Here is a 71,739-nt window from a genome sequence, read left to right on the forward strand (position 1 = left end):
CTCTGCCCATGCTTCAGAGACCTCTCTGGGCTAACAGTCCTTTTGAACTCTTGCCAGTCTCAGTGTCACAAAACTGCCAGGTTGGCTTCTACCCAACACTGCCTCATGGTCTTACCCTGGTGGCAGGGGGAATAGGGAGTGGCCAAGGCATCCTTATGCCCTGGAAGCCTCCAATTGCCAGAACAGCCCCTAGGGGCCATAGGCAGCTGGGTATAAATTAGAACAGCCCTGAGGCTACTCTGACTTACCCCAGGAATCAGCCTGGCCCTAGGTTGGAGTGTAAAGGTGGCTTGAAACTAAGGGTACATCTATACTTTGAGTTAGAGCTGTAATTTCCAGCTTGGCTAGACATAACCACCCCACTTTGAGTGAGATAGAGCACTAAAAATCACAGGGTAGCATGATGGTGTGGGTGGTGGGACAGGCTAGCTAGCTAAATACCTCGGGTCCCAGGTGTGCTCATACTCGAGGCACCTAGCCACTTCCAGCTCCAAGTGTAGATGTTCCCATCCCCTCTGCACTTGTGTCAAGCCCACCTTGGTTGGGGGCCCAAGATGATTTTGCCATCATAGCAACTGGGTCTTGATCCTGACTCCTAAATTCAGGGAAAGGAGTATAGACACTGGGGGTCTGATTCAGTACCTATTGCTAAGAAACCCCACTGAGAGCTCTAGTGAGAGCATGGGGTGAAGAGTCTGTGAAACAGCAAGAGGCAGAATTTAAGGCACCAGCAATGTGAGATAAAAAGAAACATATGCTCCAGCTAGCTCCACCTGCTCTGCATAGCTAAGCTCGCGTGTTCATGTGCTCAGCATGTGCTGTGCTATTGTAGGTCAGCTAAGGTGCACTCCTGCGTGGGCTGCATGTCTGTTAGGAGGAATACAGAGCTCAGCCCTGTGGTCCAGGCAGTACAGATGCACTTGGTGTACTCTCTTCACAGGCGAAACTCCCATTGAAGTCAGTAGGAGTTTGGACTGCAAGCTTGGGTCATAAATCTTTACTAACAGTATTAAAAATGGATGTATGTACCGTGTTCAGTGCCATGATTTCTCAGAGCAATAACATCTGCAACATAGCCATATACGACTGTATTTATAGTTCTGAACCCATTGCCATCTCAGTCTGCATAGCTGTCACTTAGCTCAGATCTGCAGAGGAAATAGACATTAAAGCAATAACTCTCACAACAGTCATCAGAGGTAGGTGTTGTTTTCCCAAGTCTGCAGAGGGGGACAACTGAGGCACAGAGCTTAAGAGCCCAGTGTCAAATCCGTGGCAGAAGTAGGAATAGAACTAACCCCCAGTCCCTAGTCTAACCATTAGTCAACATTGCCTCACTAGGTTGGCAAGACATTAGACCCAGGTTTTGGGGGACACGTGTACAGTGCAGATACAAAAAGGGTGCATGTTGTTTGTGTGCCTGCTGTGAGCGTGCAATTAAAAGGATTGTGCATGCAACTGTGACAGATGCTTGAGCTAGCGGCTAGCTGCTATTGTGATGATTATTTGTCTAGTGGTTGCTGGCCATGTGTTCTCCACTCTAGAACACACAACAACACACACAGTCCCTGCCCCAAAGAGCTTGCTACTGAAGTGCCTGGTTTGGCCTCCCTTCCTCATGTGATTTCCCTGGGGCTACTCAACCTGAATGACGATGGCAGGATTGGGCCCTAAAGAGATGAGCTATCCATACCAGTGTATTTCCCAGTATGTCCCATCTCTGGGTGTCGGCCTCTGAGATCATAAGAGGGGACAAACATGCCTTATATTTGCTGGTACCTATATGGCAGAGCACAGGATCGATGAAAAACCAATGGTAATGAAGTATATTATAAACACAGTGCCAGATCCTCAGCTGATGTGAATCATCAGTGGTGCCACTGGCTTTAGTGGAGCTGTGCCAGTTTATACCAGCTGAGGATCTTGGCCCTTGGTCTTCAAGCAAGCTGGGTTATATATTAAATATGATGCTGGGAGTCCACAGCTGCTGATTTTAATAAACATTCATATTTCAGATGCACTGTGTAGCTCATACATCCCAAGATGTGTATCTGTCCTGCCATCCTGCAGGTGACCATGTTGATCAAGTCCTTTAAAAGCTTAAACAGAGCAGCTAGCAGAGGGGAAGGCATGGGAGCCATTGTGAAAGCATGGAGCATGCATCCTCATGGCACAGGAAGCTCCTTTCTCCAGTGAAGGTTTTAGGGAGGCTGGGCTGAGTCACTACTAGTTCACCCTTGTCCTAGAATAGCTGGGCAAGAGCCATTCTAGCCCCCGAGCTGACGACTGCTGCTGAGTAATCAAAGGACACAGCAGGCAGTTTTCTCCTGACACACAGTCCCAGGAGCCTGGGGCCAGGGCAAGCTGATAAATGGCTGAGAGAGCAGGGAGGGTTTCTGTGGGGAAGCATCAGGGAGCAGGTACAGCAAGTGCTCCCAGGGAGGAAAAAGGAAGCCAAGCTCAGTGGAGATTTAGGGCTCAGACGGATTTAGGGCTTTGGGGCAGATGGCACTCAGGAGTACCAGGATGTTGTTGGCTGATATTACCCCTTACATTTGAGGAAGCTGTAGATCCCTGGAATCTATCTAAGCTCTGCATGATTTATACCCCACTCATCACCATGGACCTTATCCAAAGTCCATTAGAATCACTGGGAATCTGTCCACAGACTTTAGTGGGCTGCCCATGCACATATGCTTTTAATGTCACACAGGCAAGGTCCCTGGAACTCCAACTCTATGCTGGTGTTTCGGTGATGTCCGCTACCAATGCAGCTAGGGCTTAATTAGCACCTTCCCTTTGAAGTGGGAGCCTAAAGCTTTCACCCAGATAGTGCAAATCCTGGTGATTAATTATCTGCCTTATGGTCCCCAGAGGAGGCACTAGAACCTGTTCTTTTGGCGCACCAGGAAATTTAAGGCTGGCCATGGTGGGAATTAATTGAGACCTGGACATCTTGGATCAAGATGGAAGCTTGCATGTGTAGGTCATTGGTTAGGGTGTTTTCTGAATCCTGCTCTGAGCCTGAGCCATAGAGGATGGCAATCTGGTATAGCTCTCTGAGCCTGGCTCTTTAGCTCAACCTGTAGCAGCTCATGCTTTTAGCTCTTGGTTGTCCCTGTTTCAGTGCCTAGTGTGCTGGCCAAGATGGCAGCCATCACTCACACTAAGACCTGTAGATGCTTCAGACCACACAGCTGTAATGAAGATGAGAGCAGCTGAAATCAACTGCATTTTAGATGCCACCATAAGGGCTCCTGCAAGCTGCCAATGTGGCCCTGGGTTGGGCACATTGTGGGTGCCCCCAGGAGTTCTAAATCATTTGCAGGCCTGATGACTGCTCTTCTTTCAAATAAGCAGTGATGGTCCTAAGACAAAATCCTGGATCCAGGAAAGTTCTGAGCCAGATCCATCTCCATAGCACATCGCCTGAGCCCATTGGTATTGCTGTGCCAATGAGCTACCACGCCACCATTGGGTACCGTGCCTGAACAGAGAGGGCAGAGTCAGCATGTGGACAAGTTCTGCAACCAGCTGACAGAGCATAAAGACCTAGGGCAGCTGGTTTGTGTAGATTATCTATGGATGAGGGAACCTCCAATGGCTGGGGGGTTGGGACCCAAAGCTCAGATGGCTGGCTGAAGCAGAGGGGTTACCTATTAGCCCCCAGGGGCATCTCACTCAGAGTGTTAAAGGCCAGTGTGCAAGGCAGAGACACTAGAGGAGTGTTTCCAGGTCCTACTGCAGAAGAGAGGCAAGTGAGGGAATGGGCCAGCCTCATGCTCCCCAGGAAATGTTTAACCTGGGATTTAGGAGGAGTTGGCCCATCAGCCCTTTCCCAGGCAGAATAGAGGGAGACTGAACCAGCCGGAAGTGGGTGGAAGACTGTCGCCTGCCCAGGACCCTCATAAAGGCAGCAGAAGGAAAGAGCACCTGGGTCTGCTGGGAAGAAGGGTTCCTGTGGGTGATTGTTGGGGGGTGGGGGCAGCAGGTCACTTACACTCTTGCACTGCTTCTGGGCCAGCTGAGAGATTGGAAGCACCCTGGGCATTCAAGATCCTGGGAAAGGTTCTGGCCAGGTGCAGATCCTGGGCTCTGGATGAGGGAGGGATATTTGCTTGGAACCTGCTTTGCTATGGAATGGATCAGTACCATTGGGCAGGAGCAAGTTGATGAATGAAGTTCTGACAGAGCTATGGTCTGGTGTCTGCTGAGATGACTCTGCCCCATTCACATGGCTATAGTTACTCTCTGCCAGCCACTCAGGTAGCTGGAGTTCACAAGGCCAATCTGGAAACCTTGCAGCTGCAGGATTTGCTGAGGTGAGAAGCACGCTGCTCAGGGAGGGACAAAGCCATGAGTGTTTCAGTCAAGCAATGTAAGCACAGGGCTGGGAGTGAGGAATCTTGGGTTTGATCCCTGATTCACTGTCCCAAGGAACTGACACACTAAGTTGAGAAGACAGACAAAGGGTGGGAGGGGAAACAGAGCACAGAGTGAGGAAGTCACTTCCCCAAGGTCATCCAGCAAGTCCGTGCCAGAGCTGGGGAAAGAAACCAGGTCTCCTGATTCCCAGCCCAGTGCCCTCCCCATTAGAATGCTGACCCAGTACAGCAATGAGCTAGCCTGAGCCTGAATTCCTTTGGAAGAGGGACATTGGGCCTTGTTTTATCCCCAAACACTAATCTCCATGTGAGTGAGGTGTGGAGGCTTCATGGGGCCCGTCCCACTCCCCATGAGTCTTCAGGATAACACAGAGTAAGCCCCATGGGAAGCAGCCATTTACACCAGACTCCTCCTTCCATTAGGGACTCGGACATCTCCATCATAAATCAAGTGGATAAAATATTTGACTCGACTCACTCCCTGCTTTTATCTCCGGCCCAGGGGAATTGGGCTGTTGAAAGCATGCTCAGGGCCCAATATATGCTGCTGCTCCCAAATTAACAGGCCAGCTAGATGCATGCTGACTTATTTATTTACTGTCTGTAGTTGCCCTGGACCACCTAGGGGATGATGTACCATGCCCCCATCTGCTCTAGCCCAAGCTGGCTTCCTTCTGAGCACTCGTTTAATCATGGGAAGTCCCCAGTTGTGCCCCTCATGGAGATTGAACTGTCCAAATTGCCGGCTGAAGCTTGTGTACAGCTGATACCCCCTCTCCCCTTCCTCCTGCTCCAGCACTCCCTGTGCCACTGAAATCTCACTGCAAGCAGCACAGTGCACTGGGTCACCCAGCTGCCTGGGTCCTTTGCAGATTGTTTTCAGTCAGGAGAAGAAAAAGGGCCCATCTCGTTCCTCACATGCTGGCTCCCACTGAAACTGGTCAGAAGGCTGAAGTCACCAGGACAGTATGTTCTGATGGCAGAGAGTGGTGCCATTAGGCCTATACATCCGAGGGAGATCCTTCCCTTTCCTCCACCATGCCAGCTAGAGCACCGGCCACAATTCCCCCTGCCTGGCCATTTCTGACTCGGGCACCAGTAGGCCTAGTGGAGAGCGACTAACTGTCCCCCTGTTGCTTTCCTTTCCTGGCCTCCCCCACCATGAGTGTGGTCACCACTGGCCTCCTGAGCAGCTGAGGGAGGAGGAGTGGCTCAGCTGGAGGGAGGTCAGAGACAAGTGGGGTGGCTGGTTGGGAGAGACAGCCACCCCACTTGTCTCTGACCTCCCTCCAGCTGAGCCAAAGGTGAAGAGGGAGCTAGCTGAGGCTCTCACACATGTGACTTTGCAGAACCCAGGGCTGGGCCTTGCCTGACAGCTTCCTGCAGCTCAGACTGCAATCCTAGCTGCTCTGTATTCAATACAAAGGAAAGGGGAGTGCAGGGGTATAGGAGGCTCAAGTCAGGACTGAGGGGCATAGGCAGAGCTGTGTGGCAGCCTGGTAGTGAACTAGCAGGTTTATTCCTAGATTTGAACCCAGGGCCCATTCTGCTGCTGCTCTCTGGGTTTAGACAGAGGTGCTGTACCCTGGCCATTCTGAGTGGCAAGCTTGCAGGGCCCCTGCCACTCACGTTCTCTCTTGTAAGGCTTCCCCCACTCCACACAGCCTGTGTACGTGTGCACCAAGGAGGCAGTGTTTCCCTTCCAGAGGTCCTCTTGTGGCTGGGTAACGAAGGCTCTTTAGGCAAGTCTTGTGTTTGCTGGCAGGGAGGAGAAGCCACTGCTGGGTGCATGGTGTTTCTCCCAGCCAGCTGGCACTGTGGAGCCAGTCATCTGTGCTGGCAAGTGACCCTCCTCAGCAGTAGCCCAGAAATCAGACAGAAGCTCCCTACTCTCCGCCTCATTTCAACATGTCTGAGTGTGCGGATCTCCTGGGATACAGCTCTCTGTGCATTCAGGAGGCCGCCTGCCACACGGGAGATGGCTCAGAGGTGACATGGAGCCTACCGGCTGCACTGCAGCAGGGAGGAGTCTAAGGAGAGACAGAGGCTCAGGCAGTTTAGGGGCTCAAGACAGGCTATTAATTATTCATGGCCATATTTATAGAAGAAAATGCACTTAAATAATACATCTCAGAAGGGGAGGAGGATGGGAGCATGGTTCTCTGAAACATGGAATATTTATTGGCCTGTTTCGTTTTCACTCCTTGCTGTCACTTCTCATCAGCATACTCTGGGCTTTTGGGTGATTTTAAGGCAGGCTCAGGCCTCATGCCTGGCATGAGGTTCTGCTTTCTATTGCTATATAAATCTGTATATCCCATATATACAGCTCTTTCTCTCTCTTTGTCCTTCATCTTTCTATCATCTGTCTCTTTATCTCCATGCTTTATCTAGCTCTGTATCTCTCTCCCATGCATACCCTATCTCCCTTTTTCATCTCTTTATCATCACATATACAAGTATCTATATAGGGGAGAAATTTCTGAAAGCAGGTGGTTCTTTGATCTAGCAGAAAAAGGCATAATGAGATTCAATGGTTAGATGTTGAAGCTAGATGAATTCGGACTAGAGATAAGGTGCATGTTTTTAACTGTGAAGGGAACTAACCATTGCAACATCTTGCCTAAGGATGTGATGGATTCTCCATCATTTGAAGACTTTAAACCAAGACTGGATATCTTTCTAACAGTTCTGCTATTGCTCAAACAGCAGTTATAGGCTTGATGGAGAAATTACTGGGAGAGTTTCTGTGTTCTGTGTTATGCAAGGGGTCAGACTAGATTATCAGAATGGTATAGTCTGGCCTTAATATCCATCCATCCATCCATCTATCCATCCAAGGCATCTCCTAGGTGTCTTACCGCTCCCCTGAAATGACAAGAGAGGTGCTGAATTGGGGGGATGCTGTTGACAATTAGAAAGAGGGTCATAGGACCATCAGTTGAAGTCTCTGGGATCAGCTGGCAAGGCCTTACATGAGAGCAAGGTCCCAAGTAACTGGAGTGGGCTTTTGTTGGGGGTTCAGTCCTCAGTTGTGTCCCTCTTTGGTCTTGCTGCTGGAGCAAAGGGCTGGGCTATGGAGATGAACTCTTTCCTTCCTCCCCGGCCCCCCTTTCTCTCTTCATCATCTGGCTGTGGGACAGGGTGATAGGGAGAGCCTAAAAGTAGCAGATCCTGCCTGGGCTGCATGGCTCCCAGAAGAGAAGAGCCCCTAACAGCCCCTTGCTTTGAAAGCGATTAAAGCCACCCCCACCTGGGATCAACCCACCTGAAAACAGTAATCAGTAATGGGGCAGATCCCCTGGGATGTCCATAGGAATATAGACCTAGTGTTTGTCAAGCCAGCTGCACCATCCTTGGCATGCATTTTCCTGTTCTGTCTCAGTCTAAAATCTGGAATTTCTGCACTCATTACTCCTGATGTCATTCTGTGCCAAAAATTAAAAATTCTGCACCAAAAAATTAAAAATTCTGCAGAATTCTGTTTTATTTGTCAATAAATAAATATGGAGGCTCCAGCCTGGCAGTGGGGAGCACAGGCCACTGGCTGCACAAAGGTGGGAGATCACCCTGCAGCCTCCCCACCCCCGGGAGATGGACTCAGCAGTGAGGCTGCACCCAACCCTGACACAGCACATGGCCTGGGCCTGTCCCAGAAACACCCTGGAGCCCTGCCCCTCTGCGCCAGGTGCACCAGGTGTGGGGCAGGCAGGCTCAACCAGGCAGGATCCAAGTGTGAGGTGCTCAGTGTCGGGGGATCCAGGTGTGAGGTGAGAGGGTTCTGTGTGGGACAATCTGGGTGCAGGCAGCTCAGTGGGGGGTCTAGGTGTGGGGGATCTGGATGCACAGAGGCTTGTTGGGGGGGGGGGGTTCCAGGTGCAGGGGCAATGTGACTCTGCAGGGGCTTCCAGGTGAAGATGGTTGGGGCTCAGCGGAGGGATCTGGGTGTGGGGGTCTCAGTGGGGGACTCTGGGTGCTGCGGGAGTGGGGCTTGGTGGGGTGGGCATCTGGGTGCAGCTAGTTGGGGGTCAGTGACCACCTTCTTGTTGCTAACATATCTGTAGAAACCCTTCTTATTACCCTTCACATACCTTGCTAGCTGCAACTCCAAATATGCTTTGGCCTTCCTGATTTCATCCCTTCATGCTCGAGCAATATTTTTATACTCCTCCCTAGTCATCTGTCCAAGTTTCCACTGCCTGTAAGCTTCCTTTTTGTGTTTAAACTCACCGAAAATTTCTCTGTTAAGCCAAGCTGGTCGCCTGCCATATTTGCTATTCTTTCTGCACATCAGGATGGTTTGTTTCTGCACCTTCAATAAGGCTTCTTTGAAATACAGCCAGCTCTCCTGGACTCCTTTCCCCCTCATATTAGCCTCCCAGGGGATCCTGCCCATCAGTTCCCTGAGGGAGTCAAAGTCTGCTTTTCTGAAGTCCAGGGTCTGTATTGTGCTGCTCTCCTTTCTTTCTTTTGTCAGGATCCTGAACTCGACCATCTCATGGTCACTGGTGCCCAGGTTGCCACCCACTTCTACTTCCCCTACCAATTCTTCCCTGTTTGTGAGCAGCAGGTCAAGAGGAGCATGGCCCCTAGTTGGTTCCTCCAGCACTTGCACCAGGAAGTTGTCCCCAACACTCTCCAAAAACTTCCTGGATTGTCTGTGCACTGTTGTATTGCTCTCCCAGCAGATGTCAGGGTGATTGAAGTCCCCCATGAGAACCAGGGCCTGTGATCTGGAAATTTCTGTTAGTTGTCTGAAGAAAGCCTCGTCTACCTCATCCTCCTGGTGTGGTGGTCTATAGCAGATGCCCACCACAATACCACCCTTGTTGCTCTCGCTTCTAAACTTAATCCAAAGGCACTCAACAGGCTTTTCTCCAGTTTCATACTGGAGCTCTGAGCAATCATACTGCTCTCTACATACAGTGCAACTCCTCCACCTTTTCTCCCCCACCTGTCCTTCCTGAACAGCTTATTCCCATCCATGACAGTGCTCCAGTCATGTGAGTTACCCCACGAAGTCTCTGTTATTCCAATTACATCATAGTTCCTTGACTGTGCCAAGACTTCCAATTCTTCCTGCTTGTTTCCCAGGCTTCTTGCGTTCATTTACAGGCACCTAAGATAACTAGCCAATTGCCCTATTTTCTCAGTATGAATCAGGAGGCCTCCCCTGTTGCACCATCCTCCTTGTGTTTCCTCCCCACTTCCCCACTTACCTCAGGGCTTAGATCTCCATCCCCCGGCGAATCTAGTTTAAAGCCCTCCTCACTAAGTTAGCAAGCCTGCCTGTGAAGATGCTCTTCCCTCTCTTCATTAGGTGGATCCCATCTCTTCCTAGCAATCCTTCTTCCTGGAACAACATTCCATGGTGGAAGAATCCAAAGCCCTCTCTCCAACACCACCTGCGTAACCACGCATTTACTTCCACAATTCGATGGTCAATACCTGGGCCTTTTCCTTCAACAGGGAGGATGGATGAGAAGCATCAGAAACATCTCCCTTCCCCCCAAGTTAACCTAACTAATCACTGTCCCACCACTGGGCTGACATGCTCCATTGCACACCTCTTGGATGGAGCTTGCCAGCCTGTGGATGGCACTGTTTCACAGAGACATTGGGACTGAGTGTGATCTCACTCCCACTAGATTTATACAGGTAAGCTCCTTAACTTCAGTGGAGTTACTCCTGATTTACCCCAGTGTAGGTGAGATCAGACTCAGGCCCTGTGTATCAGGCAGTAAAAACCTGAGGATGGCAGGAGCCACTAGGATGCTGCTCAGTCATTTGCCATGCAGCCCCTCTGGTCTTAGACCAACGAACCAGTCCTGTTGGCAACTGGGCAGAACACAAGTGCTGAATCAGATGGAGCCTTTTCCATCAAGTTCAGAAAACAGCAGGTCATGAACCATCAGGGACCATGTCTTAGTGTTCCATTCACAAAGGCAGATGACAATATTTACCATGTGCTGAACAGTGTGTGACCCAGGCCATTCCCTTTTCTGTGATAGGCAGTGTCCTCTGTCAATCTATCCCCTACACCAAGAGCAGCCAGACTTTGCTCAATGGAGGTCCATGGCAGCAGCTTGCCAGGAGCCCAAGAGCCACAGTTAGTGTGTGTGGAATGAAGCAGATCACAGTTGCCCTCAGCTGCATTCTCCCAGGCTCCATCTTGAGCCAAGCTGAGCCCAAATACCAGTGCCTGCAGAGGAGTGGTTTCTGCAGCAGGAGACAGGTCCATACACAAGGATGGGGGCAGCTGGGGGCTGACCTAAGAACTCCGTAGTCTGGGGCAAGACCTACCCTACAGTTTCTCCTCAGCCTCTTCCCTTCAGGGCTGGAGTGACCACAGCCGTGGGGCCCCTGAATCCGGGTATGTTGGTTGGAGAGGCCCTCTGTAGTGTGGGAGGTGCCAAGATCAGAATGGGAGGAGGATTTGATCTCTGTGGGAAGCTCATCCTATCTTCTGGGCATCTTACTGCCTGTTTGCTTGGCACACTTGACCCTACAGGTGCATGTCTCTGTTGTTTGTGAGATGGAGAAAGGGCCATCACCTCCTGTCAATGGAGACAACCCTAGATCCTGATGCTCATTCTATCATGTCTCATTTCCTGCTTCTACAGCACATTACAGTCCTCCCAAAACCCCATGAGTGATACTGTGGGTGGTGCTGTGCCACTTTAACACGCAGGCAGATTGAGCCTGCTGTTGGGAATCATTAAGAAAGGTATAGATATTAAGACAGAAAATATCATATATAGATAAATCCATGGTACGCCCACATCTTGAATACTGCATGCAGATGTGGTCGCCCCATCTCAAAAAAGATATATTGGAATTGAAAAAGGTTCAGAAAAGGGCAACAAAAATGATTAGGGGTATGGAACGGGTTCCATATGAGGAACAATTAATAAGACTGGGACTTTTCAGCTTGGAAAAGAGACGACTAAGGGGGGATATGATAGAGGTCTATAAAATCATGACTGGTGTGGAGAAAGTATATAAGGAAGTGTTATTTACTCCTTCTCATAACACAGGAACTAGGGGTCCAAATGAAATTAATAGGCAGCAGGTTTAAAACAAACAAAGGGAAGTATTTTTTCACACAACGCACGGTCAACCTGTGGAACTCCTTGCCAGAGGATGTTGTGAAGGCCAAGACTATAATGGGGTTCAAAAAAGAACTAGATAAGTTCATGGAGGATAGATCCATCAATGGCTATTAGCCAGGATGGGCAGGGATGGTCTCCCTAGCCTCTGTTTGCCAGAAGCTGGGAATGGGCAACAGGGGATGGATCACTTGATGATTACCTGTTCTGTTCCTTCCCTCTGGGGCACCTGGCATCAGCCACTGTTGGAAGATAGGATACTGGGCTAGAGGGACCTTTGGTCTGATCCAGTATGGCCGTTCTTATGAGCCACAGGGAGGAATGACTTACTCAACACTGTATGGAGCGCCATGTGGAGCACTGTGCCTTTAAGAGGCTCTGGGAAGAGCTAGTTGAAACTGGTGATGACTGAACACCACAGGCCAGGATTAGGCCTAGGCAGCTCTTGGCTTCCAGACGCCTCCTCCATCACCTGGATCATGCTGCCTAACAAACACAGCCATACTAATCATAATGGAACAGTAGGTGAAGCCAGGGGATGAAAAGCTGGAGGGAGGCAGGTCCTGTGAATGGGAAGAGAGGTGGGGCCATGCCCAATGAGGGGAGCAGGTTGCCCCAGCCAATCTTATTATTAAGATGGGGGTCACACAAGAACCTCTGATTTATTCCACAAAGTGTCCATTAGCAGATCCCGATTGTCTCTAGTCTACCCAGTGTCCAGCACTGCTCACTAATACCTGTTGCCAACTCTTGGTCCATGGTTCATTGGTGAGTGCTTCAGTGAATGTCTGCAATTCCAAGCTGGGTGGAGCTGGAGCTCCCACTGAATGGTCCTGCTCCCTGAATGGATGAGCCTAAAATAGGTCTGTGATCACAAATTCTAGATGCGCTCGTCCCACAGTGGTGCCAGCTGCCCTGCTTCTGTGTTCGTTTATGCTAGTAACCTTAGAATCATAGAAGATTAGGGTTGGAAGAGACCTCAGGAAGTCATCTAGTCCAACCCCCTGCTCAAAGCAGGACCAACACCAACTAAATCATCCCAGCCAGGGCTTTGTCAAGCCGGGCCTTAAAAATCTCTAAGGATGGAGATTCCACCACCTCCCTAGGTAACCCATTCCAGTGCTTCACCACCCTCCTAGTGAAATAGTGTTTCCTAATATCCAACCTAGACCTCCCCCACTGCAACTTGAGACCATTGCTACTTGTTCTGTCATCTGCCACCACTAAGAACAGCCGTGCTCCATCCTCTTTGAACTTTGTTTGCTACAAAATCCATCTGGAGCTAAATGAATTAAAAAGGGGCATGAGCACAGCAGGTGGGGTGAGCTACTGAGCTTGTTTATCCATATAGGGCCTGATCCTGCTCTCACTTAAGTCAGTAGCAAAATTCCCATTGGCCTGATCCATCTATACCTGTGCACTGTAGGTGTAAAATATTAGGGGCAAAATCCTGACTGTATTGAATACATAGGAGCTTTATCATTGGCTTAATGGGGCCAGAATTTCACCCTCTGTCCTGAATTATCATCTGAACCAAGGCCCTTTGTACCACTTTGGACAGTGACCTTAACGTGGGTGTGAATGGAATTGAGCCCACTTTGCCCCTCCAGAGTAGTGTCAAGGGGCCTAAGGCCTTGTCTACACTGCAGAGTTTTGTTGGCAAAAGGCAGGTTTTGGTGGCAAAACAGTGGAGGTGTACACACTGCGATGCCAGTTTTGGCGAAAAAACTCTTCAGTTTTGGCGACAAAATGAAACCACCTCAACGAGAAGCATAGAGCTTTTTGTGCAAAAGTTTTGTCAACAAAGAGCCAGTGTAGATGCTGCCGTTCATTATGTCGACATAACTGGCCTCCCCCAGTATCCCATGATGCCCATCGTGCCCCCTCTGCTCACTGTTTTCAACTCAGCTGCTCAGCATGCATGTGCCCTGTGACATTGCACCCCATATTCGTCATAGTAATATTATTATAATATGGTTATGGCAAGTGTAGCTTGAGTTTAAGAATCTGCAGCCCATTTGTATAATCAGTTAGGGTGAGAGATTGTGAATTCAAATCCAATCTATCTAATATATTAAGCTTAAATTGCATTTTTGTTTATTTGCTAGGTAATCTGCTTTGATCTCTTTGCTATCACTTATAATCACTTAAAATCTATCATTTGTAGTTAATAAACTTGTTTTTGCTTTATCTGAAGCAGTGAGCTTGGAGTGAAGTCTGTGGGAATCTTACCTCAGAGGGGCTGTTGCATATTCCACATTGAGGGGGAGGAGAACTGGGTAATAAATTCATACTGGTTGGGGTTTGGACCAGGGCAGGATGGTATTGCTCTGGGGTCCTAGACTGGAAAGCTGGAGGTTATTTTGGCTGTAGCTTCTCTGTTGTTGGTTCACATGCAGTGGCTGGTCAGAGAGCCTGCATGTAACTGCAGCTGTGTGTGTCCCTACCTGTGTGTATGCTGGTGAAAGTGTAAGACTAGGAACCGTGTCTACAGCTTGTCACAGCAGCACAGCTGGAGAGGAAGCCCAGGCTGCTGGGTCAGAGGGCTCAGCGGTACCCCAGTTCCAGGTGGCACCGGGGGGGACTTGTCACACGCCCCTCCTCTTTTAAAATTCCAGGAAGTTTTGACATTCCTCAGCACAGAGGGCTCACAGAGCTGCTGAGGATGCCGCTCCCAGCAGCTGAGGAGGCTGTGGGAGAACTTGGAGGGAATCACAGAACCATATGCAGGCAGAGTGGGCTGCTGCTGCAGAGGGTGGGGGAGGAAGGAAGGAAGGGGGGAGAAACTGCTGTGCTGTGCAGAGCCAGGGGCTGATGTGCGGGGGTGTCCACTCCCCCAGGATTGGTTGCTCAGGCTTCTGTCTGAACTTAAAGAGACAGCATGCCGACACACTCTCCCCCAATACACAGACTTCCCCAACACACATTCTGTTTCTGTCTCTTCCCCCCCCACACACACACTTCCTGTCACATCCTCCCTCCCCCTCCCTCCCCACACACACTTTAGTTGAAAAGTGGCTGACAATTTAGTAGACAGACCATGGAATGATGAGTTTGAGAAATCTGCATCATGTTACACTGTACTGCCCCATGAGGCATTGCAAACCCTTCCCAAACCACCCTGTGACCAGTTGCACAGTGGGATAGCTACCTACCCACAGTGCACTGCTCTCTGTGTCGATGCAAGAGCTGCTAGTGAGGATGTGCTCTGCTGACACAAGGAGCATAGTGTGGGCAGGCAGCGGTGGTTTAATTAAAGCAGCATAACTTTTTGTTTACTCTGCAGTGTAGACAAGGCTTTAGTGTAGATGAGAAGCTGGCCATACTCTTCTAATTTCGTAGCATTTTACACCTATCTTACAATGATATAAATGCCTGCCCCAGGTGCGTGGCAATGACTATTGACATAGGAATGTTCGTAGTTGTATTAGCCACAATGAAAATGTATATGGGCTATGAACCATCAAGATTCAGGACACCAGCCAACAGCCTGGGGTCAGGAAGGAAATTCCCTCCTGGCCATGTTAATGCATTGGGGGCAAATTCATGTAAGATTTTGCCTGGAAACAAGCAACAATTTTTAGTAACAAACTGTAGTTGCCATGTTGTCCTTACCCCTCCCCCTGCAAGCACTGTCTGGTGCCTTAGCCATGCAATTCCCATTACAGTGATTTTTAAACAAAATACCTGTTTATTCATTTGTAATGCACCCAGGATGATTGACATGCAGAATAACACTCTGCAAACCTTACAGGCAGCCAACTCCAGGCTCCACTGCCGCTTTTAGCCACCTATGGCAATGGGCAGGCATGATGCCTCCAGGTGCTAGGAGCACATGCAGCAGCGGTCACTCTCATACCTCTTAACAAGGTGCAGTTTGCAGTCCTCCCTCACCAGCTGCTACCCACCAGCTGGTGCAGACAGGGAGTCAGGTGTTGGCCCTGCCCTTCACCTTACTGAGCTGCCCCACTTGAGAATCCAGCTCTGAGAGCAGCACTATACTGCCCTGGGTTCTTGCTCCTGTTCTCCTGCGACACACACATTCCTACAACGAAGGAGGAATGGGATCAGCATCCAGCCCCCACCCTGTGCCCGGTGAACAAAGGGCTTGTCATAACAGATCAAACGAAATATCCACTGTCTTTGACAGTGGCCAATACCAGCTGCCCCCAGAAAGGTGTGAGAAAGCTCTTGATGGACAGCTATACATTAACATTAACAGTTGGTGCCCTGAATCATGATGGTTCATAGCCCGTATACATTTTCATTGTGGCTAATACAACTATGAACATTCTTATGTCAATGGTCCCAGTTCTCCATTGCCCCACACCTGGGGCAGGCATTTACCAAATGCTACCAAATTAGAAGGGTAGGGCCAGCTTCTCATCTACACTAAAGCCCCTTGACACTGCTCTAGAGGGGCAAAGTGGGGTCAGTTCCATTCACACCCATGTTAAGGTCACTATCCAGAGTGGTACAAAGAGCCTTGGGTTAAATAACAATTCAGGATAGAGGGTGAAATTCCAGACCATTATGTCAATGGCATAGCTCCTATTGACATCAGTGGGGTCAGGATTTCACCTCTAGTGTTTTACACCTACAGGATCAGACCCCAGTTAAACAGCCCACCCCACACCCTCCTGAGCATCAAACTGTGCTAACCTTATCCCTATTCCTCTACAGGTTTATTTTGCACCAGGAATGAAGTCTTCAGAATACTATTATTTATTGTGTGGATTACGATATCCTTAGCACTGGTATGCAAGGCACTGTACAAACATATAACAAAGAGACAGGGATGCTGCTTTCCAACCCAAGGAGATGAAAGGCCATGTTTACATCATTGGAAGATGTTGCTGCTTTGCATTCATGGGGCTATTTAAAGGGATTTAAAGTGCTGCCTTCCACTGATTGTAAAGAGGAAGGAAAGACTGTTTGATTTTAGGCCAGATTCTGCCCTGAGTTCCCCCCTTGAGGGATCAAATTGAGCCAGTGAGGTTGCATGAGGGTGGCAAAGGGAGGAGTGCCCCCCCAGCATTACACCCCATTGTGCCGTGGTGGTGCTGGTGCAGGGCCAAAGAGCCCTGTGGTCTCATCGAGGTGAGTTGAGGATGTTGTGGCAAGCATCCTTTTGAATATCATGACTTTTGCCAGCAAAAAAAAGCGTCTGCTCCTGAGTTTTCAGTATGCAGGACCCAGATATGATAGTGAGGAGGACCATGTAAGGAGAGAGAGAGAGAGAGAGAGAGAGAGGCCTTTCAGAGCTCCACACCCCCCTGCCCTCACCCTTTCCACTACAAACACACCAGATTTAGAGATTCATGTTATTGTCCCATCCTTGCCTTTTGAACTGCACTGGGTCTGCTTATATACGGAGGAGAATGGCGGCCTCTAGTGGCACATGCTGGGATAAACATTTGACACAGGAAGAGAAGATTGGCTTGTCTGGAGACCCAGGATTGCTGCAGTTTGAAAGTAAAACTGCAAGACGGATTGACCCATTCCCACCCAGCTCCCCTTATCTGTAGAAATAGAACAAGGCATCAGGTTTCCTCCCAGGGTATCCCTACACTGTGCAGTTACAGTCATGGAATCCCAATTCCTTTTGTTGCAGAGTTGTGACTCACATTGTAGGGCTGATGGTCAAGTGAGTGATGCAGCTGGGAAGGGACAGAAAGAAAAGGTTCCTTCCTGATGGATGGGCCTCCTGCAATGCATTTTCAGAATTGCAGGCTCTCAGCCATAGCCTTTACCTACAAAACCATCCCCCCTTGGGCATCAGTTGTATGTTCAGGCCTTTTTGTTAACTAAGAGCTTCAGCCAGGTAACTGCAGTCCTGGAGCATTAATATCCCATCTGCACTTGAGGGGCAGTTGCACTGAATGACACTGCCCCCTGGGCCAGAGCCCCACCATGTGCAGACCAGGTGGAGCATTTAAGGCCATAGTCAGTGGAAGTCTCTGGAGATGTAACACACACAGGGAAGGGGCAGGACAAGGTGAGATTCTTAGAGCACCTCTAGACTCAGTTGGTCTCGCATCTCAGCTTTGCCCTGGGTCTGCATGTACATCTCAGGCTCCTCCCTCTCCCAACAGGTCTCCAGACAGGCACCCGGGAGGGAGAATTGCCCCCTAACCTCTCCCCATTGTGTTCCAGAGTGACCGTAGAAGATGTCGAACCAGAGTACTGGTGACACCAAGCCCCCATGTTTACCCCGGAATGGACTAGTGAAGATCCCCAACCAGCCCAATGGACTTGGCTCTGCCAGCATCACCAAAGGGACACCAGCAGTGAAAAACCGGCTGTGCCAGCCTTCTTCCGTGCCTGCTATCATCAGCCCAGCCTTATCCAATCACAGTGACCTTCCCATACCCAGTCTGGCATCACCACTGTCCTTGGCAACTCTGGCAGGGGTGCCGTCCCCTTCTGGCACCTCCATGGTGGGACTGAACTTGAGTGAGGCCTCCCCGACAAATGAGCACCCCTCCCCAGAGAGGCACCCTGGCTCCCCCACGGAAAGGCAGCTTGCTGTGGATGAGAAGATCCTCAACCGTTTGTTCTGGTACTTTTCAGCCTGTGAGAAATGTGTCCTGGCCCAGGTGTGTAAGGTGTGGAGGCGGGTCCTGTACCAGTCCAAGTTCTGGGTAGGCCTGACACCAGTGCTGCACACCAAAGAGCTCTACAACACCCTGCCCAGCGGTGAGAAGGAGTTTGTTAACCTCCAGGGCTTTGCTGTCCGGGGCTTTGACAGCTTTTGTCTGGTGGGGGTCTCGGACCTGGACATTTGTGAGTTCATTGACAACTACCCCCTGTCCAAGAAAGGGGTGAAGTCCATGAGCCTTAAGAGATCGACCATCACGGATGCAGGGCTCGAGGTAGGTCTCCTGCCCTCAGTCTGGCTACCGGGAACCACCGAGATGCGGCTGAGTGATGGAAGACTCTTGTTCACTGCAGTCCAGCTCCCGGGAGCAAGGCAGGGTTCTTCCTAGTCACATGTTTTCTAGCGTTCTCTCCAGTCTGGTTTGAAATGTCTCAAATGATGGTGCTCCCAGCACTTCCTGGGAAGCCTTTTCCACAGCCCCATAGAACTCACTAATTTGCCATTGCTGAATTCCATCCCATTATTCCTTATGATCCCAAAACAATCCTGCCTCTCTTTGGGGTCTGAATTCCATCCAATCTCTCTCTGGCGAGCCGTGCCTGCTATTTCTGGGTCAATCACACCACAGCTGGACTGTTGTTATTACAGAAGTAGCACCTAAGGTCCCAATTGTGAGCAGGGCCCCATTGTGGTAGGTGCTGTATAGACACACCATCACTGCCCCCAAAGAGCTCAGAATCTCAGGCAAGAGACGGGAAGGAAGTGTTGTTATGTCCATTGTATGTATGGGCAGCTGAGGCCCAGAGGGATTTTAAGTGAATTGTCCAAGATCACATAGGAAGGCTGTGGTAGAGCGAGGAATTGAATCCACCTGACCTAAGGTTTAGGCCAGTGCCTTAGCCACAAGGTCAGCCTAACACCTCTCTGATTGCTGGTGTGAGCCTCTGCCTAAGCTGCCCAGACTCTCCCTTGCCATAGTGCAGTGCAGTGCAAGAGAAAACACACTCCTTTAATTCTGTAGCCACAGTCCAGAGAGAATGCTGTGTATCCAAATATATTGGCTACAAATTCCCATGATTCCTCCCTTCCCTGGGAGGCTGGGAGCTAGTTAAACAGATCTGTGTCAGCTAAACAGATTGCTTCCTTTTGACACCCCCATAGTTCCACCTCACTATCTTCCCTCGGAGTTGGAATACAGTAACTCCCCACTTAACGTCCTCTCGCTTAACGTTGTTTCGATCTTACATCCCTGCTCAATTACAGAACATGCTCCATTTAAAGTTGTGCAATGTTTTGCTATAACATTGTTTGGCTGCCTGCTTTGTCCACAGCTGGCAGCCCCCCTATCAGCTCTCCTATGCCCCCCCTCCCACAGCGCCTCCTGCCCGCCGGCAGACCCCGCAGATCAGCGCCTTCCCCCTCCTCCCCACACCTCCTGCCCGTGGCAATCAGCTGGCTTGTGGCGTTCAGGAGGCAGGGGAGGGAGGGGGAGCCTGCGCACCGTGTTCTCGCTCCTCCCCCTCCCTCCTGCCTCCTGAACGCTGCAAGCCAGCTGATTGCCTCGGGCAGGAGTCAGGGGAGGGAGTGGGGAGAAGCGAGGACTCAGCGTGCGGAGTAAGGGAGGGGGAGAAGAGGCATGTTAAGGGTGGGGGCTTGGGGGAAGGGGTGGCGTGGGCGGGCCAAGGGTTGAGCCCCCTATCCTTGGTGCTTGCAGAGTAAGGGAAGCTGCTGCTGCTGCTGCACAACATGCTTTTCCTAGCCTATAGCACCTTCAGCCTCCTTGCCTGCCTCATTGTCTCCAGTGCCAGTGGGCTGTGCCTGTGTGGGCTAAGGCGGGGGCACCTCCCAACTATAGTACTGTACTATATAGCAAAAAAAAAAATTCCCCCCCCCCCCCCCAATTTACATTCATTCTTATGGGGAAATTGGATTCGCTTAACATCGTTTCACTTAAAGTCGCATTTTTCAAGAACATAACTACAACGATAAGTGACAAGTATCAGAGGGGTAGCCATGTTAGTCTGGATCTGTAAAAAGCGACAAAGAGTCCTGTGGCACCTTATAGACTAACAGACGTATTGGAGCATAAGCTTTTGTGGGTGAATACTCACTTCGTCAGATGCATGTCAGATGCAACGTTAAGTGAGGAGTTACTGTACTAGATTCACTGCCCCCTGCTGGCACCTGAAGGAGTGAGCACCTGAGGTCTGGGATCAAGCTGAGAAAGCCTGCATGGTATGACATAACACTCATCCCCAGGCAACTGAGTCAGCCTGAGTGGATCATTATGGACAGGGCCCAGTCTCATCACTCCTTAGTCTCTGCACTCAGCAGCACTTCTGCATTATGGAGGTGAGCCAGGCCCCCATGCTGAGCTCCCCTCATTCTCCCCAGGGGGCAGGACTCCACAGGCCTGGGACTCACTTCTGTTTTTTTGCTTATCTTCCTAAAAGCTAATGCATCAGGGTTTTAGCCAGGCACCTGCAGGGGCGAGGAAGGATTTTTTTCCCTTCCAACGTATGCTACGTTGGGGAGTTGATCTTCTTCCTCGGAAGAATCATTGATGGCCACAGCTGGAGATGGGACACTGAGTGGTATGGCAGGGCTCTGAGGTGGCACCAAGAATTCTTTCGCTCGGGTGTGTGGCTGGCTGGTTCTTGTTCATGTGCTCAGGGTCTAGCTGATCACCCTGTGTGTGCTTGGGAAGGAATTTCCCACAGGTCAGACCGGCAATGCCTTCCTCTGGCTTGCCTTCCTCTGCAGCATGTGGGTGAAGGTCACTTTCTAGGATTATCTGGGTGCATCTCACTTAATCATTTCTCTGCCATTCCATTTGCCTTGGGCATTGGTACATGTCAGTCCCTCCTTTTCTCTGCCTAGTCTCCCATGGGCTGTAATCCTTTGGGCTGAGTTCAGTTGTTGGGTATAGTGTGCAGGTGCTGGGTGATGTCAGTGGACTTATGGACAGGAGGTCAGATTGTCACGAGATGGTCTGGTGGTCCCTTCTGGCCTTAAACTCTATGACTCCCCATCTTCTCCTCCACTTCCTTGCCGCATTCCAAGTGAAATCTGTCCCCGGGCACAAACCTTTGATAGGGCAGAATAAAGGCCCTTTACTCCATTGCCCTTTAAAACAATCTGGCCATAATAATATTGCCACCTAGCTTTTCTGCAGGACTTTTCATCCACAGATCCCACAGCATTGTACAAAGGAGGCAAGTATTATTCTCTCCATTTTATACATGGGGAAACTGAGACACAGAAAGGTTAAGTGACTTGCCCAGGGGTCATCCAAAAGGTCAGGGGCTGACCTGGGAATAGAACCCAGGTCTCCAGAGTCTTGGACCAATACCTGCACTACTGGAACAACTTTTCAATGCCCCCAGGATTGTTGTGTCTTTTGCTCTTTACACAACAAGAATAATATAAAGAAATCACAAGATACACAAGCATGCCAGGCCTAACTATGTCCATCCTGCTGCTCTGGCTGGTTTCTGGTGGCATCTAAAATGGAGAGCATGGTGAGCTCCACAAGAGAGCACGGTGAGCGCCACAAGAAGGCTCACAACTATTTAAAGGGATACTACCATCTTCCTATACACTGCTGTTACACACACAGGAAAGGTGTAGTTACATTTCCAAGGCTAGCCTTAACTCAGCCCCATATTTCCCCTGCCCTTTCAGCGAGGAGACTGCTCATCAATGCTCCATAAGCAGAAAGTCCACTCTGCTGTGTGTATCCATTCCAGCAGAGCCCTCCATAGCTGTGTGCTGGTAAAGCCCATTCCCAGTCTTCCAGCCTTCATCAGCTACAGGGCAAGGAATCTCTGCCACCCATCAGGAGTGTGCCAGGGTGGATTACAAGCCAGTAAACCTTGGGATGTGAGTGCCATGCTGGAAAGAGTCCCCCAGATTTGTAAGCTGGTGTTCCCTAGTGCCAGGGTGGCTGCTGCCAGAGCAGTGTGCAGTACCCAGGCAGAGGAAGGGGAGATGCTCTGGCTGCATCCTGGCTCCCTAAGCCTACATCATGTGACTTGGTGACTAACCCAAAGGGAGAGGATACAGGAGGAAGGTGGACATTAAAATGACATCTTGCTGGCGGTCCCATGAAGGGCTTCCCCCTCCCTCCCTCAGGCACATGGGATTGACTGCAGAGCAGAGATGGTGGGCCAGGTGGGGCAGGGTGTGACCACTGGGATACATGGGAAGGTCAAGATGTGACAAGGCTTCACATCTGGTCTGTAGCAGGCTGGAGAGAGATGATGCTGGTCAGAATGTAGTGTCTGGATGGGGATGGTGGTGAGCTAGAGACCACAGAGGAAATGTGAATGAAGAGGACTGTGACGTCTAGGTGGAGTGTGGGCGGGGACCCAGGAACAGAGTTAATGTTATGTTGGAGTCTCAGCTGTGTACATCAAGCATTTGTGTTTTACGTGTTGTTTTGAAGGCAATATATTTCTGACAGTGTCTCTGCCTTAACAGAGAGCTTTAGTCTGGGGCAGTGGTTCTCAACTTATTACACATTGTGGGCGGCATATGTGGCTCACAATGTGTTACCTGGGCCACAGAGGCTGGGTGGCAGGGCAGCGGCAGGCTGCCTGCACTGGACCCCCGCTGCGTGGCTGTCCCAGAATCCAGAGGTTGCAGGGCCAGGGCCAGGTGGCTGCCCCAGATCCCATGGGGTGGGCCAGCTGCCCTGACCTTGGACCTCTGCCACACGGGATGGGCTGGACCCCCGCCCCGGACCCCCACTAAACAGCTGCCCCAGACTGCCCTGGAACTCACGGGGCTAGGCGGCTGCTCGAACCCAATGGGCGGGCCAGCAGCCTCAGACCCCCACCAAACAGGGCGGGCTGGCTGCCCTGACCCCAGACCCACACCCCAGGACCCCACTGCACAGCTGCCCCAGACTGGGGCCGGGCAGCTGCCCTGGAGCTCACAGGTCTGGGCGGCTGCCCCAGATCCCGGGCCCCCAACCACGTGAGACCAGCAGCCTCGGACCCCCCAACCCCACGGGGCCGGCCAGCTTCCCTGACCCTGGACCTCCACCATGTGGCTGCCCCAGACCCCAGAGCTTGCGGGGCTGGGCGGCTGCCCCAGACCTCAGGCCCAAAACCCCACGAGGCCAGCCAGCAGTCCTGGATATTTCTCAGCTGAAGTGAACTCTGTGTCCATGTCTACACTATGGGGACAATAGTAGCATAGTTATGTCACCGTAGCTATGCCAGTATAACCCTGTAATGTAGACATGGCTGCAGAGCTCACTGTAGCTGAGAGACATCTGTGAGCATGTGAGCATTACCAACATACTTTCTCACTTTAACAAACTTCTGTTGAGATGGAGGGGGATTTTTCTTTGCTGAAGAAACACCACTTCCCCGAGTAACACTAGCGAGGTCAACATTGACCTAGTGTAGCAGGGTGGTCACCCCGCTCCGGTGTGGAAGGGGTTAAAAACAGCCCTGGGAAAGGGCTGCCCTGGGGAACCAATCAGGAGGCAGCCAATCAGGGCCTGGCTGGGAGTATAAGAAGGCCTAAGGGAGGAGCTGGGACAGAGTCTCTCTCTAGCTTTGGAGAGAGATGGACCTAGCTGCCTGAAGGAGCAAAGGGTACTTTGGACAGAGCAGCGCTGGGGGGAGGGCAAGAGGAGCTGGGGAGCTCCAGCCTGGCAACTCCCCAGGCTGAGGCCTTGATCAAGGCCGACACAAGTACCGGGGCTGGGAGGTGCAGCCTGGGAATAGGTAGAGGCAGCTGGTCTGACCCCCTTGCCAATGATGAGTGGCCATTATGGACTGCAGTATGCCCCAGTGAGGGGGGCTAGGTGATGACTGGTAGCCCCTGAGGCAAGGTAAGTATAGAGGGTTCTGGGTTCCCGTGGGAGGGGAGACCCAGAGTATGGGGGTACTGCTGGGGAAGAACCCTGAGGTAAAGGGTCACTGGGGTCTGGGTGGGATACGGGGGCCTGAGGCAGGTGTGCCACTAGCCAGCAGAGGGCGCTCCAAGGCTGGAAAAGAGCTAATTCCCAGGATGGGAGGCGCTGCACCGGTGAGTCTTGACCTTGCTACACTTGGTGAAGAATGTGGGCATAAATGGTCACCCCGATACAAGGGGAAGGGACAGGACTGGGACTATTGCCAGACAGAGGAAGGGACAATGGATCCTGGCTACGCTGGGGTTTTCTTGGTGGAGGCCCCAGGTGCTATCCCTGGTTGGGGACAGGCATCAGCGCCCTGGTGAAAAGGGACTGATGAACCACAGGGGCGAAAGGGATCCCTGCTGCAAGGGATCTGGGAGACCCAAGAGAGACTCTGGGAGGTGCAGTGGGCCCTCCATTAACAGTTGGGGCAGCTGGCGGAGAAGCAGCGGGCCCTGATAAAACTCCTTCGGAGGGAGTTTCGGAGGAGCCGCCGAGAGCGTGATGGAAAGCCGAGCACCAGGACCAGGAGACCTGAGGCAGAGTGCAGGGCTTGTTATGCCTGTGGGAGGCAGGGACATTTGAGACGGGATTGTCCCTACTGGGTTGGGGGCAAGGAGCCTCACCCAGAACAGGGGAAGGGACAAGACCCTGGGAAGTGCTGTTGGGTGAAGAAACCCAAGAGGGGACCGACATGTTGGGCCTGTAGGCAGCGAGGGCACCTATGGAGGGATTGCCCAGGCCCAGGGACTGGAAAAGGCCCATGGCTGGGAGGAGACAAGGAGCTTGCTTCTTGTGCCAGGAGAGGGGCCATATTAGGAGACACTGCCCATTCAAGGGATGAGGGGTGCAGGACGAGATACCTAAGGACCCCGGGGGGGGCGAAGGCTGTCAGGGTTGACCTAGGAGGGGGCCAGGCCCAATGGAAGGTATACGATAAAGGTACTGCGACAGAGTGGGCCCAGCAGGAAGCAGGGACCCAGACTGACGGAGAGCAGGTTACAGCGGGAACCCAGACCCTGAAGTTAGAGGACCTGGGGAATGTTAGCCTAGGTACGCGGCTGATGGCAGCGAAACAGGCCTGCTGGATGGCGGAGGTGGAGCTGCAAAAAGCCCACAAGGAAGACCTGGCTTTAAAACTGAAGGAGAGTGAAGAAAAGCAAGTGCGACTGGTGGGACATCTCTGGGTCACACAGGCGAGAGGATCTCCCCCCCCCCCCCCCCCAATCCCCGGGCATTGGATTTTGAAGGGGGGGGGTGTAGCGGGGTGGTCACTCCGGTGTGGAAGGGGTTAAAAACAGCCCTGGGGAGCCAATCAGGAGCCAGTTTGAAGCAGCCAATCAGGGCTGGGCTGGGAGTATAAGAAGGCCTAAGGGAGGAGCTGGGTCAGAGTCTCTCTAGCTTTGGAGAGAGATGGACCTAGTTGCCTGAAAGAGCAAAGGGTACCTTGGACAGAGCAGTGCTGGGGGAAGAGCAAGAGGAGCTGGGGAACTCCAGCCTGGCAACTCCCCAAGCTGAGTCCTTGATCAAGGCCGACGCAGGTACTGGGGCTGGGAGGTGCAGCCCAGGAATAGGTAGGGGCAGCTGGTCTGACCCCCATGCCAATGATGTGTGGCCATCATGGACTGCAGTTTTCCCCAGTGAGAGGGGGCTAGGTGATGACTGGCAGTAGCCACTGAGGTGAGGTGGGTATAGAGGGTTGTGAGTTCCCCCAGGAGGGGAGACCCAGAGGTAAAGGGGCACTGGGGTCCAGGTGAGCCACCAGCCAGCAGAGGGTGCTCCAAGGCTGGGAAAGAGCTAATTCCCAGGACGACCAGTAGGAGGCATCACACCAGTGAATCTCGACCTTGCTACACCTAGAGTAGCTGTGTGTACACCAGGGGTTAGGTAGGCGTAGCTACAGCACTGAGAGGCATTGATTTTTTTCATACCCTTGAGGGCCATAGCTATATTGGCCTACATTTTAAGTGGAGACCAGGGGGGGGCGGTTGTCAGCTGCACTCATGGAAATTGAAAGTTCCACATGCTGTGCTGGGTGCTTTGAACACCCACTGTGCCTCACATGCAGTCCTCACAGACTCAGGTGTGTCTCTGGTGTAAGACAGCCTGGGTTAGAGTGCCACAAGAGGTTATAAGCTTCACTGATATAGTCTCCTGAGCTTGTATGCACCATGAGCCCCACCAAACAGGCCTTCCTAAAGGTGTTACAAGCTCCACCAGGATGTGCTGAGGGGGCGTATCACTTTCCAGCAGAGCTTAGGTCTCAAGGATTTCACAGGGGTCAAAACCCAGGACTGCTGGCAGAGTCCTTTGTGAATCTGCTGTGCCTAATGTCTCCAGCAGAGCAGAGGTTCTGAGAGAGGGTAGCCCCCTGAGTCCTGGGGGAAATATTTGCATTGGTTCAGTGGGGCTCATTTACACTCAGTTTCACTGTATGTCTGAGACCATGTGAGCCATTTTAATGGAAGAGGACACATAACATTGCAGGCCTGGCTCCATGGCCAAACAGCAGGTGACGCAGGAATTGAGCATGGAAGGGTGGCGGGAGGGAAGAAGGTGGGCTGGAGACTAACCAAAGAGAAGCTAGGGAGACATCTTCACATTGCAGCATATAACTGAGATTCAGAGGCTGCTCAGAAGAAATCTCATACTTGAGGCCTTGAGCCAGTCACCTGCAGCTCTCAGAAAGGATTTGTAGCTTGATGAACAATTGGCTAGGTGTGTTCTGGGTTTTGGGGAGGTGTTTGTTTGTTTTTCCTTCCTCTGAAGCAGCAGGGATTGGCCACAGCCGGAGATGGGACAGCCATGTGGCTTGGAAGGGTGCTCTGAGGCGGTACAGAAAATTCTCTCTTAGAGGCTGGCTGGTGTATCTCACTCACATTCTCAGGGTTGGGGTCAGGAAGGAATTTTCCCCCAGGTCTGACTGGCAGGGACCTTGGGGGTTTTCACCTTCCTCTGCAGCGTGGGACATGTGTTGCTTTCTAGGATCATCCAGGCATATCACACCTAATCAGTTCCCTGCCTTTACTGGGGCCTTGGGCACTGGTGAACCTGTGACACACAGTAGTTTAGTCTCCTGAGAACTGAAAAGCTTTAGTCTAACCCCCGTTATTGTTCTCAACACATGGGTAGAATGTAGTGACCTGTGAAGTACAGGAGGTCAGGCTAGATGATGTAATGGTCCCTCTGGCCTTAAACTCCATGAATCTATGAAGTGTGGCAGAGGGATTGCCCAGTGCCCATGGGCTTGACAGCATGTCTCTTGGCAGGTGATGCTGGAGCAGATGCAGGGCGTGGTGCGCCTGGAGCTCTCTGGCTGCAATGACTTCACAGAAGCCGGCCTGTGGTCAAGCCTGAACGCTCGCATCACCTCCTTGAGCGTCAGCGACTGCATCAATGTGGCTGACGATGCCATCGCCGCCATCTCCCAGCTGCTGCCCAACCTGACTGAGCTCAATCTGCAGGCCTACCATGTGACGGACACGGCCTTGGCCTACTTCACTGCCAAGCAGGGCTACACCACCCACACCCTGCGCCTCAGCTCCTGCTGGGAGATCACCAACCATGGGGTGGTCAACATGGTGCACAGCCTGCCCAACCTGAGTGTGCTGAGTCTCTCTGGCTGTTCCAAGGTGACTGATGATGGGGTGGAGCTCGTGGCTGAGAACCTGCGGAAGCTAAGGAGCTTGGACCTGTCATGGTGCCCTCGGATCACTGACATGGCCCTGGAGTATATCGCCTGTGACCTGCATAAACTGGAGGAGCTCGTGCTTGACAGGTAGGTGGGTAACTAAACCCTCTGCAGGAGCCATCCAGGGAGGAGGTATGTGGGAGCTTCGATAATCCCTAGTGTGGTGAGCTGAGACAGGAGCAGCTGGGAGTACAACTAGCATTGCTCACTGTTCCCTCCCTGCTGGGAGAGGCTGGGATTAGAATAGCTGTCAGCTCTCCTATAGCACCCCCTGCTGGGAGAAGCGAGGACAATACAGCTCAAGATACTGCTCCATTCCCTACAGCACCTCCTCATAGGAGAGGCTGGGGCTGGAGTGGCAGCGAGCTGCCTCTCACTCACTGCTGAGCAGCAAGAATTGTTGGGAGAAATTGCCAAACAGCAGCTTGTGACATTCCCCTCTGGTGTTATCTGGACTGGTGATCTGCTATACTTGACTCTGGGAGCCAGCCTTACCGTGCTCTGCTGTGAGAACTCCCCCACTCCTGGGCTGTTCATGCACAGCCTCTGGCATGTAAGCTGCTCCTTGGATTGTGCAATTGAATGACACTAGCCAATATCTCTGGTCCCAGACACAACCCTGGGAACCTCAGTCTTGCAGTGTCCAGTTATGCCTGCTAAACACTGCAAGCTTATATGAGTTTAAGCTTGCAGTGTTTAGCAGGCATAACTGGACACTGCAAGACTGAGGTTCCCAGGGTTGTGTCTGGGACCAGAGACAAAGAAATTGATATGTACCAGACTTGTTATCCCAAGGGGTGTCTGAGATGCTTCAAATCAAACATACTGCTTCAGGTAGAACAAACAAACATGAACTACAAAGATAGCTTTTAAGTGATTATAAGTCCAAGCATAACAAGTCAGATTTGGTCAAATGAAATAAAAGCAAAACGCATTAAGCTGATCTTAACACTTTCAGTGCCCTTACAAACTTAGATGCTTCTCACCACAGGCTGGCTGGTTGCTCTTCAGCCAGGCTCTCCTCTTTGATCAGCGCTTCAGTCACTTGGTGTGGTGTCTGTAGATGGAGGTGGAAGAGAGAGGAAGAGCATAACAAACCTCTCTCCCTTTTATCATGTACTTTCTTCCCTCTTGGCTTTGCCCCCCCTTCAGAGTCAGGTGAGCATTCTCATAGTAGTCCCAAACTGACCAAAGGAAGGGGGGTGACTCACTTGAGAGTCCAACAGATCCTTTTTTGTTGCCTAGGCCAATGTCCTTTGTTCCTGTGAGGCTGGGCTGGGTTTGTCCCTTACATGCCATGATGAGGTGTGAACTGCCCCTCTGCTTCTGGAGAGTTTTGCCTGGGCTTGCTTTAAGCCATGAGGACACATTTTCAGCCTCAAATATATACATGAAATTACAACCTATAACATTACTATATCTCAGTGCATCATGAGCCTTCCAAAGACACCCGACATGACAAACTTTGCATTGGATACCACACAGTCATATTATAAGGATGAACATGGGGGTGCTGGGTGTTCCCCCTGAGGTACAGAACATCACACCTCCCCCCCCTTAGTCAGTGACTAACCCTCTTGCAGTCAACTATCTCAAAGGCAGTTTGTGTTACAGTTCTTTTGGCATCCAGCCATTAAGGCCATGAGGCGGTGTGCCTCTTTCCCCATTCACACACAGCAAACCAGGTTTTTTATGGTTTCTCTGCTGTGATAAGCTTTAAACCTGTTTCCAGGTATTAATTGAAAAGTAGCATTAATGTAAGGTTTAACATCAGTGACAAAATTCTTATCCCAAAACTTAACATTAATACCAAAAATTTTATCACAGATGGGTGTTTACAAGTATCTTTGACACCATGTCCTCTGTTCAGATAGTGTAGTTTGAGGTTAGTTTGTTCATTATTCATGGTGTCCTTTGACTCTCTCCCATGTAATCAGTCACTGGCTTTTCCTTCCCTCCAGTGTTCCCCTCTGTTTGGGCTCTTAATGTAATCATGTTTCTGGAATTTTGGTGCCTCAGGGTCTGGCAAGATAGGTGTTCAGAGGGATCCTGCACATTGGCTGGCCCTTTGGGGAGCGGTCTCCCAACCCCTGGACTGTACATATGCAGAAAATCCAGCTCCTAGTGCCCTGGGCATCCTGCCCCAAGTGACTAGTGAGGAGACATTCCTGTAACCCCACTATTCCTTCCCCAGTTTCCCCCTCTGGGCCCCCTCCTAAGACACATTTCTCTGTGCTCCCTAGTAAGTTTTCTGTCTCTTGTTCATCTGCAAAACTTTGCCAGCTAACAACTGGGACAGTTTCCTTAATCACTGACAACACCTCTCCTGCCCCTGCACCAGAGGGCATGTTGCCTCCTGTTGGAAAGGAGCTAGTGTCATCCCCTTCCATACTTGAAAGCACCCTGCTTCCCTGTGTTGGAGTCACAGGAATCCTCACTCACCTAAGTGGTTTCTGAGATCCCCTGCCCCTTCTCTGGGCTCTCCTCTGGGACACATTGTTCTATGCTCCCTAGAGCCAGTTTTGCCTCTGGTTCAGCTGTGACCTGCTGGCAGCTAACAACCTGGACAGTTCTCTCCCTGGCAGGCATTACACTCCCATCCCTTCCTGATGTGGTGTTGCCTCCAGCTGCAGTGCAGGAGTTGGTCTCAACCACCCTCCCACCTGGAAGCATGTGTCTTCTCCCTGCTGCAGAAGAATCAAGGAGACTCTCTCATTCTCTCAGCAGTTCCTGAGACCTTACCCTTTCCTTCAGGGGTCCCAGCATAAAGCTCCCTCCTGCTGCAGGCAAATACTTTAACCTGAGCTACATGGAAAAAATCATTACCAAGGAGCAGGTCGAATAGGAGGTGTTCTATTACCCCCACAGTCAAAACACTTTCCAAACCTTCCCACACCACATGGATTTTAACTAGTGGTATGAGGAATCTGCTTTTGCCCACCCCCACAATCTCTGCCATTTGGCCAGGTAGCATACTGGTCTTTGGGACCACACGCTGCTTAACCAGAGAGATCTGGGCCCCTGTATCCCTCTGCCCAAAGTACTCCTGCCATTAATTTCAACCTTAACATGCTCCATGTCTGGTTCTGCAGAGAGTAATCTCACAAAACCAATACGATAGAAACCCCCCAAGCAATTGAAACCTATGTTGAGGACAGCAGAACTAACATGAGTTATTGGTTGCCTGCTTCCTCCTAGCACAGGGAAGTTATTCCTCCGGTGATCAGTGGAATTACACAGATAGCACCTTATGGGCTCTTCTGCTTTTACAGGAGATTTGGGATCAGGGTTAGAGGGATGTTTTTGGGTTAGAGAATGTTTAGGCTCCCAACCCTCTTCTCTCTTCCCAGGGGCAAAAGGGGATCCTCCCTTCCCACCAGTTTTAAACCCCTCTTTCTGTGGCCTGCCCTCAGTAGACCCCTGAGTCTCTTCGAAGGCATCAGCTAAAAAAGCCATCTCATCCACAGACTTTACATCTTTATCCCATAGACACTGCTTTAATTTGGCCTTACATATGCTTAGGAAATGCTCTTGAGCAACAAGATCCAACATTCCCTCAAAGCTTGTAACACTTTTGCCCCACTTTCCCATCAAATCTTTAATTTTGTTCACATATTCCCCATTACTCATACCAATATCCCTCTTAAGATCCCTCTAAATTTAACTATGTTTCTGGGGTAATCTGAAACTGTTTTGTGAAGTTATCTTTAAATTTACAATAGTCTAAAGCATCTTCAATAGGCATTCCATTGAATACATTTCAAGCTTTACCAGCTAATTTCACAATTAGGGTAGGAACTCTTATCAGGGATTTCATGTATTACACACAGCCTTTTGAAGGTAGTCAGATATTCTGCAATATCATCCTCTTCACTGTATGCAGGACATAAGTGTTCCCATTTGTGGATTTTTTGAGTGATAGGAGTTGTTGTTCGGGGGGGAAGTTCTGGTTCTGCTTCTCTAGCAGGTCCAGTTGGTGTTTTCACTCTTACTCTTTCTCTCTCTCTCTTTCTTCTGTGTGCACCCTCTCTGGCTGACTTTTTTCTTTTATCTCCAGTTCTTTCCCTTGCAATGATCTCTGGTGCGCCCTCTCCTTTTCTACAACCTGCATCCTAAAAAGCTCCAACTTCATAATCACTTCACTGCTTTCACTCATTTTCCTGCTTTCCTATTCTTACTTCCCTTTCCCGAAATAAGCAAAGAGAAAATAACAAAACTGTGACCTCCTCCTAACTGTTCTTAGACACTGCACTTCAGACTCACTTAAAATCACATATCAGTGCTTAAAGTGTGAACTCCACTTGGAGTAACAAGCTGCACATACACCCTGCTCGCTGCGCCACTGTGACGTTCCCCTCTGATGTTGTCTGGACCAGAGATCTGCTAGGTCACTCCAATCCTTGACTCTGGGAGCCAGCCTTACCCTGCTCTGCTGTGAGAACCCCTACTCCTGGGCTGTTCACGCACAGCCTGTGGCATGTAAGCTGCTCCTTGTCTTGTGCAATTGAATGACACTAGCCAATATCTCTGGTCCCAGACACAACCCTAGGAAATCCATTGCTATCTACATACGGCACAGACCACAGTGAGAGATTATGCCATATACTATCACAGAAACTGAGGAACCACCTGATCAGCATCCTATACAGCAAACAGGAAAACATCAAAAAGAGCTCTCCAACCTGGAGACTTTCATAAATAACCAACCTTCCACACAAACGGACTTTCTTAAAATAAGACAGGAGATCTACATTACACACTTCACCTCTCTACAAAGGAAAAAGGACCGTAAGCTGTCTAAAACCCTACCTGCCACATGGGGCCACAACAGTGGTACCCCTAACTCACCCAGCAATATCGTCAATTTATCCAGCTACACACTCAACCTGGCAGAAGTCTGTCCTATCTCAGGGACTCTTTTTGCCCCACCACCCCCACGAACATGATACAGTTCTGTGGTGATCTGGAAGCCTACTTTCGCCATCTCTGACTCAAAGAATACTTTCAAGATAACACTGAACAGTGCAGTGATACACAGGTACCCTCCCACCAACAACACAAGAAGAAGAACTTCACATGGACTCCTCCTGAGGGTCGAAATGACAGTCTGGACCTATACATAGAATGCTTCCGCCGACGTGCACAGGCAGAAATTGTGGAAAAACAACATCGCTTGCCTCATAACCTAAGTCGTGCAGAACGCAATGCCATCCACAGCCTCAGAAACAACCCTGACATTATAATCAAAGAGGCTGATAAAGGAGGTGCTGTTGGACAGGTCTGACTACCAAAAGGAGGCTGCCTGACAACTCTCCAATACCAAATTCTACAGGCCACTTTCCTCAGATCCCACTGAGGAATATACTAAGAAACTGCACCATCTACTGAGGATATTCCCTACACTAACACAGGAACAAATCAACATACCCTTAGAGCCCCGACTAGGGTTATTCTATCTACTACCCAAGATCCACAAACCTGGAAATCCTGGACACCCCATCATCTCTGGAATTGGCACTCTCACCGAAGGACTATTCGGTTATGTGGACTCTCTACTCAGACCCTACGCCACCAGCACTCCCAGCTATCTCCATGACACCACTGATTTCCTGAGAAAACTACAATGCATTGGTGATCTTCCAGAAAATACCATCCTAGCCACCATGGATGTGGAGGCTCTCTACACAAACATCCCACACACAGATGGAATACAAGCTGTCAGGAACAGTATCCCTGATGATGACACAGCACAACTGGTTGCTGAGCTCTGTGACTTTTTATCCTCACGCACAATTATTTCAAATTTGGTAACAATATATACCTCCAGACCAGTGGCACTGCTATGGGCACCCGGATGGCCCCACAAGAATTCCACCACGATTTCAACAGCTTCCACCCCACCATCAACCTCAGCCTGGACCAATCTACACAGGAGGTCAACTTCCTAGACACCACGGTACAAATAAGTGACTGTCACGTTAACACCACCCTATACCGAAAACCCACCGACCACTATGCCTACCTTCATGCCTCCAGTTTCCATCCTGGACACACCACACGATCCATCGTCTACAGCCAAGTGCTGAGGTACAACCGCATTTGCTCCAACCCCTCAGACAGAGACCAACACCTACAAGTTCTTCACCAAGCATTCTCAAAACTACGATACCTGCATGAGGAAATAAGGAAACCAATCAACAGAGCCAGATGTGTACCTAGAAGCCTCCTGGTGCAAGACAAGCCCAAGAAAGAAACCAACAGAACTCCACTGGCCATCGCCTACAGTCCTCAGCTTAAACCTCTCCAACACATCATCAGTGATCTACAACCCATCCTGGACAATGATCCCTCGCTTTCACAGACCTTGGGAGGCAGGACAGTCCTCGCCCACAGACAACCCGCCAACCTTAAGCATATTCTCACCAGCAACCACACACCGCACCATAGTAACTCTAAATCAGGAACCAAACCATGCAACAAACCTCAATGACTGCTTCACAATGCAAGCTTATGAGGTCATCAATTTGACAAATTGATATGTACCAGGCTTGTTATCCCAAGAGGAGTCTGACATGCTTCAAACCAAACACACTGCTTCAGGTAGAACAAACAAACAGATTTATTAACTACAAAGACTGACTTGTTATACTTAGATTAAGTGATTAAGTTGAATTTGGTCTAATGAAATAAAAGCAAAATGCATTCTAAGCTGATCTTAACGCTTTCAGTGCCCTTACGACCTTAAATGCTTCTCACCAGAGGCTGGCTGGTTGCTCTTCAGCCAGGTTCTCCCCTTTGATCAGCGCTTCAGTCGCTTGGTGTGGTGTCTGTAGATGGAGGTGGAAGAGAGCATGGCAAACATCTCTCCCTTTTATCATGTCCTTTCTTCCCTCTTGGCTTTGCTTTCCCCCCCCCCCCCCCCTTCAGAGTCAGGTGAGCATTACCTCATCGTAGTCCCAAACTGACCAAAGGAAGGGGGGTGACTCACTCAAGAGTCCAACAGATCCTTTTATTGTTGCCTAGGCCAGTGTCCTTTGTTCTGTGAGGCTGGGCTGGGTTTGTCCCATACATGCCCTGATGAAGTGTGAACTGCTCCTGGAGAGTTTTTACCTGGCTTGCTTTAAGCCATGAGGACACATTTTCAGCCTCATAATTTCATATACATGAAATTATAACCTATAACATTACTATAATAACAATGCTCAGTACATCATGAGCCTTCCGAAGGCACCCGACATGACAAACTTTGCATTAGATACCATGAGGTACAGAACATCATACAGCTGTGGTCAGAAATGCTACTGTGCTCCTTTCCCACCCAGAGCACCATGAGTAGGGCCCTATGAAATTCATGACTGTGAAAAATGCATCACAGACTGTGAAAGCTGGTCTCCCCCCGTGAAATCTGGTGTGCCTTTACCCTATACTGTACAGATTTCATAGGGGGAGACCAGTGTTTCTCAAATTGGGGGTCCTGACCCAAAAGTAAGTTGCCAGGGGAATCACAAGGTTATTTTAGGGGGGTTGTGGTATTGCCCCTCTTACTTCTGTGCTGCCTTCAGAGCTGGGCTGCTGGAGAGCGGCAGCTATTGGCCAGATGCCCAGCTCTGAAGGCAGTGCCCCACCAGCAGCACACAAGGGTGGCAATACCATACCATGCCATTCTTACTTCTGTACTGCTGCTGGCGGTGGCTCTGCCTTCAGAGCTGGGCATTTGCCAGCAGCCACCACTCTCCAGCTACCCAGCTCTGAAGGCAGCACCGCCAACAGCAGCACAGAAGTAAGGATAGCAGTACCATTACCCCACTACAATAACCTTGCGACCTTCCCCCATACACACACACACCATTCCTTTTTGGGTCAGGATCCCTACCATTACAACACCATGAAATTTCAGATTTAAATAGCTGAAATCATAAAATTTACAATTTTTACAATCCTATGAATGTGAATTTGGTAGGGCCCTAACCAATAAGGAAATGTCACTGGTGTGTTTGGGTCATGGATACCCCCTCAGTCCCCACCAGAAGGTGAGGGTGGCACATGGAAAAGCATTTGGAAAATTGTGAACTAAAACTGGCATTAAGTCTCCAAACATGGTTTCTTCTCATAATGGAACAGCCTTCCCCCTGGGCAATGTATGAAATGAAGAGAAAGGGCAAATAGACAGGGGTGAGGAAAAGAGAGAGACGGGAAGGAGGGGTATTCTACCTTCCAGCCTTTGGGGGAAGATACATCCTGCTTCTGGCCCTGAGGTTGGAGATGGGCCTGAACCAAATTCCCAGATCCAAGCTCTTGCTCCTCTTCCCCCCCCCCCCCATTTTGGGAAATCTGGATCAGAACTCTGCTCTTCAGGCTCATCTCTACTCATGATGAGAACACCCTCTAGGATTCAGTTCAGAGGGATCCCACCCCACCCAAGTGTGAAGGCTCAACCCTCACTTCTCTGAACCGCCTCTGGAGTCAGCAGACCTGGACCAGGAAACTCAAAAAGCTAGTGAAGAGGTCTGTGCTCTATCTTGCTCTCAGACCAGAAGTATCCAAAGGGCCTTCCTCATGGTGGTCCTGTGCATCAGCTCATGCCAATGCACAGAGCATGATGAAAAAGCGGTAGGATGGGGAGGGGGAATGAACCAAACTTGTTGAACCTCCTGGGTTTGTTTGGAGTCATGCAGTTACATGGTTTGCATCTGCTCTGCACCCATTAGCCCATCTCTGCTAAACAGATTGTGCATGATGCTGAGAGCACTATGCAGTGCTTTGCATAATGTCAACCCCATTGATCCTTGGAACCCCCGGGCCAGATCCACAGCTGCTGTAAGCTATCAGAGCTCTTCAGTGGAGCTTTGTTGATTTACAGCAGCTGAGGATCTGGACTTAAGGTTGCTAAGGTGAAGGATGGGAGCCAAATTTACCTGTGCTGGGCAATCGCCTTCCTCCCTTCCTGCTCTTCCTTCCTCCCTCTTATGTCATGTCAAAGGCCTCCAGCAGGCACCTTACTGCATGCTCCTTTCCCACCACACCTATCCTGCCAGCCTCTTCTTCCACATCTCCCATGCTCCCTATCCCTCACAGTCTCTGCTGCTCTGAGCCACCCATCCCCTGCTGCTTTCTTGTGTGACATAGGGGAAAAGGGGGCAGGTCTCCAAGGCAGGAAGGAGGCCCCTGCTGGGGAGTGAAAGCAGGATGGTTTAGTTTTGGCCCAATTCTGGAGGCCCAACCTGACCTGATTCCTCCTCCCACTAGCCACAGGACTCCCTTGCATGGTGATGCTTCCTGGAGACTTCTCCCTTAAGCCAGGAAATGGGCCAGTCCTAACGGTATAAAGCATCCAGTGCCAGTATCTCAAAGAAAGAAAGGATCTCCTATTGTGAATGGAGGGCTTCTAGCAGCTCATCTCCAAAGGGAGATGCAGGTGACAGTAGTCAGAGAAGAGTGTGTTGACCAGTAAGTATAGTGGAAGGAAGTTCAAGTAAAGAATGCCAGAGTATCGTAGAGTGTGGCTACTCCAAAATGCCCTCTGCTACTGAGTGTGGCACTGCCGGCACTCCCTGCCTCAGTTTCCTTCCCCCAAGATAGGTCTCCTCACCTCTCCATGCACTGGTCTGTGCTGGGGATGTGCCTTAGCTCTCTGGCCAAGTCCCAGCCAAACTTAATCCCTGCTGAGATAGCAAAAGTCTAAATGAAAAAGTACCAACAAACAAAAGATTCTTCTGCCCATTGGGGCTTCTCTTCAATCCACCCTCTGAGTTACCTTTGCGAGTCTTTCTGGCTCTGGGAGAGAGCACTAGGCACACGGGCTGGTTCCCTTGGAGTACCATCCTCAGACCCTGGCTCAAGGGGACCCCTGTTTACTCCCTGTGGTTTCAGCTCCCAAACTGATCTCTCAGTCCTTTTATAAGGCCCAGGTGTCCCATAAACTACCATCTGACCCTTCATAGGTCCTGCCCACTCAGGCTGAGAAGCAGCTAATTAATGATGGCCCTTAAAGCCACCAGTCATCCTGCAACAATGAGCACCTGCTGTGGTTGCCTGGTCTAACCTGATTTGGGTCATAGTCTCTCCAACAACCTCTCCAAGCCAGATCTTCAGCTGGTGTAAACTGGCATAGCACCAGTGAAGTCAGAGGGCTACACTGACTTTTATACCTCCTGGGGATCTAGCCCTTCCACTACAGTCATGGCCATTCTTCCTGTTCTCGGGGGGGGGGGAGGAGGGTGCCCTCAAGTGCCAGTGGATATGTCACCATAGAATCCTGCTTTTCCCCAGCATTGGAGAAGTAGAATTCAGGTAGTTCCTTATGTGGCGACCATAGAGAGTCAACCAGTACTGAGGTCGCTATTGACTAGTGGTGGTTTTTTTTTTTTTTTTTTTTGTGAGCCTAGTGCTGATGAAAGATTTTGGATTGACAGCCCTGGGAATGAATTCTCTGTTTCCCCACAGATTGGGGAGGGCGTGCGCAGCATCACTGCAACCTTCCCTGGACACTGCCTGGTCACCGCTCTGTAGACACCGTGGCACTCTGTACCTTGGGGGAACACCTTGCACCCCCATGTTCATCCTTATAACATGATTGTGTGGTATCCAATGCAAAGTTTGTGATGGGTGTCTTCGGAAGGCTCATGATGCACTGAGCATTGTTGTTATAGTAATGTTATAGGTTGTAATTTAATGTGTATATAGTTATGAGGCTGAAAATGCGTCCTCATGGCTTAAAACAAGCCCAGGCAAAACTCTCCAGGAGCAGAAGGGCAGTTCATACCTCATCAGGGCATGTATGGGACAAACCCAGCCCAGCCTCACAGGAACAAAGGACACTGGCCTAGGCAGCAACAAAGGATCTGTTGGACTCTCAAGTGAGTCACCCCCCTTCCTTTGGTCAGTTTGGGACTACGATGAGGTAATGCTCCCCTGAGTCTGAAGGTGGGGGGGGGGCAAAGCCAAGAGGGAAGAAAGAACATGATAAAAGGGAGAGATGTTTGCCATGCTCTCTCTTCCACCTCCATCTACAGACACCACCACCAAGCGACTGAAGCGCTGATCAAAGGGGAGAGCCTGGCTGAATAGCAGCCAGCCAGCCTGTGGTGAGAAGCATCTAAGTTTGTAAGGGCACTGAAAGTGTTAAGATCAGCTTAGAATGCGTTTTGCTTTTATTTCATTTGACCAAATCTGACTTGTTGTGTTTGATTTATAATCACTTAAAATCTAATCTTTTGTAGTTAATAAATCTAATTGTTTATTCTACCTGAAGCAGTGTGTTTGGCTTGAAGCGTGTCCGAGACTCCCCTTGGGATAACAAGCCTGGTACATATCAATTTGTTAAATCGATGAACTCATATAAGCTTGCAGCATCCAGCGGGCATAACTGGACACTGCAAGACTGAGGTTCTTAGGGTTGTGTCTGGGACCAAAGATATGGGCTAATGTCATTCAGTTGCACAATCCAAGCAGTGGCTGGCCAAAAGTGCTCACTCACATAGCTGGGAGCAGCTTACATGCTAGAGGCTATGCATGAACAGCCCAGGAGTGGGGGTTCTCACAGCACAGCAGGATAAGGCTGGCTCCCAGAGTCAAGGATTGGAGTGATCCATCAGATCACTGGTCCAGCTAACCCCAGGGGAATGTCACCCCTTAGACATGGGCTTGAAGTTCAGGCTCTATGCCCAGCCCATCTGAGCTTCTCTTATGAAACAGCCAAAGAAGCCTACAATTGCAGTGGTAGCTTTTGTGATGTGGACACCTCTGTGTGAGATTCACTTTACCCAGGGCCACCAAACAGTCATCTACGACCTGTATTGCAGATTATGTGATCTTAGAGTCAAAAGGCTCATTAAGCCCCCCAGTTCTCCCAATCCTCTAATTCTTTGAAGCAGAGGGTAGGAGGTGCAGAAGGTGAAGGAAGAGGAAGAAGCACAAGACATTGAGGATATCTGAGGCTGAAGGCCTTGCTGTTAGCTAGGCATCAGAACACAGGGAGGACTTCTGTTCTCCACCAGATGCTTGCGTATTTGAAAGCTAGTGGCGAGTGTCTGTTCCATTTGTCTGCCCCACTTGCTTAGTAACACAGAGGAGCCAGTTCAGGAGGTATGAATTGTTTGGGGCAGATGTTAGGATTCCGCCTTCCTTCCCTGCTGGCATTTTTCTTGTGACACTGTGCTTCTGTCCGCAGGTGTGTGCGGATTACAGACACTGGACTTAGTTACTTATCCACCATGTCATCCCTTAGGAGCCTGTACCTCCGCTGGTGCTGCCAGGTAGGTGAACAGAAAAGGACAATGCAAGCCACACCACTTGCTAGGGTTAGATCTCCTTCAACGCATCTCCCCAGTAGGGAGCGACTAACACACTGGAACAAGGTTCCTCTATTAAATCTTCCCCTCTGATTTCTCTCTGCAATGGCTGCCTCAGCTACTGTGCTTTGAGATCAATGGATTGAAAAATGCTGTGTCAGTGATAAGTAACATGATTGTGATGATAGTAGCGACTTGCCTGGGGCACTATTATTAAGTGTGGATAAAGTTACCCAAAACATCTCCAGGGGATGCATGTGGAGCCTGTAGAATATATGGCATTTGATGCAGAGCAAAATGGCTCATTGCAGGTAGATGCTCAGTAAGTTACCAAGTAGCGAGCATTGGTATCTATTGATTAGAGCAGTGAACTGGGAGTCAGGGGATGTGGGGTCTGTCTCCACCCTGACTTTGGTCAAGACATACAACCTCTCTGCCTAATTTTCCCCTTCAGTCAAAGGGGAATGATAGCTACATCCCAGTGGAGAGGTGAGGCTGAATTTATTGGAGTAGTGTTAGAGATGTTCCAGTTGAAGCTGCTAGTGAAAAGCAAAGTAGAGTTCATTCTTTTAGTTCTGTATTGACAGTTCAGGATCCCTTCCTCCCTCTTCTGTTGTTTTAGGTGCAAGACTTTGGCCTGAAGCATCTCCTGGGCATGAGAAGTTTGCGCCTGTTGTCTCTTGCTGGTGAGATCCAAACACTGGTTTATTCTTGAGATGATAGACTGGTTTCTGGAGAGGGGGAAGCCTCAGTTTGGGGACAGGGCCACGACATAAGGGATAATCCTGGCCGTGTCACGGTCTCATGAACCACCACTAGAATGTCATGGGAGACTGTTGCTGGGCCATAACACAATGGTGGGCTGACAGGATGATCGTCCAGCCTGGAATTACCCTTTGTGGAGGGTAAAATTGGCCAGTGAGAGGCAAATGCAGGAGGCAGGTCAGCCCCTGTAAAAAACAGAGGGGCAAGGAGAAGACCCATCCTCCTCCTTTCTCTGTTGAGGAAGAGAGACAGTGGAGGAACCAGTCCAGACAGCTGGAGGATTTCCTTCACCCGGACATTCCATGCTGTCACACACTGGCTGTGTCAATTGCTATCACCCCACTCACTTTATCTAGTGTCCTGTTTGGTCTTTCCCTGGGGTACTCCAGCTAGAGCCCATCTCCCACTCTGGACAGCAGCACTCCCAAGTTCTCTCTGAACTCATGGGGCCTGGTTGTCAGAAGTGCTGAGCTTCTGAAAAGTTAGACTGAAGTCAAGTGAAGAAGTGCTCGACACTTCTGAAAATCAGACCCACAGGGCCAAATTCCACGCTAGGGTCTGCAGAGTTCCCAGTCACTACAATTCATGACAGCTCCACACAGGGCAGAGACTGAGCCAAAGGGTTTCATTTCTTGCTACCCACCTAAGGCTTCAAGGCATGACTTTTACCACCACCTTTCCAAGCAGTTTGAATCGGAGTCCTGTTTCTTCAAAGGAGTTCTGAGTTGCGTGAAAGTGTTTGACTGGAATGGATGTGCCAATGTGAATTAATTGTGTTTGCCCTGCTCCATCACATGACTTTTCCTTCATTCCCAAGGAAAGCCTGATGGAGAAACTTGAGCTTCATTCTGCTCACTCTGACACTGGTGTCAATCAGGAGCATGAGCATGTCAGAGCAGACCCCATAGATTCTAAAAATTCTCATAGGCCACAAGTCAATGGAGAATCCTAGAAAAGTAGGGCTAGCAGGGCCCCCAAGAGGTCATCTAGTCCATCCCCCTGGTGCTAACCCACTAATGCAGCCTCATGCAATCTTGCCCCCCCCCCCAGTGAGTGTCACATCAATGTGACATTTTGTGTCAACACCACCCTGCAGTGATCTGCCCTCCCATCTGTTCATGGTTTATGCCACTCAAGCCCATTCACTGGATTTATGTCCTCATTTGCTCTGCTGTGCTAACAGAGCTACTGCTCAACCTGCCCAGGACCCAGATGTGGAGGACGGCATAAGTTAAAGACTCATGCTGAGATAATAGTGCTAGGAACAACCTCAGGTCAGTTTCTTTGGCATAACAATAATTGCTTGCATCTCATGTTCATGAGTCAGCTTTTCTGACATAAATTACTTACAATAACCATTGTGAGATCAGATCAGCTGTTTAGTTGTGAGATGATGGTAGATTTGGCCTTTGTCAAGAGGGCATTTGCGAGGTATGATCATGGAGCCATTGTTATGCTCTCAACAGAGCTATTCATACTCCATGGCTCACCTGACTCCTTGCTCTGCTGGTTTCTGCAAAGAGAAAAACATGTTTCCCTCTGAATCAAAACAGCAGCAGCGCTTTTGAGCATCACTCAAAACCTGATGACTGAATAAGAAAATAGCACAAAAGGTTTCCTGTTAGTCACTTTAAGTTTACTGGCTTTCTGAATGAGGCTTGGGGACAAATGGTCTCTGCGCTACTTACAGTGGTGTAAATCAGGAGTGGCTCCATTAATGTCCACAGAGTTATGCCAGCATAAAGGAGATCAGATCCAGGCCTTATGTCCTGTAGTGGATGGATGCAGTGATGCTGAGGAGGTCTAATTGGGTGGATTGGTCCTGTTACCTGCAGATGGGAGAGCATGCTACAGCAATCCTCCCCAGCCCCAGAGACTCAGGCGGTCTCCCCCCCACAGACATCTCTGCTGTCTTACGGTATGTCTACACTGTATTTTAAAAAAAAAAAAAAAACCTGCAGCAGCAAGTCTCAGAACCTGGGCTCACAGGACTTGCGCTATGGGGCTCAAAATAGCTGTATAGACATTCAGGCTGTACGGTCTGAAACCCAGCAAGGGTGGAGGGTCTTGAAGCCCAGTCTCTATCACAAGCCCAAATGTCCACACTGCTATTTTTAGCTGCGTAGCACGAGCACTGCAAGCCCGAGTCCATTGACCCAAGCTCTGAGACTCATTGCCGTGGGGGTTTTTTGCAGTGTAGACGTACCCCTAGAGTTTAAGGCCAGAAGGGACCACTAGATCATCTTGTCACAGGCCACCAACACCTTCCAGCACCTGCACACCAATCTCAGCAACCAGCATTAGATCAAATCATTGGAGCCCTCAGGAGCCTGAACTATTGTGTGCCAAGTCAGAGAATAGGAAGGACTGAGGTTCACCATTGCCCGAAGCCCCTGTGATGGCAGGAAATTAATTTAGTGGGATACACCCAAATGATCCTAACAGGGCCGACATGCAGGGGACAGGTGATGGAGCCTGATGGCATTGCTCTCCCTTTTGCAGCTGGTATTTAGAGATGGGCTTGACTGATAGCAATCCAACCCCCACCCCACAAAGCAGAGGGATGGCTAAGCTCTTCCATGTCTACCCCAGATGGTAGTACATCATAGCTTCTCGCTCACTGGGCATTTCCACCTTCTGGTTTCAGGCTGCCCGCTGCTGACCACCACTGGGCTCTCAGGCCTTGTCCAACTTCAAGACCTGGAGGAGCTGGAGCTGACCAACTGTCCTGGCGCCACCCCCGAGCTGTTCAAGTATTTCTCCCAGCATCTGCCGCACTGCATGGTGATCGAATAAGCAGCCCCAACCTTTGGAGCTGTCTCCTTCAATCCCAACCCAACACTGATCAACCAACCAGAGTTATCATTTTGTTTTAATTTTATGTTTTGGGAGAGATGCTAACGACGCTGTTGATTTAAATCACCCACCATGTGTACAGAAATCAAGAGTTAATTAATCACATCAACACATTGGATGAGGACACCTAGAGAGAGGGATATATGCTGTCTCTGTAGAGATGGGCAACCATCTGTTCCATAAGACGCAATCTCCTGCAAGAATCTCTCTGCAAAGTTTGTAAATTTTCCATGCCTCCATCATCACTCATCTTCTTTGTAATGGTCTGTCCTGAAAAAGAAATTTATTTAAAAATCACAGCTAAACAAAATACCAACGAAAAACGAGCAAACAAAACAAAGCGAATGAATTACCACGATTGGAGAGTTGGGACAGGTTGGCACGGTTTTATGTCCTGCGTGGTGTCCCCCCTCAGTGCTGGATCCCATGTGGTTTCTGCCCAATGTCTCATGTCACAGCAGTTAGAAGTTCCTTCTGAGACCCCCACACTTCCGTGGGGCTTGGCGGTGAGTCTGGGGGAGGGGCCTAATTGGAGCCCCTCCCCATTCTGGATGGTTGAAACCAGTGTTTCCATCATGGCATATGTTGGCAGGAGCTGAGCCAGAAAGCTAAGAAGAGAAGAGGAGAATCCTGAGGGACAGAGAGACTCGAAGGAGAAAGGATGAAATTCCTGATGCCGTGTGTTTGCTCTGTCTCTTAATTACTTCAGCGGGACACTGCAGGGTCTGCCACGCTGGAGACATTTTAAAAAATAAACCGACCAACGCTGTGAAAGAGAAGCACGGGGCCTGTTCTGAGGCTTTTGGCAGGCCGGGTACCTTCTGCTCCAGAAGATGGAGCTGATATGTTGACCGTGATCGTCTTGTTTTCATTGAAAGCACGGATCCGTGAGCAAATTTCCTGAGACACAAACAAACCCACCTCCCCACCCAATCCTCTGAAAACCCAATAACCCCAAGGTCACATGATCTTGGGTAGACGGTCGCCTACTGCTGTTTTCATTTTGTTAATAAGATGTTCTTCTCAGAACAGCCTGCAGCCTTCGCATGCTAGCTTGCTTCAGTCTTGTGGTAAGGTAGGTTCTGGAATGCGCAGGGCCTGGGAGGGCCTATGGAGCAGCCCTCTGCCCAGCTCCAGTTCTCTTCCAGTGTGAAGCTGGTGTGGCTTTGTATCCAATCCACATACATTTATTGGAGTACAGGTTTAACTGTGGAAACTGGGAGCCTAGAGCAGCTCCCCCTCCTCCACCAGCCTGAGCCTCCTTCAACTATCTCCCTTCTACAGCTGCAGGCTCTAGAAGGGGTGAGAAAGCTATGGCGTCCTGCTGGGCTTGATTTGTGTGGCAGTATGACTTATGCCTGGGAGCATCTTTCCCCAGGCCCAGCTTGAGGCCAGCTCACTTCTAGGACAGAGGGAAGGCTGGCAGCACATCAATCAGAACAGTCTGGGATCCTACTAGGGCAGTGGGCCCTAAACTGTGGGGTATGCCCCCCAGAGGGGGTGCGGAGGAACATCCGGGGGGCGCGGCAGAGCCACTTAGCTCTGCTCTGTCCCCAGCTCATCTCTGGCCCCACCCAGGCCCCAGCCCCAGTTGCAGCCCCCAGCCCCAGCTTAGGGTTGCCAGGGTATTCACAGTAACCAGCCTCTGCCATTGGGGGGGAAGGAAGAGCAGCAGCTGCTGCTGGAGTCTGGAGGAGCACTCAGCAACCGCTCCAGCCAAGAGAGATTCACCCTTGGAGCGTGGTTTACACTCCCCTGTCCTGCCCCACTCACCCCTCCACCCCTGGAGTGTGGCTCTCTCTCCCCTGTCCTGCCCCACTCATTCCCCACCCGTGGAACATCGCTCCCCCTCCCATGTCCTGCTCACCCCATCTCCGGGGGCCCCGGACCAAGTAAGAAGGAGGAGGTGCTTTAAAAAAGTTTCGGGACCACTGTACTAGGATCACCACCTTTTCAAAATGCAAAAATGGAACACATGCAGGAGTCATTCCCTCTTCAGTGGCCCCAGCCCCTGCTCCTCCTCTTCCCCCTGAGGCCCCACCCCCTGGGCAGGCCAGAAGCCAGAGCCAGGCAGGGATAAGAGACACCCAGGGAGCCAGGGCTGCTGTGGGGAGCCCTGGGCCTGTGTCCCCACCCCCTTGGGGCATGCAGTCCAGGGCAGGTAGAGGGTCTGGGACTGCCTACAGCAGCTCAGACTCCCTGCCCGGCTCTTACTACTGCCCATCCTGGCCAGCAGTAGAGCCTCGGGGGGGAAGAGGAGGAGCAGGAGCAGGACCTCATGGTGGGGTGGGGCTAAGGCCCATCTCAGCCCCTCCCCCCCCCCCCCCCCCCCCGGGAAGAGGCTGGCGCTGCCCCCTGAACCTCAGGCAGGGGCAAAGCAGCACTGCTGGGAATCCAGGACAAATGTTGTCCTGGAGTCATTCAGCCCAGTACCGAGTCTTGAACTCTGCATTTCAGGGCTGTACTGCCCAATTCAGGATGGGGGGGTCACCCTAGATCCTGGCTTTCCCCTTCTTGCTACTCTGCCCTCCAGACCACTTGTGGCTCCAAGGGTGAGGCTTTCCCATGCTGTTCTCAGGCAGCTACCACTTTGACCTGCTGGGCCCTGGCTTCAAGGAGCCCTTTACATCTCCCTGTAGCCCACCCACCATCAGAAGCTGCCAGCAGGGTCCCCTACCCCCGATCCATCAGGAGGCGGCCAGGGCTCCAGTGCCTGAGCAGCACCTGGGTGCTTGGACAATGTCCCCTGTGCTGCAGTCAGGTCCCAATCCAGGAGGGGCAGGGGGACCTGAGCGAGGAAAGAGCGGCTGAGCAGTACTGTCCGCAGCCCAAACCAGCTCTCATCAGCTGGGCTCTTTAGGCTTCTGGGGATGAAATCTCTTTTGTTTGGGGGGAAGTGAGGGCCAGGGAGAGCCATCAGCTTGTGGGGAGCCAGGCTCTCTTCTCATCATTGTTCATTCTAGTGCCAGTGCATTTCTGCTCCATTTGCTGCTTGCAGTGAGGTTGGAGGAAGCCCGCTCCCAGCTTCATGTACTTGCACACATCCCTTCCTGTGCATGTCCCCCAACAGATTGAGTTTATGGCTTTGGAGGGATGCCCCCGCTCCCTGATCGGTCACTGTCTGGGCCTCCCCTCCCCTCCAGGAAGGAAGTCGATGGCAATGCAGCCAGCTGGGTGGAGCTCCTGGGTTGGAGAGAGGAGCAGGTTGTTTTCTAGGGATGCGTGGGGGAGCGTGTGATGAAGAGATTGGGATTCTGTAGGGGTGGTGTCAGGAGAGTCACTCGTTCATACCCTGTGGCTGACTCACAGTCCACGGGTGCCTTGACAGTCTCCTGTCCCATTGTAATCAAAAGCCAGAGCACATCCATCTCTTGTGGTGTGGAGAAATGGAGTTTGCAATGCAGGAGAAGCAGCCCCAGGACCTAATGCCAGCGTAGATATTCCAGCATCTAAAGCCATCTCCCAGACACCAGCAGAAAGAGGCCAGGCAGTGACTGCTCTGTGTCTCTTCTCACAAGTCCTCCCAGCATCGTCAGCACTTTCTACACTGCTTCATGCCTGACCTCAGCCAGGGATGGCCTGAAGGAAAGGGTGCTGACCACAGCAGTTGTTTGAAGGTTCCCGTGGTGAGACACTGTCAATTCTAATCTCAGTTGCTTCTTCTCAGGCTGGCAGGGCCAGGAGCTCTGTAGGAGGCAGCACACACAGGCTAAGAAGGGAAGAAGTGCCTTGCATTGCTCAGCAACAATCTGCCCTGTTGCTGTTAGAAGCTCTTGTATTGCACCATAAATGGACATGGCGCTTTGCAAACTAGACCTGGTTCCTGCCCTAAGGTCCTTACAGTGTAGCAGTTAATAGGTGCCCTGGTTTCAGCATGGGGCAGTAGGTAACGGCTGCTGATTAGGTGAAGCCAGGGTGTAAGTGGAAGGGCTTGTCATGGAGTCTTTATTACGAGCTGGGATTAGTGCCCCATGATTCTATGCTGTCTCTATGACATCCACTGCCACTCACAACATACATTTGGTACCAGAAACTGCAGCAGGCAGGGTGGCCTGGATCCCAGACCACTGGGCTTTCTCATGTGCTGAACAAAGCCAGGAGACTCTCTGCAGATGCCAAAAAAGGTTAGGGGCCCCCTTCCCAATTCTGAAATACACCCCTTCCATCTCCCCCATAGCCTCAATCCAGCTCTTTTCCAGCCCCACGCAGCCCCAATCCAGCACCCTACCATCCAGCTCCTGCCTAGCTCTCCCTTAACCCCAATCTAGCCCTCCTACCCGCCAGCTCCCTCATGGTCCCCTACAGGCCCCCAGCTCCCTCCACGGTCCCCCTCATTCCCCTCCATGCTGATCCAGCCCCACCAGTTCTTCCTCCATCCTCCTTCAGTCCAGCCCTCAGTTTCCCCAGCTCTGATCCAATGACTCCTCCAGGCCCTTTTAGCTTCCCTGCTGCCCCCCACTTCCCTGATCTGCCCCCACAAGCCCCCCAGCTCCTCTCTTGGTCCCCTCCAGCTCTGTTCCAACCCCCCTCCATCCCCCAGCTCTGAGCCAGATCCCCCAAGCTCCATTCTGACACCCCCCTTTTCAACAGTTCCAATCCAGCCCCCTAACTCCACCCAGTTCCTATGTAACCCCTTTAGCTCCCCCTCCCCAGTTCCCCCCAACTTTCCAGCCCTATGCAAAACAGCTGATGCTTTTACCTTGTGCAGCATGGAGAGTAGGGATAGTGCGTTACCCATCTCCATCCCCCACACTGCAATTCCCTCATGCCGTCTCCACACAGCCTTGCTGGCTGCTCCCACCTGGAACCCAGGGTTGTTCTGGCCGGAGGGGCTACCCCCTTTCCCCAAGTAGGAGGCAGCAGCCCCGCTCTGCCCCAGCAGCCTCTTTAGTTGTGGCCACGTAATCTTTTGGGCCCTGGCGCAACTGCATGACTTGCACCATTGTAGTTACTCCACTGTTCTGCAGGTGACCCTAGAAAAATGTGTAGGAAAGCTAAAGAAACACTTGCCTGGTGTGGATGTGATGGTGTGAGGAGAGGAGCTTGCCACAAAGCTGGACAAGGTACAGCTGGTCCTGAGTAGAGCTGAGCAAATGCTGCAAAACTTTTCCATTCCAATTGGCTTTGTTTGTATTGGCATCTTTCTCATGATCGCTCCCGGTGTACATGCAGACTCAGGTTTTGGAATCATGGATGCTTGTGAAAAGGGCGCCTTAAGCTCACACATTCCAACATTTGCAAAAATACATCTTCAAGTCACTTTCTGCAAGCATTTGCACTAGAGCGCTGATAAGATTATGCTTATCCAATCAGGGAATAGAAACAATACCATGTAGTTTATTTGACCAAGCACCAGGCTTCTAAGTAATAGATTTTAAAAAGAGATTTTTTGTCACATAATGAATATATCTAGGGAACTTGCGATCAGTGAGCCGAAAAATGCATTCAAACAAATTAGCATAAGCTTATTGAATAAATTCTCTGTTACAAATGATTCGCTCAGCTCTGGTCCTGAGTAAGAGCTCAGCTTCTCCACAGTCCTTCCACAGAGGAGGGGAGATGACCCACAACAACTCGGACTACAGCTCAGCTGCTCAGTAATGAACTGGTTTAATAGTTTCTAATGAATATGTTTGGACACAGCTTTCTTAATTTGTAATGGACAAGAGTGAACTGATTTAATAACCACTTTTTTTTATTACAAACTTTTGTTGCCATAAAGATTTGTAAGCTTTAAATTATCTACCTTTAGGATGACATTTTGCAACTTCCTGCTCCGTTGGCCTCTCCTTCCCTCCCGCCCCCCTCTCAGTTACTGCATGATTTCTGGGGGTGTGAGAGGTATGACGGGGGAGCCGCTATCTTGGCTAAGCTGTAGCTTTCGTTGCTAATTGAACTATAGGCAGGTTCCGTTGCTCAACTTGCCAAAACCACTGGTTGCACAGCTGGAGCTTTGTTCATTTGACATTTTCAGTCTTTCCAGTGGGGACACTGGAAAATTCTGACCATTCCCAGGAAATCCACAGGGACTAACAGCTATGCCAGCCCACCTGCTGGGATACCCACTCCCAAGGCCTCTGAAGCGGAGTAGTTGTGGGCATAGGCTACACAAGTCTAAGGTGCTGCTGGGCTAGGCCTGGAACCTCAGGGATCACCCCAAGAGGCTGGTTTCTCACAGTGGTCTTCTCTAGCTGAGGAATTCCTAGAGCTACTTCTGCTCAGTTGTATGGTGATGGGTACCCTCTGTTTCTTACACGAGGCCTGGAAGCTCCAGATCCTCCTCAGAAATAACACTGCAGCCAAGTGCAAAGGGTCCTGAGGCATGTTTGGAAACAAAGAGGGCCTAGTGCAGATGAATGAGCAAGAAAAGAGAGACTGCACTGGAGAAAGGTGAGCTATAGAGCTGGATCTGCAGGAGGGAGGAAGGGAGCAGGAAGACATTAGGGAGGCTTCTGTTGCTTAGGTGCCAATATTTCTAGAGCTGCCCCTGCAGTCACCTGCAGATTGAACTCACCGTGCAACTATGGACCATGTGAATCCGTGCGTGACCCCCCACTCCACCCCAATTACATTTTCCCTACTAAGCTGCTGCTGCTAGGACAGGGATGTCAACAGTACCTGGCATCTCATGGCTGCTCAGTTAACAAGCCATCAGATCACACAGGTTGATGCAGGCAGCCTCCCACACTGAGCTATGACTGCTTCTGTGTACTTGGTCAAGCAGGAATCCAGAGGTCATCCTCAGAGTTCACTTGTCCATAGAGATGTCTAAAGGAGTTCCCTGCCCTTTGAACAATTTCCCACTCCTCAGAGTCACTTCAGTGCAGGTACAGTTCTCTTCAGACAGACTTGTCTGCCCTGGGACACTTATGATGTGATCCACCATGATCTATATTTAACTCTCTTCCCTTCTGAGTTCAGATACCGATTGGTAAACTGGAGCAGCCCAGAGGCCCCCACTTTACAATCCATTGGTTTTTCCCTTCTTGCTTAAACTTTGTCCCAGACCCAGTTGGTAAATTTTGCACATGAAAATTGAGATCTGTTGGCCTAAGGATAGACAAGAGGAGAAAGCATTATTATGGAGTTGATCCTGTCAAGTGTTGAGCCCCTGCAACTCCAATTGTCTTCAATGTTTGTAGAGAGCTTTGTGTGTTACCTTATTCACCATAAGTGAGGAGGCACACCACAAAGGTGATAACCCAATCTCTGCCACAAGGAGTATTACTGGTATTGCCCCACCATGCTAGATGCTGTATATTGTAAACCGACAGTCCCTCCCCCAAAGAGTTTATAATCTAAACAGACAAGGCAGACAAAGGAGAAATTGAGGCACAGAGTGGTGAAGTGATGTGCCCTAGGACACAAAGCAGATCGGTGGCAGAGAATAGAACCCAGGTCTCCTGAATCTGCATCCAGTACTCTACCCACTGGATTGCAAGGAGGTTGCAGTTAGCCACATATCTGAACCCAGGATTTGCCATACTCAGTCAGACCATTGCTCCATCCAGTCCAATATTCTGCATCTGACAGCAACTAAAACCTTCAAAGAAGGGGACTCCATAATGTGCCTGGCTAACTGTGCAATGCTGCCTGTGAAGGTGGGCAAGGGTAAACCCCTTCTTGAACCAGAAGGCCATCAGTTTGACAGTTGGCTGTCCTTCTCTGGGTTTGTAAATTGTTATAAATAGTATTGGCATAATTTTCTCCATCCCTTTCCCAGATTAGTTTATCATTAGCTGTCTTTCCACTGCGAGCTCTTACAATGCTCAATTTGGCCATGTAGTCTTATTGAAATATATTTTGATAGTTATTTGAGCGGAGCAGTTGACTTCAATTGCAGTTGAGGGCAGTTGGCACTTTGGTGGATCAGGCTGGTTCCTTTTGGGGACTGAGCCAGCAATTGCTTCTCTGTATTGAGATGATTAAGCCTCATATTTGTGTAGGACCATGTATGCGTCCCCTCTGCGTTACTGCCATTATCCTGGAGCTCAGAGTTTTACTGGGGATGGCTGAGCATGAGGTCATGGTTGAGGACTAAGAAGAGCCAAATGAAGGGCCTGTCCATCTGGCAAAGTGATTTAGAAATTGATCAGTGCGGGAATTTAGTGCTAATCTCTCAAACTCATTTGCTTTTAATCACATTACCAGTATGTACCAGGTTAATCCGTACTGCAGCACCATTGACATCAGTGTCTGAATTTGGCCCCTGGTCTATACAGAGCTGTAACATGGTGATACCATGCTTTGGTCCCATCTGTGCAGGCAAGACCAAACCATGTTATAACATGGTCAAGAGACTATTGGGGCATAGATTCCATGGCACCAATCTGACATTGCAGATGGTGATACTGCTACAGGGACCAGATAGAAGACAGCCTCATGCACAGGGATTTCAAATGAAACTCTGAGAACGGAACTCTCCCACCCCTTACACCCAAAAGCTAGTCCTGTCCGTAAATCTGATGCATCAGGCTGTCCAGAGTATTCCATCTGCCCACTGGAGCTCTCGACAGTGGGAGGGGGTTGTGAAGAAGGCTTGGGGGGTGCCGGAGAAGCATTTTTAATTCTAAGGCAAAGGGAGCTCACGAGGTTGGCTCTTGGACCTGAGTGTGACAGAACCTTCCTTACGTTGTGGAGCAGAATCAGGACAGGATCTTGGAACTTCTACAGTACGGATGTCAGCCAGTCTCCACCTTCTATCCTGTGTTAGGGGATGAGCTGGATCAACTACTAGGTCTTTTCTACCTCTAACCCTTATGATCATTCTGGTTAGTAACTATACTTATTTGCCTGACTCTATGCTTCTCTCCTTTCCATACTCATTTCATAGTGCCTCCCAGAAGGTGATCCATTTTACTACCCTTAAAACTTATCCCGGGGAACTTCAGCTGAGATGGAAAATAAAGTGTCAGATTTAAATATGTGGCACTTCTTTACCCACCTGCTGGTGGCTAAGGGGCTGACAAAGTAACCTTGTGTGGCGGCCCATCATTGGAGTGAAGCAAACACTATGGTTGCTGCGTCCACCGTGGTTTTACAATCAGGAGAACTTTGCCAGTGGCTGGGCCTCCAAACTGTGAGTGTCACAAAAGAAGGTAGTATTCTGCAGGGAGGGGGACCTTGGAAAGGCACAGAGATGCAGATTCCCAAAGTGAAAAGCCTTTCTTTTCAGTCATGGTACAGCTGATACACAAGAGTTCTGTTACATGAGGCACTGAGCAGAATGAGAGTGGCTTGCTTCTAAAGGGACACAACTTTTTACATTTTATTTTAAAAAAAGAGGGGAGAGGATAATTATAAAACTATATGGGCTACACTATGCGTTTAAGGCAACCTCTAACTTGGAGCTATGCGGTGGTGCACCTACTGTGCAGGAGCTGCCAGAAGCATTGGGTCTTAATCAGGCACCATGCCTACTAGAGCTCTGGGAAGCACAACTGTTGTGGCACAATGTGGTCAGCAGTGCAGTAGGAAGAGGTATAATAACACTCCCCACTTACTCCTCTTTGCCTTCTTTGTAGTGACTAGGACCAGTGTCAGCACCTAGCAGAGTCCATGCACTCATGGGAGCACAAGAAACCAGTTGCAGGGGTGGACCAAGGGCAGCTTGGGATTTAAACTGTCTCCTGCAGTGTTGAAAGATTCAAGACAAGAGCATTGTACTGAGGCAGGAGAACCAGAGAGTGAAACTGACTTTAAACAGAAAGGGAAACCAGTTCAATTGGATTGTCCAAGCAGTGTGAGAAGCAAAAACCAGGAAGCATTCAGCAGTGGAAAGTACTTTTGATTTTTAAATAATTTAAAGAACTATACTATATGTATTATGTTACACACATGTTATGTGATCAGATCCCTAACTGGTGTAAACTGGCATAGCATCATAGACTTACTGATTTATAGCAGGTGATGAGCTGGAGATATGTCCCAAGATTATTCCCAACAGTATAACCCTTTACAGTTTTTTTTTTAATTCTGAACTTTCTAAAGAGATGTTATGCACCCAGGCAAAGCAGCTGTGATGTTTTAGTTGGGTGACCTTTAAAAAAACCTGTGAGGTCAGAGAATGTGTGTGAAGCCGATCCTAAAAGAACCAAGGCTTTCTTATGATCCCGAACACAGTGCTGAGGCAATGCGGGAATTCAAGAGAAAAGCAACTAATTTCTAATTGGAACAATAAGTTTGAAAAGGAAAAATATAATATTTAAAAGAATCAGGGGAGGGAACATTGATGGACCAGGACCTCAGCTGATGTAAATTGGCAATGGAGCTATGCAGATTTACACCAGCTGAGGTACTGGCCCAATGTTCCTAAACTGGCTGACACAGATGTTCCCAATCCTTACAGGGTTCTGTCACTGGCTTGGTTCTGATTCAATCTCCTTAGCACCCCAATTAGGTGTCCACTGGGCCAAAGTATTACTAAAGCTACTGACGTTGTGATATTTCAAATTACTATAGAACGAAAATAGATGGGGAGAGAAAAAAAAAATCTGAAAATCATTTTCTTACTGTACATATGACCTCATTCTCCTGTATATTCTGAAGATATAATCTTATATTTGGTATGTGTTTCTTGTGCTATTTTATCACGTGACTTGTTTATAAAAATATATATTAAAAATTTTAAAAAATACAAGGCTTGGTTAATATTCCTGTCTCTGGCATAATTTTAATATAAATCTTTGAACTTTCTTTCATAGTCAAATGTACAACACAACAATGCACTATACCAAAATATTATTCATATGGAGAGGTCCCAATTGAGATCAGGGCCCCATTATGCTAGGTGCTGTACAAACATAGTAAGAATTAGACCAGGGATGGCCAAACCTACTGTGGGGCTTCAGCACCACAGGAGGCACCTGCCGGGACTGAAGCCCCAAGCCTTGGCAGGCATGCCCCATGGGGCTGAAGCCCCAAGCCCCACCACATCACTACAGGGCAGAAGCCCCGAGCTCCCCCCTCACCCAGTCTGGTAGGCAGAGAATCGGGAGGCGGGGAGGCATGAGGGGCTCCACAAGCCGCACTTTAACTGTAAAAGAGCCGCACGCGGCTCGCGAGCAGCAGTTTGGCCACCCCTGAAATAGACACTGCCCTTGATAACCCTAGTTCAGAGAGACCAAGTGATCCCAGTCATATGTGGATTCCCCTTAGTAATCCTAACCCTTCTTTGAGGAGCCCTATTGGCCACAGGCCTAATCCTAGCCCAGGAATCCCTATCCCTATTAACCCTAAATATAGTCAGGGATGTCCTATCCTTAGTAACCCTAGCCTGGGGACCCCCAACAGGCATCAGGCCAAACCTGGGAATGCCTACTCTTAGTAACCCTAGCCCAGGGGAGCCCTACCCTTTGTTACCTGCTGTGGACCCTGCCCCTGGGAGGGGAGAGCGTATTCTCAATGTGGGTGGGGACCAGCATGTGTGGTGATGAATGTTGTGGTCCCTATTTCTATTGTACTGAGATGAAGGCCCAACAGTGTGATGGACAATGGGTTCAAGTTTAAAAACTAGACTGAGTCCATGCCCTGGAGCTGAGAACCCAGGTGAGTGTGGGACAGAAAGGAGGAGTAAACCAGTTCATTGAGAGAAATGGTCTATATGGAAATGCCAGGAGCTGAGTGGGGATGGAATTAAGACATCTCATTTCGGGGGGGACAATATTGAGGACGTACCTCTTGTTTTCCATTGGATGCTATTGAGGATGGGCCTCTTATTTCTGCGGGCCGGGAAGCGGAAGTCACTGGAAGAGGCAGTGGTGCTGGCTGACAGTGACTGGCACTGAGGGGTGGGGACAGCCATTTTGCACATAGAACAGGAGTACTTGTGGCACCTTAGAGACTAACAAATTTATTTGAGCATAAGCTTTCATGGGCTGTAGTCCACGAAAGCTTATGCTCAAATAAATTTGTTAGTCTCTAAGGTGCCACAAGTACTCCTGTTCTTTTTGCGGATACAGACTAACATGGCTGCTACTCTGAAACCTGTCATTTTGCACATAGCTCTTTTCAGACCCAATGCATCATGGGAGTTGTTTTCCTTCCCTTTCATCCCCCAGCAAGCCCCTCCTTCAATGACCCAATGCATCACGGGAATTGTAGTTTCTAAACTGCTTGACCTCTCCTCCTCCAGGTATTTGCCCTGCCTCATGCCCGGCCCCACAGCACCTTGCTAGTTCGCCTCAGATCCCTCCCAACCAGCTCTCACACCGCAATCCCTTCCAATCTCTCCCGCCAACCCAAGAGCCCACCATCCACCCTGTGCGGTCCACGGCACCATGGGAGATGTAGTGTCTGCTGCCTCCAGCTCCCGTCAGGGTGGCACTGCCAGCAGCAGAAGGCCCGAAGAGTCACCGAGGGGAGGCGCTGACTTTACTATGAAGTGGCGCTGCTTGCCTGGTAGATATCCTCTCCCTGGTCTGCCACTCCGCAGCAGCTCCCAGAAGCTGTCATGAAGATTCTTCATTTGATACAAAAGAACAACTCACTACTAATCATTCCAGATGAAAAGATTCTCAAACAGTGTGCATTGCAAAGCAGTTAGGAATCTCCAGAAACCATTCAGGGGAGATTGCTTAGTAAAATTCTTCATGGCAACAAATCAAGTCACTCCTACTCATTCAGGGAGAAAAGTTCTCGAGAGGAGCTACATTGCAAACCAGCTAGGAATCGCTGTTCACATTTCAGGACAGAAGTTGTCGTGAAAATTCTTCTTTGCAAACAAAAGAACTAGCTGCACTGCTGGTCATTCAGGTTGACAAGGTTATCTGCATTAGAAACTAATTACAAATCTTTCATGACCATTCAGATGAGTTTGGTTAGTGAAAATTCTTCATTGCAGCCAAAAAAGAAGTCAATGCTTCCTATGCTGAACACGGCATAGGAAAGTCTAAGGACTCTCAGGCCTGGCCTCTGTCAGCACAGTACAGCTAAGTCTCCCCTGCCTCCAGGTAGGCGCTCTGCCTGCGCTCTTCCCACAGTCCAGAGACCCTGCGTTTTCCAGCTGGACATCCGAGATCACAGGCTCCAACCGCTCCTCCCCTATCCTTTGTGTTCCGGCCCAGGTAAACAGGTAGCTGGGGCCCTCTCGCTTCAGTCCTTACACGTAGGAATCCTATGCCTGGGGCAACAAGGAGGGGCGAGCCCTACGCATAGGAACCCTAACGCCATATGGCGGACCCTTCGATACCGTAACCCCTAGGGAACAGAGCCCGAGAGATAGGACCCCATTCCCTAGGGCGGTGAGCGCTCGCCATAGGAATTCTAAGGCTTACTTCAATTTGCCTAGCCATTGGAAACCTAAACCCAGAGTGGGGTCCTCGGCCCACACAAAGCCTACCCTAGTTTGGAAACTGTACCTATAGGAACCCTAGCCCTAGCCCTAGTTCTAAGCCCCTCCGCCTAGCTCCAAGTGACTTCCCAATAGGAACTGCACTGAACCGTAATTAAGTTTGCTTTGTTTGTAATGGTCAAGAAACGATGATTCAATTAGCAAAGGGTCACAAGCAGTAATCAGGAAAAAGTTCTGGTTAGTTAATATTCACAACCGAATTACCCCCTAACGCTGACCGATTTCGAACCGCTTAAAAATGAAGGTTCCATGAGAAACTTTTTCCAGCAATGATTTTTTCTGGTAATCTTCGATCGCCGAGTACCTCTGAATAATTAGCACAGTAGCCTAAAGATTTGAAAATGAAGAGTCCCTTAGAGCAAGCACGGATCAGTAATAAGTCTTCGTTTTTTGTAACGTTCACTGGCCGATTTATCCCAAAATGCTGAGGACGGAATCCACATTGCTTTAGAAATGAAGCGTCTCCGCACGGATGAGCACCCTCCATCCGATCGCTCCCACATAGTAGCCGAAGGGTTTTAAGATGGAGCTTCAATGAGCAATTTGTCACAAGCACTGATCAGGAATGCAGTTTGCTTGCTTGGCACTGTTCACTAGCCGATCTCCTCCAAGTGATCAGGCCCAGTTTCCTAACGGCTTTCGATGTGGCGAGTCCATGCGTTCCCGCATAGTATCCGAAAGGCTTTAAGCTGGAGAATCAGCGAGTAATTCGTCACAAGCAAGGCTCAGCTATGTTTTGCTTTGCCTGTCAGTTTTGACGAACCCCTAATGCTTGGGACAGTCGCCTAACTGATGTGAAATTGAGCTTCTTAGAGAAATGTGTCAGCCGCACTGCTCAATAACGAGATTCGCTTTTTGGTACTGTTCATGGGCCGAGCTCTTTCAAATGATCAGGACAGCATCCTAACTGCTTTCAAATGAAAGTTCCATGACAAACTTTTCCAAGCAATGATCAATTATGATTTTGTTTGTTTGTTTGTTTGTAATTTTCGAGCGCCAATCTCTTCCAAATAATCAGCACTGTAGCCGAATGGCTTTAAGAAGAAGATTCCCTGAGAAATTTTCCACAAGCTCTCACCAGTTATGACTGTCTCTTTGATTGTAATTTTCCCTAGCCGATTTTTCCCCAGATGCTTGAGGGAATCCAAATTGGTTTAGAAGTGACGAGTCTGATCAGTAATGAGTTTTGGCTTTCGCTGTCATTTTCGCACACCCACCGTCCCGTAATGCTCAGGGCAGCAGCCTAACTGATTTAAAACTGGGATTTCCTAAGAAATTTGTCACATGAGCTGATCAGTAATGCCTTTCTCGCTGTTCATAATTGTCACGAGCCCATATCGTCCACAAAATCAGGAAGGTATCCTAATTGTTTAACCATGCAGATTCCCTGAGACAGTTGTCACAAGCACTGATCAGTAAAAAGTTTTGCGTTCTTTGAAGCTTTCACGAATCGGTCTGTAATGCTCAGGACAGCATCCTAAGTGCTCTGAAAATGACGTCCTTCGAGTAAAGCGTCAACCGCAATGATGAGACATGAGTTGTGATTTATGGCTTGGGTTTTTTTTTTCCACAATCCGAGCGCTCCCAAATTATTAATAACCTATCCCAATAGCTTTAAGTTGAAGGGTCCATCAGAAAGATCTCACAAACAGCGATCACTTATGCCATTTGCTTGTTTTAAAAAGAAGTTTCACGCTCCGTTCTCTTCCAAATGCTCAGTACCGAATCCTCAGGGGTGGGAGATGTAGATTTCGTGAGAAATTTGTGACACGCGCTATTCAGTGATGAATGTCGTTGTTTCTTCTTTTCACGAACTAATTTCTCGAAAGGCTAGGGACAGCATCCTAACGCAATTCGTATTGAGAACCTTCGAGAAATACGTCCCCCGCAATGATCAGAACGAGTTTTGCATGTTTATAATTTAGTTCTCTGTCCGATCGCTTCCAAATAATCAGCACAGTATCCTAATGGCTTTCAGATGAAGATTCCCGGAGAAATATCCTACAAGTTCTCCCACTTGTCACTTCCATTTTAATTGTAATTTTCACTAGCCGATTTCCCCCAGATGCCTACAACGAGATAGACATGAAGATTCTGATCTGCTATGTCTTTGGATTCGTCTGTAATGTTCACGCGCAGATCTACCCCAGCTGCTCAGGACAGAATCCTAATAACTTGAAAAATGAAGCTTTTCCGATAAATTGGTAACAAGCACTGATCAGTCATCTGGCTTGCTTGGCTGGTAATAGTCAGGATCCGATCTCCTCCAAGTTATCAGGACAGTATCCTAATAGCTTCCGGTGTGACGAGCCCATGAAAAATTTGTCATTAGCACTTACCAGTAATGACTCTCTCTTTCTTTCTTTCTTTCTAGTTTTCATGAGCACATCTTTTTTGAAATTTTCACGAAACTTGATACACACCACCTGTTGGGTGGATTTCCAGTGCCAAGACAAGCGGCCCTCCTTCAGCTCAGCCAAAGGCAAGGACCAGGGCTCCGTCGGGCCAGTTCCTCTGGCCACCCTGGAGACACCGCCCCCCCCCTTCAGAAGTGTCTTTGCTACAGGATCTTATCACCGAGCCTTATAACGCTTTTCTCTCCCTCTGGGCCTCCTCAGGGAGTCCACTCGCTCTGGTCCTCGGGACCTCCACTCACAGAGGGAATAAAGCAACCCTGTCCTTTAGACCAGAGCTAACATAAAACAGGAAGTTTATTGAGCATCTGAACACGGCATAGGAAAGTCTAAGGACTCTCAGGCCTGGCCTCTGTCAGCACAGTACAGCTAAGTCTCCCCTGCCTCCAGGTAGGCGCTCTGCCTGCGCTCTTCCCACAGTCCAGAGACCCTGCGTTTTCCAGCTGGACATCTGAGATCACAGGCTCCAACCGCTCCTCCCCTATCCTTTGTGTTCCGGCCCAGGTAAACAGGTAGCTGGGGCCCTCTCGCTTCAGTCCTTACACGTAGGAATCCTATGCCTGGGGCAACAAGGAGGGGCGAGCCCTACGCATAGGAACCCTAACGCCATATGGCGGACCCTTCGATACCGTAACCCCTAGGGAACAGAGCCCGAGAGATAGGACCCCATTCCCTAGGGCGGTGAGCGCTCGCCATAGGAATTCTAAGGCTTACTTCAATTTGCCTAGCCATTGGAAACCTAAACCCAGAGTGGGGTCCTCGGCCCACACAAAGCCTACCCTAGTTTGGAAACTGTACCTATAGGAACCCTAGCCCTAGCCCTAGTTCTAAGCCCCTCCGCCTAGCTCCAAGTGACTTCCCAATAGGAACTGCACTGAACCGTAATTAAGTTTGCTTTGTTTGTAATGGTCAAGAAACGATGATTCAATTAGCAAAGGGTCACAAGCAGTAATCAGGAAAAAGTTCTGGTTAGTTAATATTCACAACCGAATTACCCCCTAACGCTGACCGATTTCGAACCGCTTAAAAATGAAGGTTCCATGAGAAACTTTTTCCAGCAATGATTTTTTCTGGTAATCTTCGATCGCCGAGTACCTCTGAATAATTAGCACAGTAGCCTAAAGATTTGAAAATGAAGAGTCCCTTAGAGCAAGCACGGATCAGTAATAAGTCTTCGTTTTTTGTAACGTTCACTGGCCGATTTATCCCAAAATGCTGAGGACGGAATCCACATTGCTTTAGAAATGAAGCGTCTCCGCACGGATGAGCACCCTCCATCCGATCGCTCCCACATAGTAGCCGAAGGGTTTTAAGATGGAGCTTCAATGAGCAATTTGTCACAAGCACTGATCAGGAATGCAGTTTGCTTGCTTGGCACTGTTCACTAGCCGATCTCCTCCAAGTGATCAGGCCCAGTTTCCTAACGGCTTTCGATGTGGCGAGTCCATGCGTTCCCGCATAGTATCCGAAAGGCTTTAAGCTGGAGAATCAGCGAGTAATTCGTCACAAGCAAGGCTCAGCTATGTTTTGCTTTGCCTGTCAGTTTTGACGAACCCCTAATGCTTGGGACAGTCGCCTAACTGATGTGAAATTGAGCTTCTTAGAGAAATGTGTCAGCCGCACTGCTCAATAACGAGATTCGCTTTTTGGTACTGTTCATGGGCCGAGCTCTTTCAAATGATCAGGACAGCATCCTAAGTGCTTTCAAATGAAAGTTCCATGACAAACTTTTCCAAGCAATGATCAATAATGATTTTGTTTGTTTGTTTGTAATTTTCGAGCGCCAATCTCTTCCAAATAATCAGCACTGTAGCCAAATGGCTTTCAGAAGAAGATTCCCTGAGAAATTTTCCACAAGCTCTCACCAGTTATGACTGTCTCTTTGATTGTAATTTTCCCTAGCCGATTTTTCCCCAGATGCTTGAGGGAATCCAAATTGGTTTAGAAGTGACGAGTCTGATCAGTAATGAGTTTGGCTTTCGTTGTCATTTTCGCACACCCACCGTCCCGTAATGCTCAGGGCAGCAGCCTAACTGATTTAAAACTGGGATTTCCTAAGAAATTTGTCACACGAGCTGATCAGTAATGCCTTTCTCGCTGTTCATAATTGTCACGAGCCCATATCGTCCACAAAATCAGGAAGGTATCCTAATTGCTTAACCATGCAGATTCCCTGAGACAGTTGTCACAAGCACTGATCAGTAAAAAGTTTTGCGTTCTTTGAAGCTTTCACGAATCGGTCTGTAATGCTCAGGACAGCATCCTAAATGCTCTGAAAATGACGTCCTTCGAGTAAAGCGTCCACCGCAATGATGAGACATGAGTTGTGATTTATGGCTTGGGTTTTTTTTTTCCACAATCCGAGCGCTCCCAAATTATTAATAACCTATCCCAACAGCTTTAAGTTGAAGGGTCCATCAGAAAGATCTCACAAACAGCGATCACTTATGCCATTGGCTTGTTTTAAAAAGAAGTTTCACGCTCCGTTCTCTTCCAAATGCTCAGTACCGAATCCTCAGGGATGGGAGATGTAGATTTCGTGAGAAATTTGTGACACGCGCTATTCAGTGACGAATGTATCCTAATTGTCATGTTTATAATTTAGTTCTCTGTCCGATCGCTTCCAAATAATCAGCACAGTATCCTAATGGCTTTCAGATGAAGATTCCCGGAGAAATATCCTACAAGTTCTCCCACTTGTCACTTCCATCAGGAAGGTATCCTAATTGTTTAACCATGCAGATTCCCTGAGACAGTTGTCACAAGCACTGATCAGTAATAAGTTTTGCGTTCTTTGATGCTTTCACGAATCTGTCTGTAATGCTCAGGACAGCATCCTAAGTGCTCTGAAAATGACGTCCTTCGAGTAAAGCGTCCACCGCAATGATGAGACATGAGTTGTGATTTATGGCTTGGGGATTTTTTTTCCACAATCCGAGCGCTCCCAAATTATTAATAACCTATCCCAATAGCTTTAAGTTGAAGAGTCCATCAGCAAGATCTCACAAACAGCGATCACTTATGCCATTGGCTTGTTTTAAAAAGAAGTTTCACGCTCCGTTCTCTTCCAAATGCTCAGTACCGAATCCTCAGGGATGGGAGATGTAGATTTCGTGAGAAATTTGTGACACGCGCTATTCAGTGACGAATGTATCCTAATTGTCATGTTTATAATTTAGTTCTCTGTCCGATCGCTTCCAAATAATCAGCACAGTATCCTAATGGCTTTCAGATGAAGATTCCCGGAGAAATATCCTACAAGTTCTCCCACTTGTCACTTCCATCAGGAAGGTATCCTAATTGTTTAACCATGCAGATTCCCTGAGACAGTTGTCACAAGCACTGATCAGTAATAAGTTTTGCGTTTTTTGAAGCTTTCACGAATCGGTCTGTAATGCTCAGGACAGCATCCTAAGTGCTCTGAAAATGACGTCCTTCGAGTAAAGCGTCAACCGCAATGATGAGACATGAGTTGTGATTTATGGCTTGGGGTTTTTTCCTCAATATGAGCGCTCCCAAATTATTAATAACCTATCCCAATAGCTTTAAGTTGAAGAGTCCATCAGCAAGATCTCACAAACAGCGATCACTTATGCCATTGGCTTGTTTTAAAAAGAAGTTTCACGCTCCGTTCTCTTCCAAATGCTCAGTACCGAATCCTCAGGGATGGGAGATGTAGATTTCGTGAGAAATTTGTGACACGCGCTATTCAGTGACGAATGTCGTTGTTTCTTCTTTTCACGAACTAATTTCTCGAAAGGCTAGGGACAGCATCCTAACGCAATTCGTATTGAGAGCCTTCGAGAAATACGTCCCCCGCAATGATCAGAACGAGTTTTGCATGTTTATAATTTAGTTTTCTGTCCGATCGCTTCCAAATACTCAGCACAGTATCCTAATGGCTTTCAGATGAAGATTCCCGGAGAAATATCCTACAAGTTCTCCCACTTGTCACTTCCATTCTAATTGTAATTTTCACTAGCCGATTTCCCCCAGATGCTTACAACGAGATAGACATGGAGATTCTGATCTGCTATGTCTTTGGATTCGTCTGTAATGTTCACGCGCAGATCTACCCCAGCTGCTCAGTTATTAGAATCCTAATAACTTGAAAAATGAAGCTTTTCCGAGAAATTGGTAACAAGCACTGATCAGTCATCTGGCTTGCTTGGCTGGTAATAGTCAGGATCCGATCTCCTCCAAGTTATCAGGACAGTATCCTAATAGCTTCCGGTGTGACGAGTCCATGAAAAATTTGTCATTAGCACTTACCAGTAATGACTCTCTCTTTCTTTCTTTCTAGTTTTCACGAGCACATCTTTTTTGAAATTTTCACGAAACTTGTTACACACCACCTGCTGGGTGGATTTCCAGTGCCAAGACAAGCGGCCCTCCTTCAGCTCAGCCAAAGGCAAGGACCAGGGCTCCGTCGGGCCAGTTCCTCTGGCCACCCTGGAGACACCCCCCCCCCCTTCAAAAGTGTCTTTGCTACAGGATCTTATCACCGAGCCTTATAACGCTTTTCTCTCCCTCTGGGCCTCCTCAGGGAGTCCACTCGCTCTGGTCCTCGGGACCTCCACTCACAGAGGGAATAAAGCAACCCTGTCCTTTAGACCAGAGCTAACATAAAACAGGAAGTTTATTGAGCATCTGAACACGGCATAGGAAAGTCTAAGGACTCTCAGGCATGGCCTCTGTCAGCACAGTACAGCTAAGTCTCCCCTGCCTCCAGGTAGGCGCTCTGCCTGCGCTCTTCCCACAGTCCAGAGACCCTGCGTTTTCCAGCTGGACATCCGAGATCACAGGCTCCAACCGCTCCTCCCCTATCCTTTGTGTTCCGGCCCAGGTAAACAGGTAGCTGGGGCCCTCTCGCTTCAGTCCTTACACGTAGGAATCCTATGCCTGGGGCAACAAGGAGGGGCGAGCCCTACGCATAGGAACCCTAACGCCATATGGCGGACCCTTCGATACCGTAACCCCTAGGGAACAGAGCCCGAGAGATAGGACCCCATTCCCTAGGGCGGTGAGCGCTCGCCATAGGAATTCTAAGGCTTACTTCAATTTGCCTAGCCATTGGAAACCTAAACCCAGAGTGGGGTCCTCGGCCCACACAAAGCCTACCCTAGTTTGGAAACTGTACCTATAGGAACCCTAGCCCTAGCCCTAGTTCTAAGCCCCTCCGCCTAGCTCCAAGTGACTTCCCAATAGGAACTGCACTGAACCGTAATTAAGTTTGCTTTGTTTGTAATGGTCAAGAAACGATGATTCAATTAGCAAAGTGTCACAAGCAGTAATCAGGAAAAAGTTCTGGTTAGTTAATATTCACAACCGAATTACCCCCTAACGCTGACCGATTTCGAACCGCTTCAAAATGAAGGTTCCATGAGAAACTTTTTCCAGCAATGATTTTTTCTGGTAATCTTCGATCGCCGAGTACCTCTGAATAATTAGCACAGTAGCCTAAAGATTTGAAAATGAAGAGTCCCTTAGAGCAAGCACGGATCAGTAATAAGTCTTCGTTTTTTGTAACGTTCACTGGCCGATTTATCCCAAAATGCTGAGGACGGAATCCACATTGCTTTAGAAATGAAGCGTCTCCGCACGGATGAGCACCCTCCATCCGATCGCTCCCACATAGTAGCCGAAGGGCTTTAAGATGGCGCTTCAATGAGCAATTTGTCACAAGCACTGATCAGGAATGCAGTTTGCTTGCTTGGTACTGTTCACTAGCCGATCTCCTCCAAGTGATCAGGCCCAGTTTCCTAACGGCTTTCGATGTGGCGAGTCCATGAGTTCCCGCATAGTATCCGAAAGGCTTTAAGCTGGAGAATCAGCGAGTAATTCGTCACAAGCAAGGCTCAGCTATGTTTTGCTTTGCCTGTCAGTTTTGACGAACCCCTAATGCTTGGGACAGTCGCCTAACTGAGGTGAAATTGAGCTTCTTAGAGAAATGTGTCAGCCGCACTGCTCAATAACGAGATTCGCTTTTAGGTACTGTTCATGGGCCGAGCTCTTTCAAATGATCAGGACAGCATCCTACGTGCTTTCAAATGAAAGTTCCATGACAAACTTTTCCAAGCAATGATCAATAATGATTTTGTTTGTTTGTTTGTAATTTTCGAGCGCCAATCTCTTCCAAATAATCAGCACTGTAGCCGAATGGCTTTCAGAAGAAGATTCCCTGAGAAATTTTCCACAAGCTCTCACCAGTTATGACTGTCTCTTTGATTGTAATTTTCCCTAGCCGATTTTTCCCCAGATGCTTGAGGGAATCCAAATTGGTTTAGAAGTGACGAGTCTGATCAGTAATGAGTTTGGCTTTCGCTGTCATTTTCGCACACCCACCGTCCCGTAATGCTCAGGGCAGCAGCCTAACTGATTTAAAACTGGGATTTCCTAAGAAATTTGTCACACGAGCTGATCAGTAATGCCTTTCTCCCTGTTCATAATTGTCACGAGCCCATATCATCCACAAAATCAGGAAGGTATCCTAATTGTTTAACCATGCAGATTCCCTGAGACAGTTGTCACAAGCACTGATCAGTAATAAGTTTTGCGTTCTTTGAAGCTTTCACGAATCGGTCTGTAATGCTCAGGACAGCATCCTAAGTGCTCTGAAAATGACGTCCTTCGAGTAAAGCGTCCACCGCAATGATGAGACATGAGTTGTGATTTATGGCTTGGGGATTTTTTTCCTCAATATGAGCGCTCCCAAATTATTAATAACCTATCCCAATAGCTTTAAGTTGAAGAGTCCATCAGCAAGATCTCACAAACAGCGATCACTTATGCCATTGGCTTGTTTTAAAAAGAAGTTTCACGCTCCGTTCTCTTCCAAATGCTCAGTACCGAATCCTCAGGGATGGGAGATGTAGATTTCGTGAGAAATTTGTGACACGCGCTATTCAGTGACGAATGTATCCTAATTGTCATGTTTATAATTTAGTTCTCTGTCCGATCGCTTCCAAATAATCAGCACAGTATCCTAATGACTTTCAGATGAAGATTCCCGGAGAAATATCCTACAAGTTCTCCCACTTGTCACTTCCATCAGGAAGGTATCCTAATTGTTTAACCATGCAGATTCCCTGAGACAGTTGTCACAAGCACTGATCAGTAATAAGTTTTGCGTTCTTTGAAGCTTTCACGAATCGGTCTGTAATGCTCAGGACAGCATCCTAAGTGCTCTGAAAATGACGTCCTTCGAGTAAAGCGTCCACCGCAATGATGAGACATGAGTTGTGATTTATGGCTTGGGGTTTTTTCCTCAATATGAGCGCTCCCAAATTATTAATAACCTATCCCAATAGCTTTAAGTTGAAGAGTCCATCAGCAAGATCTCACAAACAGCGATCACTTATGCCATTGGCTTGTTTTAAAAAGAAGTTTCACGCTCCGTTCTCTTCCAAATGCTCAGTACCGAATCCTCAGGGATGGGAGATGTAGATTTCGTGAGAAATTTGTGACACGCGCTATTCAGTGACGAATGTCGTTGTTTCTTCTTTTCACGAACTAATTTCTCGAAAGGCTAGGGACAGCATCCTAACGCAATTCCTATTGAGAGCCTTCGAGAAATACGTCCCCCGCAATGATCAGAACGAGTTTTGCATATTTATAATTTAGTTTTCTGTCCGATCGCTTCCAAATACTCAGCACAGTATCCTAATGGCTTTCAGATGAAGATTCCCGGAGAAATATCCTACAAGTTCTCCCACTTGTCACTTCCATTCTAATTGTAATTTTCACTAGCCGATTTCCCCCAGATGCTTACAACGAGATAGACATGGAGATTCTGATCTGCTATGTCTTTGGATTCGTCTGTAATGTTCACGCGCAGATCTACCCCAGCTGCTCAGGACAGAATCCTAATAACTTGAAAAATGAAGCTTTTCCGAGAAATTGGTAACAAGCACTGATCAGTCATCTGGCTTGCTTGGCTGGTAATAGTCAGGATCCGATCTCCTCCAAGTTATCAGGACAGTATCCTAATAGGTTCCGGTGTGACGAGTCCATGAAAAATTTGTCATTAGCACTTACCAGTAATGACTCTCTCTTTCTTTCTTTCTAGTTTTCACGAGCACATCTTTTTTGAAATTTTCACGAAACTTGTTACACACCACCTGCTGGGTGGATTTCCAGTGCCAAGACAAGCGGCCCTCCTTCAGCTCAGCCAAAGGCAAGGACCAGGGCTCCGTCGGGCCAGTTCCTCTGGCCACCCTGGAGACACCGCCCCCCCCCCTTCAGAAGTGTCTTTGCTACAGGATCTTATCACCGAGCCTTATAACGCTTTTCTCTCCCTCTGGGCCTCCTCAGGGAGTCCACTCGCTCTGGTCCTCGGGACCTCCACTCACAGAGGGAATATAGCAACCCTGTCCTTTAGACCAGAGCTAACATAAAACAGGAAGTTTATTGAGCATCTGAACACGGCATAGGAAAGTCTAAGGACTCTCAGGCCTGGCCTCTGTCAGCACAGTACAGCTAAGTCTCCCCTGCCTCCAGGTAGGCGCTCTGCCTGCGCTCTTCCCACAGTCCAGAGACCCTGCGTTTTCCAGCTGGACATCCGAGATCACAGGCTCCAACCGCTCCTCCCCTATCCTTTGTGTTCCGGCCCAGGTAAACAGGTAGCTGGGGCCCTCTCGCTTCAGTCCTTACACGTAGGAATCCTATGCCTGGGGCAACAAGGAGGGGCGAGCCCTACGCATAGGAACCCTAACGCCATATGGCTGACCCTTCGATACCGTAACCCCTAGGGAACAGAGCCCGAGAGATAGGACCCCATTCCCTAGGGCGGTGAGCGCTCGCCATAGGAATTCTAAGGCTTACTTCAATTTGCCTAGCCATTGGAAACCTAAACCCAGAGTGGGGTCCTCGGCCCACACAAAGCCTACCCTAGTTTGGAAACTGTACCTATAGGAACCCTAGCCCTAGCCCTAGTTCTAAGCCCCTCCGCCTAGCTCCAAGTGACTTCCCAATAGGAACTGCACTGAACCGTAATTAAGTTTGCTTTGTTTGTAATGGTCAAGAAACGATGATTCAATTAGCAAAGTGTCACAAGCAGTAATCAGGAAAAAGTTCTGGTTAGTTAATATTCACAACCGAATTACCCCCTAACGCTGACCGATTTCGAACCGCTTCAAAATGAAGGTTCCATGAGAAACTTTTTACAGCAATGATTTTTTCTGGTAATCTTCGATCGCCGAGTACCTCTGAATAATTAGCACAGTAGCCTAAAGATTTGAAAATGAAGAGTCCCTTAGAGCAAGCACGGATCAGTAATAAGTCTTCGTTTTTTGTAACGTTCACTGGCCGATTTATCCCAAAATGCTGAGGACGGAATCCACATTGCTTTAGAAATGAAGCGTCTCCGCACGGATGAGCACCCTCCATCCGATCGCTCCCACATAGTAGCCGAAGGGCTTTAAGATGGAGCTTCAATGAGCAATTTGTCACAAGCACTGATCAGGAATGCAGTTTGCTTGCTTGGCACTGTTCACTAGCCGATCTCCTCCAAGTGATCAGGCCCAGTTTCCTAACGGCTTTCGATGTGGCGAGTCCATGAGTTCCCGCATAGTATCCGAAAGGCTTTAAGCTGGAGAATCAGCGAGTAATTCGTCACAAGCAAGGCTCAGCTATGTTTTGCTTTGCCTGTCAGTTTTGACGAACCCCTAATGCTTGGGACAGTCGCCTAACTGAGGTGAAATTGAGCTTCTTAGAGAAATGTGTCAGCCGCACTGCTCAATAACGAGATTCGCTTTTAGGTACTGTTCATGGGCCGAGCTCTTTCAAATGATCAGGACAGCATCCTACGTGCTTTAAAATGAAAGTTCCATGACAAACTTTTCCAAGCAATGATCAATAATGATTTTGTTTGTTTGTTTGTAATTTTCGAGCGCCAATCTCTTCCAAATAATCAGCACTGTAGCCGAATGGCTTTCAGAAGAAGATTCCCTGAGAAATTTTCCACAAGCTCTCACCAGTTATGACTGTCTCTTTGATTGTAATTTTCCCTAGCCGATTTTTCCCCAGATGCTTGAGGGAATCGAAATTGGTTTAGAAGTGACGAGTCTGATCAGTAATGAGTTTGGCTTTCGCTGTCATTTTCGCACACCCACCGTCCCGTAATGCTCAGGGCAGCAGCCTAACTGATTTAAAACTGGGATTTCCTAAGAAATTTGTCACACGAGCTGATCAGTAATGCCTTTCTCCCTGTTCATAATTGTCACGAGCCCATATCATCCACAAAATCAGGAAGGTATCCTAATTGTTTAACCATGCAGATTCCCTGAGACAGTTGTCACAAGCACTGATCAGTAATAAGTTTTGCGTTCTTTGAAGCTTTCACGAATCGGTCTGTAATGCTCAGGACAGCATCCTAAGTGCTCTGAAAATGACGTCCTTCGAGTAAAGCGTCCACCGCAATGATGAGACATGAGTTGTGATTTATGGCTTGGGGATTTTTTTCCACAATCCGAGCGCTCCCAAATTATTAATAACCTATCCCAATAGCTTTAAGTTGAAGAGTCCATCAGCAAGATCTCACAAACAGCGATCACTTATGCCATTGGCTTGTTTTAAAAAGAAGTTTCACGCTCCGTTCTCTTCCAAATGCTCAGTACCGAATCCTCAGGGATGGGAGATGTAGATTTCATGAGAAATTTGTGACACGCGCTATTCAGTGACGAATGTATCCTAATTGTCATGTTTATAATTTAGTTCTCTGTCCGATCGCTTCCAAATAATCAGCACAGTATCCTAATGGCTTTCAGATGAAGATTCCCGGAGAAATATCCTACAAGTTCTCCCACTTGTCACTTCCATCAGGAAGGTATCCTAATTGTTTAACCATGCAGATTCCCTGAGACAGTTGTCACAAGCACTGATCAGTAATAAGTTTTGCGTCCTTTGAAGCTTTCACGAATCGGTCTGTAATGCTCAGGACAGCATCCTAAGTGCTCTGAAAATGACGTCCTTCGAGTAAAGCGTCAACCACAATGATGAGACATGAGTTGTGATTTATGGCTTGGGGTTTTTTCCTCAATATGAGCGCTCCCAAATTATTAATAACCTATCCCAATAGCTTTAAGTTGAAGAGTCCATCAGCAAGATCTCACAAACAGCGATCACTTATGCCATTGGCTTGTTTTAAAAAGAAGTTTCACGCTCCGTTCTCTTCCAAATGCTCAGTACCGAATCCTCAGGGATGGGAGATGTAGATTTCGTGAGAAATTTGTGACACGCGCTATTCAGTGACGAATGTCGTTGTATCTTCTTTTCACGAACTAATTTCTCGAAAGGCTAGGGACAGCATCCTAACGCAATTCGTATTGAGAGCCTTCGAGAAATACGTCCCCCGCAATGATCAGAACGAGTTTTGCATGTTTATAATTTAGTTTTCTGTCCGATCGCTTCCAAATACTCAGCACAGTATCCTAATGGCTTTCAGATGAAGATTCCCGGAGAAATATCCTACAAGTTCTCCCACTTGTCACTTCCATTCTAATTGTAATTTTCACTAGCCGATTTCCCCCAGATGCTTACAACGAGATAGACATGGAGATTCTGATCTGCTATGTCTTTGGATTCGTCTGTAATGTTCACGCGCAGATCTACCCCAGCTGCTCAGGACAGAATCCTAATAACTTGAAAAATGAAGCTTTTCCGAGAAATTGGTAACAAGCACTGATCAGTCATCTGGCTTGCTTGGCTGGTAATAGTCAGGATCCGATCTCCTCCAAGTTATCAGGACAGTATCCTAATAGGTTCCGGTGTGACGAGTCCATGAAAAATTTGTCATTAGCACTTACCAGTAATGACTCTCTCTTTCTTTCTTTCTAGTTTTCACGAGCACATCTTTTTTGAAATTTTCACGAAACTTGTTACACACCACCTGCTGGGTGGATTTCCAGTGCCAAGACAAGCGGCCCTCCTTCAGCTCAGCCAAAGGCAAGGACCAGGGCTCCGTCGGGCCAGTTCCTCTGGCCACACTGGAGACACCGCCCCCCCCCCTTCAGAAGTGTCTTTGCTACAGGATCTTATCACCGAGCCTTATAACGCTTTTCTCTCCCTCTGGGCCTCCTCAGGGAGTCCACTCGCTCTGGTCCTCGGGACCTCCACTCACAGAGGGAATAAAGCAACCCTGTTCTTTAGACCAGAGCTAACATAAAACAGGAAGTTTATTGAGCATCTGAACACGGCATAGGAAAGTCTAAGGACTCTCAGGCATGGCCTCTGTCAGCACAGTACAGCTAAGTCTCCCCTGCCTCCAGGTAGGCGCTCTGCCTGCGCTCTTCCCACAGTCCAGAGACCCTGCGTTTTCCAGCTGGACATCCGAGATCACAGGCTCCAACCGCTCCTCCCCTGTCC

The 71,739-nt window shown here is 49.1% G+C and overlaps 1 protein-coding gene across 1 annotated transcript; it reads left to right on the forward strand.

Annotated features, from left to right (window-relative positions):
* The first annotated feature begins 17,664 nt into the window (after positions 1-17,664).
* FBXL16 (F-box and leucine rich repeat protein 16) lies at positions 17,665-43,551 on the forward strand. The gene is made up of 5 exons (XM_065412818.1): positions 17,665-18,369; positions 27,279-27,787; positions 39,870-39,954; positions 40,613-40,676; positions 43,403-43,551. Exons 1-5 carry the CDS (start codon positions 17,665-17,667, stop codon positions 43,549-43,551), a joined length of 1,512 nt encoding a protein of 503 aa, XP_065268890.1.
* The last annotated feature ends 28,188 nt before the right edge of the window (positions 43,552-71,739 follow it).

Source organism: Emys orbicularis, chromosome 10, assembly GCF_028017835.1.
Source record: "Emys orbicularis isolate rEmyOrb1 chromosome 10, rEmyOrb1.hap1, whole genome shotgun sequence".
NCBI lineage: Eukaryota > Metazoa > Chordata > Testudines > Emydidae > Emys > Emys orbicularis.

Coding starts and splice junctions, on each gene's coding strand:
- FBXL16 (XM_065412818.1), top strand. CDS start 17,665: ATGTCGAACCAGAGTACTGGTGACACCAAGCCCCCATGTTTACCCCGG. Junction 27,788..39,869: donor GAGGAGCTCGTGCTTGACAG/GTAGGTGGGTAA, acceptor TTCTGTCCGCAG/GTGTGTGCGGATTACAGACA. Junction 40,677..43,402: donor GCGCCTGTTGTCTCTTGCTG/GTGAGATCCAAA, acceptor TTCTGGTTTCAG/GCTGCCCGCTGCTGACCACC.